Below are 72089 nucleotides of genomic sequence, written 5' to 3' on the forward strand. Positions count from 1 at the left end.
TTTAAATTTTAAAAATACATGTATAAATAAGGGATTTATTTGAGTTTTTTTATAATTATATCCTTAGAGTTATGCACCCTGAAAGACATTCGATAGATAGTAAATTTATTTCTCTATAGATTGCCGTTCGAATTTTGAAAATCGGTTAATATTTGACGAAGTTATAACAGATTAGAAATAGTATCCTTAGAGTTATACAACTCACAATACAATCAAAAATAGCAACTTTTTTTCTTTATAGGTTGTCGATTTAATTTTGAAAATCGGTTAATAAACAACGACGTTATAATGATCTGGAGATATTTTCCGTCATGAGCCGCCATTGATGTCAGGGTTGGTTATCGTTTCCGAAAAATTATCATGTTTACCTTATTTCGTACTAGTTCATTTGTAATAATTTCAGAGCTTAATTCGTAATTTTAACAATTCTGGAAAAACATGATAAAAAGATTTAGTTTCCAACCCTGTTTTCTAGATTATGTGATACAACTTAGTTATTGAAATCTGGTATCACTGAATGCTTCAACTCTAGAGATGTGTGGGATAAAGAGAGAAGAAGATGTGAGAAATACATTTTGTATATGGGACACTAGCGCATGCATGTGGCACGTTTTGGAACTAAATAGTGACGCTGTCGACAATGATGCTAACGGCGTAGCATTCTTCGCTTGAATTCTGGTCGTTACGAGAGAAACGTTCAGCGAAGAATACATCGCCCGAGCTATGTGCAGCCGTTAAATTCAATGTTAACTATATGGAGGCGAAGAATACTGCGTCGTTACTCCGCTGTTAATCATTTTCTCTCTGTTTCTATTGCACAAACCTCTCTGTCGTTCAGAGCTGGGAAGGAAAGAGAGAAAGAGAATCGGATTGTGAGTCACGTTTTTACTTCCTCCTTCTTCTTTGCTATATATGTATATGTGTGCTCGACAGCTGATATTGTAAATGTGTGTGTGCGATTCAGCGAGAGTGTATATACATATATCTTTAGCAGCTGTATACACATACTAAACTTTAACGTTTTTAATTCAGTTATTTCTGAACTGATTTACACCAAAAAAACTATTTTTTCAAACAAAGACAGCACTATAATTTATAAGTATTAGATACAAGTTTTTTATGATTTTAAATGTCATAAGAGCCTGTGCGATCTCACTGTAACATTGTAGTTATGGGAATACTTTGCGCCGTGTAACTTTGCATAATTAGCTGGTTCCTTCTGCGCATAACGCTATTTCATTCACTTTATGTCTAAATAATCTGGTCACAAAAAAGGGTCAAAATTGCGCTCGTAGTAAACCTAACATTCTACTCACTATTGATGCTAATGATATTATGCTTTATTCATTTATGAGAGTATGATGATGGTGATGTTGTTATTTTTTAAACTCCGCCATTGCCGGTTACACACCTTTTTGCTATGTTAGTAGCGGTTGGAACGATTACAGCCCCTTTGCTATATAGTCTGCTATGTCCGTAGCCTGAGTGGGAACTAGGGGTGTCCACAGTCTGCTAAGCCAAATGTCAAATATGGGTCGGAAACGATGCTCATAAAAGAGAAAGAATACACCCCTAAAATGGACTATGTTCAAAAAGGGTGGAAAAATAGGCCAACTGCTATGTATTCTAAATTTGCTCATAAAAGAGAACGATGAACGAATCTAAATGATTTATAATTTATCATATAGAGTTCGATAATTGGATGAATTCAGATGGCAACTGTCGTCGATCATTAGAAAGTGAGTATGGCAGAACTATGAAATAAAGCAAATAGACACGCGTCATTTTGTTATAAAATTACATAGGGAACGCATTTTATCTTGTGCCAAACAGTTATCGTTTCATATATACGGTTAAAAGAACACTCTGATTGACCAGATTAAAACAATCTCACGATTTATCTCTTTACAACCGATGTCTTCTTCATTGTCTCCGTGGCGAAGTCGGAGAAACACCCGCCCAGTATGGTTAGTGGTTCGAACCTCGTTCGTGGTAATTTTCTGGTACTTTTTAGTGCTTTTAGACTCACCTTAATGTAATCAAATCTCACATATAGGCGATTTAACACAATTTGGGGGAGTAATTTTGTGGTTCGTTGGCGTTTTGTGGCGTGAGAAGATGCTGTCTACAATACAGTGAGTAGAGGAGTTAATTAAACGAATTAACCTTAAAAAATAATACAGTTCCCTGAAACACCAGATTCCAATCAATATAAGTATCTGTCCAATGCTGTGCCGGGAAAAATTAGGGCTAGAGGCGAGAGCATATGGTAGTGCCTCCGTACATATGAGTTGTCAATTTAAAGTTGACTTCTTTCGACTATTCTTTCTGCATAATACTTTACTATTTTATCACGACCGAAATCAGAAAGTTTCAGCATTATTACACAGGAATCGTAAAAGTGTGTAATTACTGAATTCACTACAGCTCCATCTTTTCCTTCTCTCAGAACAGTGTTGTCTTAGGATAGTGGCTTAAGGGTTAGTTTCGCAATGTTGAATACGCGAGATCGATTCCGGGTGTGGTAATTCAGTAATTTTTACAACCTACAAAACTGATACTTCTGATGAATACTAACATGAAAAATATTCAATTTCTCTGGGTCTAAGAGTTGAGACAACTTCCTTTACAGATGAAACGCCATTAACACAAAATTATGTGATCTGTTTCAACCTTCGTAACTGTCTGGCAAGTAACGTGTTCGGACAAGAATTGATGAATACATAAGGGCTAACACGTCATTACTGCTGTACTAATGGACAAAAATTAGATCCAAGGAATTGTTTGTAGATGTGCAGATATTGCTAATAGTGATCGAAATCATAATAGGAATCGCTAGTCACGAGAATGATCCTATTTAAGATGTCACCTCTCGTTTCTACTTGGAAGAAGGGCGAAGCAAAATGCATGACTGTGATCAGCTAACAAACCTTTATGTTCCATTTACTGTCATAAAATGATAAATCTATCTGTAAATCCGTAATTGTAATAATATTATTGCGTTCACATATAAACCTAAAATACATCTGACATACTCTATATCTTTTTCTGTTTCTATGAATACCTTCGACTATGTTACTTTTTCTTTCATTCTGTGGTAATAATAATAATAATAATAATAATAATAATAATAATAATAATAATAATAATAATAGAATAACATAATTACAATACCAATTACATAAACATTATCTTCCCGTTCAGAAAAAATAATATTTACCTCGACGGGATTTGAACCCAAGTAGCTACAATGGGAATTTACTGCTTTAACAATCTCTTTTAAACAAATCGCCCGAAGCGCAGTACTGTTCGCCACTGGCACCTCATGTCCTTTCGACGTATTCCTTACACTAGAGGAACACGAACACAGAAATTCTGAGGACAATTAAAATTCGGAATCTGCTCTTGAGAGGAAAGCGAAGTCCTAGTGGATTGCGCCTCATCTTCAGCAGCCTTGTGATCATGTAGTCTGAATTTTCCATCAACTCCTCATATGAATATAAGAAAATAAACCAGTAGTTATGGAACATAAACATAGAACTGTTTATTTCTACACGTGTTGTTAAAACTTGAAGAATGTAAATATAATTTCTGTCGTCTTTTCTTCTTTGCAAATTGGAAGTTATATTAAAAACGAAATGTAGCTGAACGGTACGTTAAACTCATAATCCACTCAAATTTTCATCGGGGGGCGAACTTAATTGGATCCTAGAAAGAGTTGAGTTCTAATTATTGAGCTCCCTCTCTCCAATTTTTTCTTAATTTTTATGGGCCCACAGAAGCCTGTGGACCCTCCCGCACGGGAATGTCTGCTGTTCCGTTAGGTACTCCCTGGGCTCATTACATACATGGCTAAATTAGTAAGAGGACAATATTGATAAATCTGAAAGCCATACGAGTAAATATTACTCAAACGGATCCATGACTCATTTTTGTTATATTTACCGTTTGTGTGCTGTTTTGTTTATGTAATGTAGCGACCCCATTTAATGCTTCATTTCTAATTTCATGTTCCTACGGTATTAGAAGTAAGAAAATTTTGTATGAAAATGAGCCACTCGAACAGCGGGGAGCTTCTTTGGGGACAGTTGCCCCAGCCCACAATTTACGGCTCTGCTGATGATGTAGGCTCAACTGAAAAACATTTCGTGATACTATCTTCATTGAGCAACTGGTATATGATTCCGTGTTTTTGAGTTAAGCAAGGAAATCTCGAGTAAGTATTTAAGACACGCGCACAAGTTGCTTATATTTTCTTATTTATATTTAGTTTATATTTTTTGTTATATTTGAGTATTTTCTTTAGATCTTTCCATGAAACGATCTTAACTAGGTGTTAGTTTGGGGAAGATTTAAATGGCGCGTTGGGTGAGTGGTTAGCGTATTGAACTTATATTCGGTAGACCCGGGTTAGAGTCCTGGCTGGGCTGAAGCTTTTTAAAGTTTTCTCGTTTAAATTTTAATTCTAATGCAAACTCAGAGTGATAAGCAAGATCTTCTCTCCTCCAGAAAGAAGAAAATGTTGGAATGAGGAGAAGTGGAGAATGTCTCTCAATGGAAGCAATGATTTACAAGGTTACTTCCAGCAGTTGTTCTAGATTTGATATTTACAGCTACTTTCATGCATTTTTTTGATTCATATGTGATCAGTGTTTTATTTCTCTGATTATACGGTACATAATGAAAAAATACATTATATACACAGCAATATTGAGATTAACATATGATGTTCATTGTACAACACGCTATGAACCAGAAAGATTGATCTTAGAATGGAGAACTGTTTCGTTAATCGCCTACTTTACAATTTTACTTGCATAAACAACTGGATAAGGACTACGAACTGCTATCAGTGCTGAGAAAAGTTACGTGTAAGTTGGGTTGCATCTGTCTACGCGTTCTCAAAACTGCAAAAGACCAGAACCCCAAGCAATGGAATTAGAGCACTTAGTGGGGAAATACTTGTGTGGCTGGGTGTACAATTCGATTTGCGGACATCGGTGTTTCTTAAACCATGGTAAGTCTCTGCGATTTTTTCTAATGGAGCGAATAATACTAATGTCTTCTTTTTCGGCAGGATATATCGACATTAAATAATTGTCGCATTTTACATTTAAACCCATCTTCTTATATGGTTCAACGAGGCTTAAAACTACATATTCCGAAGGCTACTGACATTCGGATAGTGTCGCATCTTTCCCAAGGTAAGGGTAACAATTGTGATAATATTTAATTTCTACATCAAGGACTAACCAGCACCTTATTCCAAATTTATCAGGTGTTTTTGTCATTTATTGTGCGAAACTACCCCTACAAACCTTTCGGAAGGTTTGCTATAAATAAATGGAGCAAATGAAGCAAACGTATCTTTCCGAAGTATTTCACGTCTTTTAGCCGTAATATGAAACAGCAAGAAACTCATAATTGCGAGCATTTTATCTCTGGACGTTGAATTCAAACACTCCTTTACCCCACTTTGTAGACTAGCAGCGCTTTATTAGCATGTCTCGTAAGCTCAAATCACCTCTAGCATATAACTGTGCAAAAAAAATTATAACAGTTTTCCCATAGAAACTATCAAATTGTTAACTCTCCCCGGCCTTAGCCTCAGTACACCGTTTAACTATAGATAGGAAATGATCATTTACAATCAAACTGAAAGGAATAAAAGGTGAGTTTTCAATAATATTTTGAACAGCATACTGTGTGGGACCTTCTGCTATTTGTAGAATATTTTGATATGCTCGTCTACCTATTGCTGGTGAAGATCAATCTAGGATTTTACACTTAGTCCCATCCGGAGAAATCTCCAAATTAGACCCAGAGCTTGCTGACTATCTGTGATCATTATATTGATCGCCGTTGAATGATTCTTCACAATCTTCGTCATATATTTCGCTACCATCATTGGACGGTGTATTTGATACAGCATGCAGGTCTTCGCCTGATTCGAGGTGCACATATTCATTTTCACATTTAGAACCTTCCTTTTCATTATTTGATACATTTGGAGACAATTGCTGCAATCCTCGTTATATATTTTCTTGAGTACGCAAAAATTCTTGAGCCATCATCTCGACACAACTCACACCAAGGGCAAAATTTTAACTAATGTAGAAACAGAAACACTGACTTAGATTTACACAGTAGCTTTCCATAAAGTCAGTTATTCCATTGCTGTCAGATTTGGACTGAACAATAACAATAATAATTTGATGGAAACAAAGCGAGTACTTTGAAATCAAAAGGGTCGACAAATAAAGAAAGCAACTTTTTGAAAAATATATCGCATTTATAAAACTATTATTTGTGTCAGAATTCCGAAATTATATGAAAATGTTTTACGGGTAGAGTCAATGGTGGACCGAGATTTATCCATTCACCAATTTTATTATAAAATTTTATGTCTTGTATCTTCAAAAGTTCTTGTAACAAAGTCTCTACAATGACCAACGTTAAAAGGTTATAATGTTCTGTACGTGTAACAATTTAGCTTCATAGCAGAAGCCAGGTTTATTCAAAGATTTTGTTCTAGAAACCATTAGCTCATAGCAACCTTCAGGAGATACGGTAATGTCTAGCGTCAAGCACTTAGCATTATAGCAGCTTCCAGGGTTATTAAGATATTTTGCGATCAGTTGGTCGACTGATTCCAAGTCCCTCCGTGGTCCTCCTTTTATGTGCCCTCCTCGTTTGGCTCCTATTCCTTCGGATCCTTTCGTGTTGTCCGTCTCACTTCGGTTTTCTTCGTGTCTTCCTCTTTAGTCTACATTTGTCATAACTGAAGCTTAGTAGCACTAAAACACTAATACACTTGGAAAATTGTAAAATACACTGTAAACATTATAATACACTGTAAAATCACTAAGAGAAGACTTGGTGTGATGTATATATGTTGACTATATATATATATATATATATATATATATATATATATATATATATTGGTAAGAACACTATATTTCCTTCCCACCTAAGCAGGATCAAAGCAGCCATTATCATTTCCTTCATAATGGGCGCAAGTTTCGTCACTGTAGTTAAAAAATATATAGCCGTTCACTAATGGCTTGTATTGGTCCATGATGTTCACTAAAATCGAATTTATATTGACGTCACATCCGGCATTTGTATGTGTGGTTTGAATTTCGATTTCAGTATTATTAGTCCGTAACTTAAGTCTAATTTCGTGATGTCTTCGAACGGACTAAGTGCGAAATCCTAGATTGATCTTCACCAGCAAAAGGTAGAAGAACATCTCAAAATATTCTACGAATAGCAGAAGGTCCCACACAGTATGCTGTTTAAAATATTATTGATAACTCACCTTTTATTCCTTTCAGTTTGATTGTAAATGATCATTTCCTGTCTATAATTAAACGGTGTACTGAGACTAAGGCCCGGGAGAGTTAACAATTGGACAATTTCTAAGGAACAACTTTTTTTTTTTTGCACTGTTATATACTAGAGTCGATTTGAGCTTACATGCTGCTGGTCTACAAAGTGAGGTTAAAGTGTTCTTGAAAGCAATGCCCAGAGATAGAATGCTCGAATTTATGATTTTCTTGCTGTTTGATTTTAGGGCCAAAACACGTGAAAGACTTTGAAAAGATAAGTTTGCATTGACATCTTCCATTTGTGATTTATTTATAGCAAATTCACAGAAAGGTTACAAACCTTGCGACATTTTTACAGGTGTCATTTCATAGAATTCAAGACAAGAAACACCTGATAAATTTGAAATAAGGTACTGGTCACTCCTTATTTCAAAGTAAATATTGTCGCAAGGTTATCCTTACCTTGGTAAAGATGAGACACGGTCCCAATTTCTATAGCTTTCGGAATATGTAGTTTTAAGCCTCGTTGAACCATATAAAAAGTTGGGTTTAAATGTAACATGTAGTAATTTATTTTATATCATTATCTCCTGCCGAAAAGTTAAGGAAGCAAAGCATTATTATTGTTTGATCAATTAGAAAAAATCGCAGAAACTTAACATGCTCTAACAAACAGTGATGTCCGCAAATTGAATTGTACAATACAATGGTGTACAAAAATTAACTTGGTTACACTGTCACAAGTTTCAATTGTAAAGCGAATAATCCTATATTAATGGTTAGTACGCTGCAGTCATTTGATTTTAGCTAATTGTGTAGCAGTGGTAGTAATAATAATTCTGAAGTAGTAACATATATATTACTAATGACAAATCAACTAAACAAATATTTAGCCACTGAAGTAGTTTAGATTCACATTGCTAATAGCAATAGTAGGAATATTACTACTACTACTAATAGTAGTAGTTCTATAGTACTAATATACTAGCAGAAGCAGCAAAAATAGTAAAGTGCTAAACGAAGTAGTAGTAATTATATCACCTTGCATACTATCATTGTATACTTAAAAATGAACACTTAGTTTCGCCAGTCATTTTTACTCATACCATGTTTCTAGGTATAATAACATTTGTCAGCATTTTGAAAAAAAGTTTCGGTTGTTCACAAGCTAACAGTTAATACTAAATGATTTTTGGACGCTCATTGCAGAAGTGACATCCATTTATGCCCTTCACGTCAGAAGTTATTTACAATTTGTAATCTTTGTTTGTAACAGTACCATCATTTATATTTCTGTGTATAGTATTACATAATTTTGGAAGCCACAAAAAATACTGCAAAACTAGGTTTCTTTGGTTACACTAAACAATGCTATACACACATAATAATACTATCATAAAACTTATTTCCTAGGATATAATGTTGAATACACTTACTTGCGCTGGTTCTCAAGTTCATTGAGAAACCACTTATTCCTTTATAAATGCACCCGTCTTTGTTTTCCTACAACTTCTGTCATAACTGTCAAGATCCATCTTCATCATCCAACAATATTATGCAAACGTTGTGATATTTCATCTGCTTTGATACCTGCTCTTCATTTCAGAAGTAACTTTGTGAAATCTTTCTCCTTGCTCTTCGCTGACCTCATCAAGATTGCCAGGAAAAAATCGAGATGATAATGTCTCATGAGATTCGTGTTTCACCCAAGTGTGCGAAAATTGGTCAACACATCTTCAAAAATTGTTTCATGGTCAGAGTGTTTCTTGTTTCCGAGAAGTTACCTACAACATTTTTGAAACTTAACCAGGAGTTCTTTCCCAATTCGATCATTAACCCAGATATTCCTACCGTCCATTTAGAAGACTCTGCAATACTGACTTTCAGGCGCCCTCGTCTATGCTCTATCAATCCAATGTGCTTTTTAACGGCTCTTGTATTTACGAGAATGTTCAAGTAATCACCTGCAAGCTGTCGCTTACTTTTGTTTCAAACATAGGTGTCGTGGTGTTGCGTACCCTCACATGCGGTTAAAAAACGGCAGAGAGGAACAGATTTCGTTCTGAAAAGTAAGATTTTATAAATACTATTGAATTTATTTCATTGTTGAGGGCTAATGCTGCTTGAATCCAGATGAAATATAATGTCCGTAATGATATTTATTTATTTTTTAACGTCCCTGCAATTCAATTTGGATTCTCCTTGTCCTTTAAAAACAACAGTAGGAACACAAATAGTCAATAAATTACGAAAATCAAATGTATTGTTTTTCGTGTTGTTTTTATAAATTTGCATTTCTGCTACTATATTTACATAGCATTTAATTGCATAATGTGCAAATTGACATATTTTTATTAAAATAAGAGGATTTGGGTTCTCTTCAGCCGTCATAATCATAATTTGAAGTACAAGGGCCAAATATTATTCAATTGTAATCCACATAACAGAAGTAACTCTTTATCAGCTGTATTTTATAGCAAACTAACCTAATTTTCCCTAAGTAATTTTACTTTAGATGGTGAATAATCAAATTGTATTTTATGGTGCACAAGACATAAAATGTTATTAAACATATTCCTCACATTAACGGTCGTAAACAATTTATAAGGGAAACCCAATACAAGCTGTGGGTTGGAGCTACATCAGGCGGATACATTGTGTGGATGGAACTATACCAGGGAGCGAACTCAGTTGTAAGTGAAAAATATGTTGTTGGGGCTAGGTCAATCTATTTTACTGCAATATACTGAAATTCTCTCGTAGATTGCAAAACTTCCTTATCATTTATTCTTTGACAATTCCTTCACGACTATTCCTCTTCCTCTTCTTGAAGCACTGAGAAACCTAGGAATTAGTGGAACAGGAACAATTGGTCAAAACAGAACATCAAAATGTCCCATTATATCCAATATTAAAATAGAAAAGAAATCTCGTTAAGGGCATTCTTCATTAAAAATTTACGAGAATCGAGAAATCATAATTACGAATTGGGTGACAACAACATTGTAGAGTGTGGGTTCAAATGCTATACCAGCAACTCGCATGCATACTGATTCCAGATTTTCTCAAAGGAACGCGAAAGTTACAATCCAACAGCCTCATAACATATATATGTGCAATACTGGAATGGGGACGTTGATCGTTTCAACCAAAATATCAGTTTGAATCGCACTACAATTAGACGAGTAAATGGTACTTGTCATTGGTCATTTTCTTACTAGATGCTGCAACACAAAACTCATGGCAGTTACACAGAAACTGGGGAGGGAATATGATTAACTGACATTTCGGAGAAGACTTGCACTGACACTTTTGGAATCCAGCAAATCCAGAACGAAAAGTAAACGCTCGCGCCCTTCTAGTTTTGAAAAATGCAGACTCGTGTTTTGATCGATTGTATCATAAGTTCGTGTCTCAAGGAAAGCAGACAAGATGTCCCAAAAGAAAGTGTCAAAAAAGTGTGTAAAGTGTGATGTAACCTTACACTTTGGTGGATGTTTTGATGCATACCACACGCCAAAATGAAATCAGAAGTGCAAGGAAAAGGATACGACTGCAAAATGTGCATTTTGATACCACTATAAGTATGTATTTTGAAGAATAATAAGTAATATTTTCTAGAGTATGTAAAAGAAATTTGTAATGAATAAATATATTTATAATAACTGCCAATATAGCTCGGTTCTTCATTACTTTACTTGCATTCTACCTTTCTTTCTAGATAGCATATCCAAATAGTTGACAAAAGTTGATTTATAAATATATTACTTTTATACGTGGATGTGTCTACTGTCCTTTTTAAAATACACCCCTCCCCGTCAAACTGGAAGTAGGGAGTCTCTTTTTTTGCCTTTTTTCGTCATAAGGCAGTAATATGAGCCAAAGTAAAAAGCTTAAAACAATTAATATTAGAATTTTTCTGGCATAACTGGGTTAAATTTCCAAATGTGCCATTCACTAACAGGTTTCTAATTTGTGGCCGTGTAAAAATACATTCTGAAAGTTTTGCTGCACTCAGTAATCGAAAAATTTTAGTTATATATTGAAAACACTGCTCATTCTTATCCACAGCTTTAATAATTTGCTTCAAAAGTCACAGTTTCAGGTAAAGCGGTGAAAGTAGCACTTTATTGCGATCAATTAATGGAGGGTGCATTATACTTTTCTTACCTGCACACGAACAACAGCGCTGAGTCCACTCTTTAACATTCCAGTGATTGTCTATGGCCCTGCTATCCCATTCACATAAAAGGCATGGCTATTTTGTATATCTTGGCTGTATTCGTATTAGAAAACCCATGACTTTCACGTCCCCGCAAAGAGACAAACCGTTTTCTTCGTATTTTAACTTAGAAAGTATTAATTTTAAGGTATTGTACGTTCCATTCCATGTATCTGAGTATGCTACTGGAAGATTGTTTACATTATGCAAAAGAATTCCTTTTTGGTAGCACTTCGAAACATCTGTAAAGAGTCTCCATCGGATGCGTTATAAGAAGCTCCCAATGGATCCATAACAGCTGGAATGTTGTTGCAGAATACTAACCCGTTTTCTTCATAGAAATAGGAAAGAAATTATCTCTCTCGGTGTCTATACAATGAGTAATGTATCCTACTGGCCAAAAGTTTTTCCGAACGAAGTTTAGACCCCTAGTACTTCTGCACTCTACTTTGGTACATTCAAATCTGGAACTAGATCTTTAAGTTCTGATTGTGTAAACGGCTGCGGAATCGTGCTAGTATAGTTATCATTCCCACATGGAACACCAGCTTAACTACTACTAGATGGCGATAAAACATCCATAGAGGCTGGTGGATTGGGAATCGGTATATTTTCATTATGAGAAACGGGCCGAATTGCTGAAGCTACTTATCCGGATACAGAATACCCTTCGTGTCCTTTGCATTGTATCCTTTAACATTTATTGCACAGAAATAACAGTATCATGATGGTTTCGAGGTTCCCTCCACACCACAGATATCCTGAACTTCATTCCTTTGTTCTTACCCTTTGCCCAGGATCTCAGTGTCTCTACACATATTGTGAACACACTGTGGGTGCCCACAATTTTTCTTGATCGACTAATTTGATACCAAAATAAGCCAAGTACACTTTCTTTGTGAAATTTGTAATATGGATTTTCTGTTTGAACACAGTGTAACTACCACACACATAAGAGAACATATAAGGGTCATTCAAACATTTACGTGATATCATTTTCTAACAATAGAGTCACTGCACTGACCAGAAACACACAAGACTATCAAAATAAGTACCAGCACATCAAAATATTTTAAATAACTAACTTGTGTCGCCGCAAGTTATGCAAGAAAACACAACATTTGCTGAAATAAGTACATTAAAACATATTTGTTATCTAGTTTAATTCACTACATATTAACTAGAACAACACTACACGATCAAAACAAACACAATAGGAACGCCTTTTCAAATTTTCTGGCTTTAGTCAATGTCGATCAACCAGAAACACCAAACACTGCCCAAATAAGTATTTTTTTTTTATTTTTAAGCAAATCAAAGAACAACACAGCCCTTGATCTCGCAAAATAAGTACACACTCCACAGTAGTAGGAAAAATTCACTTGGTCAAAATGTGGGGATACGGACAAAATCTCGCGGCCGAAACATCGCCGCCCAAAACCTCGCGGGACAAAATCTCGCCGGGCCAAAACCTCGCGTGGCGAAAACCTCGCCGCCCAAAACCTCGCCGCCCAAAACCTCGCGGGACAAAATCTCGCCGGGCCAAAACCTCGCGTTGCCAAAACCTCGCCGCCCAAAATCTCGCTGGGCCAAAACCTCGCCACCCAAAACATCGCGTGGCCAAAACCTCGCCGCGAATGAAACTTTTCTTTAATTCTTTAATAATAATAATAATAATAATAATAATAATAATAATAATAATAAGAAGAAGAAGAAGAAGAAGAAGAAGAAGAAGAAGATGAAGAAGATACAAAACATCGTGTGCGTGGGCTTTCTCGGGTTATTCCCGTTTCCTCTCACTTTCTTTATTCGATCATTTCCTTCATCCTGGTCATCTACGTCTCCTTTAACCTACAGGACATAATCAAGGGACGTCGTAAAAACTCATAATATTTCATACTTTCACAAATATTATTAGATTTTTGTTAAAATTTTAAGTTTTTGGATGTTCCAAAGTTTACGAAACTAATCCCGTTAGTTATCATTACTTTCCTTATGCAGACTTTCTTTCCCTATAACCAGTTTAAAAACATCCTGTCGCCCTACCTTCACATTTAAATCCTCTAATACAGAAATAGAATTTTCATATGGAATCGCGGGACTTAGTCAAATACTCGTGATATTTCTTCTGAAACAGCATCTTTTATACCGTCATCCTTATCATCTGTTGAAACATTTACATTTTGATCAGGCAAGATTTTGTGTATGGCGATATTTTGGGACGCGAGGTTTTGGAAGACGAGGTTTCGGCAAGGCGAGGATTTGGCCCCGCGAGGTTTTGGCCCCGCGAGATTTTGGCCCGCGACGTTTTGAGCCGCGAGGTTTTCGCCAGGCGAGGTTTTGGTCCGCGAGGTTGTCGCCGCGAGGTTCTGGCCGCGAGGTTTTGTACCCAAACCAAAATGTGACCTTTGAAACTTTGCCCCGGCCTAGTCCGGCCGAAACTAATATGTTGCTATGCAGGAATAATATTTTGCTAATGCTCTTGGACGCCTACCGGATATAGAAACAAGATGAAACATGTTGTTTTCCTCTTCTTCTGGTCTTAAATCGGGTAGCAATTTTGGACCTCTAATACAAATAGCGTAAGTGTGCATGGGATCAGCCTATATAAAATGTGTCCTTTGATCGAATTGGTCTTAGTTGCTAAGATGTATATCGTGTTTCATGATTTGTTGAAAACGCGGGTGACAATTCGTATATATAGATGGACTGGACTGGACGCTGTGTGGTTAGTTACTAGGTGGGAATAACGTACTATGACTGTTGCTTTACGTCCCACGTGACTGATACCAGTTTGAAGGGCTATTAGCCCACACAGCACACCGACGTCCAAAGTACATCCATTTAATATTCAGGCAAGGATTTACGGGATGCCCAGTGGACGTGTGGTTTTGGTCCATACAACGTCTAGTGGATGTACACGGGAGAGTACAGGTGGCACAGTTGCCATGCATCTACTGGACATCGTGTGCGTACATATTATGTCCGTCTATGGTACCAAAACGAACTAATTATGGACTACAGACGTCCAATGGACGTTCAGAGGACGTGGACTTTTGTCCATACGAAGTCCACTGGATATACACAAGACTGTTACTTTGTAACAGTTGCCATGCATCTCCTAGACTCCATTCGGAGCTAAAATGGGCCTATTATATACTTCAAACTGATGTAGAGGATGCCCATATGTGGATATCATTGGAACCTGAACGTACAAATTATGACTATTTTTGGTTCCTACACGGACTAATTATGACCTTTCACTGAATGTTCTAAATGACTGCCACAGAAGAATTATTCACTTAAAGCCCGCTACAGAAGCCATACTATATAGAATCAATCTATTTTTAACATAGGTTAAATTTTACCATATCAAAGTGACATCTAAATAAGCCATCTTCCATCAATCTTTAATATCAGTCAACAAATACACACGCCAACATTTATACTATAAAGTTTTATGAGCAAACAACAAAGAAATGAGAAATATTTTTAATACGTTTACTATTTCGTACCTTTCCAGTCAAAATTCTTGTTCTGTGTTCCATGAAAATAATTCGTTTTCGATTTTTATGTACTGAAAGGTCAAACTGTTTGAAGATTCGGTATCAATAGCAAATCTAGTTCCAATTTTACATGAATTAATCCTTCCTTACAATAATGCACCCATATCTCCCGAAAATGAGTACTCAAAATATAATTAACAAATTAAAGTATTCTGCCCATAGGCTTCAGTTAATATTTGGTCTAGGAGTTAATTCGTGCGGGTGGACAAGAGATGGCGCAACGAACGGAGCGTCCCACAGTTCCGTGTATCCACACATGTGTTGCAAACCCCTGTCATCGCGTATCGTTCGTAGTATAGGACAGTGGATTAAAGCGTCAACAACACCAGTTTGTAGTTAAGTGAACATGGCGCAATTTGTGCCTGATAAAGTGTTTTTGCGGGGTGTCCTGCTGCATTACTTTAACATGCAGAAAAGTGCGACTGAAAGTCATCGTATTTTGGTGGAAGTGTATGGTGACCATGCTCTAGCTGAGCGAACAAGTCAGAAGTGGTTTGCACGGTTTAGAAGTGGTGATATCGGCTTGGCAGACCAAGAGCGAGCTGGACAGCCAAAAAAATTTCAAGACGAAGAATTGACAGCATTGCTCGAGCAGGATTTGTGTCAAACGCAGGAACAACTTGCAGCAGCATTAGGCGTTGATCAAACAACAGTCTCCAAACGCTTCAAAGCCATGGGAATGATTCAAAAGATGTCACATTGGGTTCCACATGAATTGAAAGACAGAGACGTTGAAAGACGAAAAACCATTTGCGAATTGCTGCTTCAACGACAGAGCAGAAAGGGGTTTCTGCATCGAATTATTACGGGTGATGAGAAGTGGATCCATTACGAGAACCCTAAACGAAAAAAGGCCTGGGTGAAACCAGGTGAACCAGGTCCATCACAACCAAAACGAGATATTCACTGTGCAAAGGTTATGGTGTGCATATGGTGGGATATGAAAGGTGTGGTGTACTTCGAGCTGCTGCAACCGGGTGAAACTATGAATGGAGAACGTTATCGACGACAATTAATGCGTTTGAAGCAAGCTCTGGCCAGAACACGACCAGAATGGGAGAACAGACATGATAAACTTATTGTTCAACATGATAACGCTCGCCCACATGTCGCAAAACCGGTCAAAACCTATTTAGAAAATGTCGGATGGGAAGTTTTACCCCACCCGTCGTATTCACCAGACGTTGCTCCTTCGGACTACTACTTGTTCGATTGCATGAACAACGATTTGATTGGACAGCGGTTTACTTCTTCAGAAGATATCGAAACATGGGTCTCTGACTGGATCGCTTCCAAGGATGAGGACTTCTTTCGCCACGGAATCCGTACATTGCCTGACAGATGGGCGAAAGTGGTGGCTAGCGATGGACAATATTTTTCTTAAGGTATTTATGTATTTTGTGTTTGTACTACAGCTTCAATGTGTGCGTACCAACCGCACGAATTAATTCCTAGACCAAACACAATTTGTTGATTAAAAAGCTTAAAACCTGCATCCTCTTCCACTCTTTGTAGATGCGTATAAAGATATCACAAACCGAAACCTCTCTCGATTCACTCTAAAGCTTTTAAATTCATTTGGAAATATCAGTTCTCTCTTTCCCTTAGTATTGCGAACAGACAAGAAGGCTACGCTTCACTTCTCAGATTGAAACAAATGATAACCAAAACTTCTTAACACTATCCCAAAACTTTTTTTTTTTTTTTTGCATATTATCATACTCATAGGAGAAACATTAACTTCAATCAAAACATGCCGTCCATTAATGGCCGAGAACGTTACAAATTATTGAACATATATACATTAAAGCACAAGAAAAGCGTAAGATAGAAAGAAACGAATAACATCACAATATACTTTATTGGATTACCTCTAATCACATATACTGCTCCACAGTATTTGTCTTTTTAATATATTGAATAAGATTGTAATACGATTTTTTTCGCATATCAATGATATTAAAAGTTTGGTATACCTGTTTTATTCTTGATTATAAAAGGTATTATAAACGCATAATATTGTTACTAAAACAAATACTTTTTAAAAACAAGTGAATTTTAACCTTCTAGAAATAGGAGTAAATATATACAGAACTGTTCACTGATGTATCATGAGATTCTATATTCGTGCGCTCCATTTTTCTTTTTTCTGAAATTAAGAAAATTGCAAAATTAATTCTAGGTATAATCAACATCACAATGATCAAAATTAAAATCAGATTATGAGGTTGCTGTTAAGTAAGGTTCTTTATGTTTAACTTTAAAGAGTAAAACTTACATGACGGATTCAACTTGGTACCTTTTGGCTTTAAATTATACAAACGGGACTCAAAGGTATACAAAGTTACAATTAGAAATTACAACTTGAACTACAAATTACAAAAATGAGCTCCTCCGTGGCTAAGCGGGTAGAATACGCGCCTTTGGCGTGGGAGACCCGGGTTCGATTCTCGGTGGTTCGGATTCCACGTTAATCAGTAGATCCACGTCTCATATAGCCTCGCTGCTGAAACGGACGTTAAACTCAAAATCAATTAATCAATACAAATTACAAAATGTATTATTAGCAGCAGTTTCTGAAAATCTACTTTTTTTTTTCAGCCTTGGGCCACAAAATGTATTTCCTTTTCATACTTTATTCTGTTCAAGCACAATACAATGAATCTCAAATTTCAAGTTTAACTCCCAAACGTCGTTCAATCTAAGAAACAGGCTTTCTCATTTCATTGTAAGATCGAAAAATGTTAAAGGAAGGGGATTATTTTCTAAAATATCGGAAAACTATACACTGTAAGTACAAATATATCCCCACCTTTCCGAAATAATTTATGTATAGGTGGCGCTAGTGGGATGCTCAACAGTGGCGTTCTGTTTCCACAGCTTAACCCTTTTAGGCTTTATAATAACTTCTGTACTATAGTAACTTCTGTATAGTAATACGGCGTACTATCGTATTTGATCGCTTATTTAGGTTCTATAACAAATATTTAAGCCGGTTTTTTTATTGGTCAAGTATAGGATGGTTCAAAAAACACCCCAGATTCGTTTGGCAACCGGATGGTGAACTTCGCGACGCCAAGTGGGGGCGTGACATTTTTCTTAAAACAATTTTCAGAAATTTTTCACACGTTTAAGTTTCAAAATATCAGATTGAAACTTTGCATACGAATTGGGTGCACCATAATTTCTCAAATTTTTGAGATCCCTATGTGTAACCAGGGTCGGGAACGAGGGGCTCAAGTGTTTTTTGGAGGGGTCCAGGGGTGTGAGGTTTTCAGAAAAAAATCCGATTTAGCCGATTGTTCCGGTTCATGTGTACGATACGGATATGTGGTGGTACCGTTGGAAAGAGCTCGTTATGCTGAAGAAAATAACGTTTGAACCATGACTGTAGGTCATATAATAGTGACGCAGTACATTTTTGAATTGTATGTATATGTCGACCCAATACCCGGGCCAGAAGGGCGCAAAAATTTCGATTTCTTTTTTCAAAAAATCTCCCAGTGTTTTTCCCGTTTCTAGTGTATAATACTGACAAGCGAGTGATACCATTGGAAAATATCCTCTATCCTTAAGAAACAAGGTATGAACCGTGATTCTACGACAAATATTAAGGAAGCAGTAGCTGTTTGAGTGAAAGTCTGAGGTTAACTAAAAAAGTGGAAATCCTAAAAGGTTGAAAAAATTCTACGCATTTATTTATAGTTTCGTATCTTAATCTACTACTTACGTAGCATGAAGACAAAGGAATATCAAGCTGTTTGTTGATACTATTATTTTTCTTTTCAAAGTTTTGTTAAACACTGAGTAAACACCCTGACAGTTTTAGAAAAATAAATTAAACGATAACTTTAAGCAAGTATACTATTTCTTCAGTACAACATAGCTTCTTGGTAACGTAGAGTTTATTGCCAGAGTACCTTAAACTTCAGTTTCTATTCTTAACGCTATCTTGTTCGTCTACCTGATGTTCTACGCAATGTATTAAAACAACCGTAATATCATTTTACTACTTTGGAAATTTGTGGAATTTTATAACTTAAAACTAGACTTGTTCAATAAATCATAACAACTTACCTTTGTTCTCTTCCCTCCTGTCTCTCCTTCGTTCGTTGCAGCCACTTCTGAATTTATTATCGTCTCCACTTTTTCTCTGTAACTCTCACGCAAGCTTTTTCTACGGATTCTGTGGAAAGAAGAATATGTGTTATAGATTAGTCTGCGTGTATTATTGTGACATTCTAACATCTGCAAATCTATGAGATCTAAACTAGTTGTAACCAGAAAATGTAAAAACAACAACTAAAGAATTTTGCAGCAATTGACGTAATCATGCCTGTTTGCCTCTAAACAGGAGCGTAACAGGTAAGGGGGGGCAGGGAGAGCAACTGTCGTCCAGGAAAGCTCCCCGCAGTTCGAGGGGGCCAACTTTAAGACTTTTTTTTATTCCATACACTGTACATGTAATTATAAATGAAGCATCAAATAGGTTCATTACATTACATACACAAAACAGCACACAAAATGTAGATAAAACAAAAATGTGCCGTGGACCCACTTCAGAAAAAAATCTCTACGATTAAGTGCCCCAGAAATAATTTTTATTCTTACGGCTTTGAGATTTGTAAATATTGTCCTTTTAATTAATTTGTAATGTATGGAATGGGCCTGCAGAGCTGGAGGGCCCACAAAGAGTAAGAAAAAGATGAAAAGACGAGATCTATTTTCGAATTTTGTAGGAGGGTCCAAAACAATATTTTGGAGGGGGCTCAAATATTAATGCTTGTCCCCTCAGAAAAAAATCTAAGTTACGGCACTCCCTTTAACTTTAATTTAGAGCAAGACATGATAAATTATGTGTAATTGAAAGGAAAAATGTCATTAGATATTTGTAATCGACTTCAAAAATGATATCTATCTAAAATTGACCCCATTTACTACGAAAATATATTTATCGCACATTAAATGTGCAACATAAAAAACACTAATGCAAAAGATGGCAAGCAGGAAAAGAACAAATAACTGCCCCTAATACTGTGTTAATATCTATTCAGTTTACTCTTCCTAATATATATGTCAACGATGTGAACTGCTTTAATATAATGTTCATTCATTTACGAAACGACGGAGCATAAGTGATTAAAAGGGGGAAGGGGAAGCAGGTGCAGAGAAGAAAGGTAAAAGAAGTAAAAGAGGTGGAATCAAGAAACTTGTGCTATTGTCGATTGGGGCCAGTGGAAGGGTTCATATTTAAATTATTTCTTTCTTACTTCTCTTCTCCTTATTTAAACCTAACTATATATGTGCTGAATGCATCTTCGGTAGAGACTAAGCACCGCTTGGCGAATACATGTTCAGCCCATTCCCCTGAGCAGACAAAAATTGATGCGAGAAGAGCTTTTAAGCGATAACTAGAAGTGTAAAATGTCCAAGAGCTCTCATTATATTCGGAAACAAACTAGGCCAATCCTAACCTGATGTAAATGCACATAATAATAGAGCAGTTATATAGTTCCTTCCCAGAACATTTCATAAAGCGTCAACATATTCAAGCGGCAGGGGTGCAGAACACTGACTCGCCTCCCATTCAGTTGTAATAAAAAAAAGAAAGTAATGTGCCCTACGGGGCTCTAACAACCCGCCTTTACTCGCTATCGCTCTCTATGTGAATTGAGGGGTTCATCCGAGCAAACGATTCCACCAAATAGAAAATTTATGGGTGAAATAGAATAGGAAACACATTTTGTGAAGAAATGAAAGTTTGAATATGAGTAATTACTGTCAGTGCGCACCATATGAAAATGTATTTGAGTGATAGTGGAAGTATTTTATGTGTATATGTGCTTTTCCACTATCCTCGTTTATGCGTATAACTCCTCGTTTATGCTTATAGCTGAGACGCCAACTCCCTACGGATGTACGCCCTCAATACCGCTCAGCCCCCCTGCTGCGCCCCAGCCTTGATTCGGAAATACAGCAGTCGTGCTTCTTATTGGTCACCTAGGATAAGTTGGTACATCATTTATGCCACACACTCGTACTTTTTTATTAGGCTCAGGCCCGTCTTTCAGTACCGGTATCCGCAATGTCGTTGCTGTTGAGTTTAACGTCCTGTTCATCAGCAAGGCTATATAAGACGTGAACTTACTGATTAACGTGGAATCCGAACCACCTGAGCTCTCGCCGGAAATCGAATCCGGGTCTCGCACGCCAACTGATTAGCCACGGACGAGCTCACATCCGCAATGTATTTATACTTATAACATTACTGCTGTATTGCCAGAATACGAAAATAAAAAAGGAATATTATTAGTTTCTCACCCAAATTACTAGATATTGGCCCTGGCTCACTTGATAATGATTACTGTTCGAAATACGATGTGAATGTATGGCATAAAAACTAGTCCATAAAACACTGACTAATTTGTGGTACGTGGCAAATAAAAAAGCACGAATGCCATCTAACCGAGCCAAAACAGGAGAGCAGAAAGAGCGTCCGTAGGGAGCAGGCGCGTCAGCAGCGATGGGTATATGCATAAACGAGGATGGTGGAAAACAATTTCATCAAACAGTTCATTTCATAAAATGCATGCCTTATGTGTTGCACAGCCTTGGGAGAGGTACTAAATGCAATCCAAAAAAGTACCAAACTGTAGTAAATTAGACTGTACTCGATTAAATGTTCCTCTTCTTTTCTGTTTCAATTCGTTCAATTCGTTTACACTAGTTACAATAAACTTTTTGCCTGTTTAGTAGACCATGCCTTTCACACAATTTCGACAACTGACACTTATTTTTGTATAACTACATAAAACTCAATCACGATATGACACAATTTTATTATTTACGCACTGCCTTTCCCAAAAATCATGACAAATATACTGCCAATATTGTATGCAGCATCTTTTTCTAGTTTAATAGGGGTTCTGAGGAAGAACTCGCCCCATCACTGGATTTCTTAAGTAAGTATGAGTAAAGGTATCTTATTTTTGTGAAGCTTGCTCGATAGTTGCTTACATACAAACCCGATTTCCCAAAGAACATTTACATGTATATTTAACCAGTGCGACTACTTTAGCTATTGCTAGAGCTCTCTATATAGTACGTGTCACGTCATATGATAGAGATACATACGAATATTTTAAAAATAGAGTCAAACAAGCCTTGAATATCGTGGTCAACACGACCATCATCATCTCAGCAGCAGAAGAAATTATACATAGGATATCTGTCTTAGTGGTAGGCATTGAATGCACTTTTTTATACACCGTCATCCTCGAAAAGATCTCTCAACCCTCTTGTCCAAGTGGATTATCCTCCCCTAGAAGTCCTCCTCCCTTAGATCTTCAAGCATTACCCCGACCACACATTATCAGGCAAATTTACAATTGGCAAAAGAATTATCTATTGATTGTTTTCGCTACATTCCTCCTAGCTTCTTACCAGATATGTTGCCTTTTTCTATTTCAAGAAGCACAATTAAAATATATGGCAATGTCTTTTAAAATCCTTTTCCCCTATTTGCTAAGGAAAACCAAGAAAGAATTGGGAAAATTAATAAGAAGGGCAATGGCAAGGTACGGATTTGCTTTCCGGTTGTGTATTCGTTACAACGAAGACACTAACAAATTTCGCGTTTATGTTTTAGCACGTGATGTGACCTGGAGAGAATTTGTCGCGGAAGGATAGGAACAACCCTTAATTGTATTCCCTTTTCCTCTTGCAGAGATGGCGTCTCTCCCAGTGAAAGCGGCAACTTTGGCAGTATTAATTGGAGTTTGCAGTATTTCATTGGAGTACAACCCCTCCGTATTGGCCACACCCGGAGTTTATTGGGCAAAATTACCGGACAGGATTACGTATGATGCTTCCATTCCTGTTATTTATGAAATTGACCTGATGCCCGCCACAACATACGAGGTATTTAAAAATATCCGTAATGTGCTTAGAAGTACCGAATGCAATTGAAACAACACCAAGGATTTCTTCTGTTTCCTCACAAGCCATGCCGATGAACCAATAACTATCCTCTCTGCTCATAGGCATACTGGATTACATTATGATACCCCTGACACACAGATAAGCCCTTTGTCGCGTAACAAAAGTGGGCTGGCGTTTCTATGCTTGGCAGGACGATGGTGTTGCAATTTGGCAACCCAAGATTTAGACGTTAAAGTCAGCTTACGACAGGACGAATTGGGGAAATTTATTACCGAACTACAACACGAAATCCATGAGGACCATCAGAAATTAATTACTATTTCAGACGGTACTCATGAATTCAATGTCCGTCTTAATGCAGCTCTTAAGACAGTGGAAGATCAAGTGAAAGTAGCACAAAAACTCGTAAATTCAATAACTTTCGAGCATTTGCCAGAAAAATCCACGCATCAATTGTTGTATGCGGTACGAATCTTAACGTCATTATTTTCATTGACTAAAAATCAGATTGAAAGAGAGCTTACGTTAGCATGTGCTGTAAAACAGTTAACTCCACTAATACGACCGGTCGTGTTGTTACGGGACGATCTGGTATCATTGACAAGAAAGAATAAACGGTTTAATTATCAGCTTGCTATTCCTATTGCAGATCTGTTAAAATATTATACTATTCCTACTATAAGCTGTCACTATTCGGACATAAAGTACAAGTTGTATTTAAGATCCCTATACAGAGAACCTTGCCATCCCCAGATGCCTACGAGCTAATTACTATCACGTTTAAATTCCAAAACCATACTTGTCTTATTTCTCATCGAGCTACCATGTTAATTAAGAGGGATAAAATTATATCTATATTGGGAAATAATGAAATACAAGCATGTGACCCCAGGAAGAATCCTCCGCTTTGCTATCTACCCCCCTTTTTTAGGTGACTCCGTGGCCTCACCAGGTTGTCCCCGTATTTTATTCGAAGGGGCTACGGTAGAACGAATTAGCCAGTATTGCATCTTCAAATGTAAAGAAGGAAATGGTCTTGTCATAACCCAGCTTCAAGCAAACCTTTATGCTATAACCAATCCCCCCGAAGTCATTCGAATGAAATGTCCAAAATTCAAAAAAGTACTAAAATTAAATGCGAACTCACCGAGCGCTGTCCAGTTAAATCTTCCTTGCGAATGCAGGGCTATTCTAACAAAGTATCATGAAATTCCGTCATTGTTTCCCTGTGCAGTAGCTGAGACAAACGTTATCATAAAACGGATAATACCGGCTTCCTGGACCCTTATTCCTAGTTTAACAATTGCAAATGTTTTTTTTTTTTTTTTTGGAAAATACATAATTTCAACATTTAAATCAGTGTTTAGACAAAACATGGAACTTTAAAACCCCTTATTTGAAAATAGATAGACAGACACAGAAAAATGAACCCGTACAACCTTTTTTTATGCCAGGTATCACTAATCCAAAACGCCCCTATATATCTATTCTTTATATTTAGAACACCATAATATCTGTCCTTTTAATCTGGATGTTGTGTAAATTGCAAATTGTAATATGCGTTCCATTATGTATGATTCCACCGGCGAGGGCACAATTTCTTCACTAAGAGACAGAATTCGCAAGCTATTTTGCAATCATTTTATGTCTTACTGGACTTTTACTTTATTTTCTCTAAGAGATGCAACCGTTTTTTAATATGCTTAATACAAGCATGAGCAATCCAGATGAAACTCAAACAGTCAACTTATCGCCCCCCCCCCTCGCCTACACCTATGCTGACTTAGCAGCTAGTCAAACAAATGAATCCACCCGATTATGACTATGTGCTGTGATCACCCTCTTAAGCAACGCAGTAATAGCCCAATCCCTAGATGTACAGACAATAGCACATCCAGGTTTGATAGTAACTCCTCACCATAGTTCATTACTTTATGAGACGGCTGTACCAATTTTATTTTTAGTACATTACGATCCGAATCATACAAGGCATATTGATTGGACAAATTTACCAAAACATAATAAGGAAAATACAATTACAGCTGACTCCCCATTAACCGGTTCCTATTTTCACATCATAGAACGTCAGCATATCAAACGCCTATTTGTAAGCAATTTGGAACATATTGTACAAAGATTATTTTATTTCATTAAAGAACCATGGATGTTGAGGGCTACTGATAGATGGTTGCGAACCCAATTCGAATTTCAAAATTTTATTCAGGCCTGTCAGACAAAAACCTTATATAATGAATTAATTGGATTCGGAGAACTATATAATATCACATACCAATTAAACGCGCAGTTGAGGGGTCTAGAAAAACGTATTACGCTGGGTCTCTCTGATCCAGCGGCCATATATGACTTTCCTCTTATGGAATGCTTAATAGGTAGAAATTTTTCTCTAGTAGGCCTTAACATTCCTGTAGCTTCACAGACAGTCTCTTATCAAACAATAATGCTTTCCCCATTATTGTTTCGACGGGAAAATAATGCTTGCTATATTTTGAGTCGGCCACAATTAATTATCAAACAAACAAACGGTGCACGACTATTTACCAGTAACTGTGACATATTACCCCATGCCGTAAACGCCGGTGGGCCACTGATGGGCTGCCTGCGACACGTCGCTAAGAAGTGGTGGCCCGGAAGCGACGCTCGCGTACGACCCAGTGGCCGTTTTTCCAATTTTACTGGTGGGTGGCCCACCAGCGACAGAAATCGGTGGTCCCGCTGCGATAATCGCCAGCGGCCCGCTTATATATTTTTGTTATGTTACAGTTGGATGGCCCACCAGCGACGCGTCGCTAGAAATTGGTGGGTCAGTGGCGACGCTCGCGGGCGGCCCGGTTTCCGTTTTTCCAATTTTACTGTTGGGTGGCCCATCAGTGACAGAAATCGGCGGTCCCGCCGCGACGAAACGTCTGTGTTCCACCAATTAGCAGATCCTTTTTCTGCCAACATGGAAAACCGTATTTAGTAGCCCAAAAATTGCCTGATGTGATTGAATTATTGTAACCATAGCTTAGAATAAAAAGAAGTAATTGCTTGTTCTTGAAGTAATGGGTATTCAAATGCATTTTCTCTCATTTTTATTTATAGAGGTTTCACAGCCTTGGCTCAAAATCTGCAGGAATATCAATTGCTTCATTCCGTTTCTGCAGATTTTGAGTCAAAATCTCTATGAATAAAAATGGGAGAAAGTGCATTTGAATACCCATTACTTCAAGAACAAGCAATTACTTCTTTTTATTTTAAGCTATGGTTACAATAATTCAATCACATCAGGCAATTTTTGGGCTACTAAATACGGTGTTCCATGTTGGCAGAAAAAGGATCTGCTAATTGGTGGAAAATTAAGGAGGCGGACAAATGGCAAGTGGGACGAGGACGTGGACAACAAACTGACGAAGGAGTTTTGACAATTATTAACGATAAACAAAGAATTTCACATAATTTGAAGCAATATTCAGGATATTGGGGAATTGTTGGACACCAATTAAAAAGATCCAATAAAGACAAAAATGAACTTATATAGGCGTTCCTCCGTCGCTCTTGCATCTTTCTATCTCCCGAATGTATTTTTTACTCTAAAATATAATTCGTCGCTGTCGATAAAAATGTCAACTGAGAATGCTAAAATTGTCAGACATGGTGAATTCCACAAGGTTATATTTTGCTTTCATTGTCTGATGTTTCATTTTTTTATTATTATTTTTTTTTTTTTTTTACTTCTGATCTCTTATTTTTGAATGCAAAGTTTCAACAATTAAACTTCTTGAACTGATCTTGGTTGAAGCAACAAATAAGTGTAAAAAATACATCAAGGAGATAAGAATTAAGACGTGTTGCCAAGCAGAGTTCAAAAATAAACCCTTTTCAATCGTGACACACATCATTCGATTTTAGATTTAAGATATACATGTTGGTAAGCTATTACCTGCTGGAATGTTTGACTGTAGAGACTAAAGTGCACAAACTGTAAATATAAATTATGAGAGATCCTGCACTTACGAACCACGAGTTCTCACCTCCATTTGTGTGGCAAATTGAACTAGCCTTATTAGAAAATAATGCATTGATTGTGCATCACTACGAGTGTTACAGAAGTTAATAATGAATTTTAAAGTAAATATACGAAGGCATAAAATCTGGAAAGAACCAAAGAAAGTAATTACAACTAAAATCTCACTTTATTCAAACAAACGCTTATTTATAAACACAAAACAAGAGGAAATCTAAAGAAAAGTGCAAATGGTCAATATTTTCAAGCTATATCACAAGAAAAATATAATTCTAAGGATCCCGCCCTTTTCTTATGGAAAATGGCTCTCGGTCAAATTATTTCTAAGTATGCGCAAACGAAAGGCCTTGAAGTGTAGATAAAAAGACTTCATGGGCACGAATTTCTAAATATTATATTTCTCGAGTTATATGGGTTTACAGTTACGTGATGTCATAAAAACCGCGTGAAATAAAACTGCAATGTGCCCATGAGTGGACTGACCTTGTCTAAGTGCTTGTAGTTCACAATACGGCCACAGACGAGGGACTGCGCAACGTCTGGGATCGCATCGTGAACTACAAGCTACTTCGACAATCCGCGTGATGCATTATTCGCGAAAATGCAGTTTCGAGGGGATCGAAAGCCAGTTAGCCAATGCCATTATGAGTTTCTGCTAGCTTTGATGTCATTGACTAACTGGCTCTGTATCCTCCGAAGTAGTTTTTTGACGAATAATGTATCACGCGGTTTTCATGACATCGCGTGACTTTAAACCCACATAACTCGAGAAATATAATTGTTAGAGATTTGTGCCCATAGAGACTTTTTACCTACACATCAAGACCTTTCGTTTCTGCATACAGGGTTTCCACTGATCTGGCAAGCACGAATTCCCTGACTTTTGCAGGTTTTCCAGGACACAATTTATAAATTTCCAGGGTTACAGATAATGTAAAAAAGGAACTTTATTTCTGCGGACCAGAGGTATACTATGCATGTACATTTATATTCGTCGTTTAAACGCCGTAACATCATTTAAAAAAATGTTAAACTACTGGCTCGTCTTGCGATGAACCAGAAGGAATTCCTGCTTAGCATTATAAAACGTTAAAAATTAGATTTGAAAGTTATAAACTCATATTGAAATTCCCTGACTTTTTCAGGTTTTTTCAGATTTTCATGGAATTCCCTGACTTTTCCTGGACTTTTCACGAATAAGGTGAATTCCCTGACTTTTCCCGGTTTTCCAGGTGGGTGGGAACAGTGGCACAGTTAGAAATAACAAATTGACCGAGATCCATTTTCCATAAGAAAAGGGCAGGGCCCTTTACGACTGAAAAAATAATACAAGATTTACGGGTGTAGAACGTGCATGTGCATGCATATGCCTATCTGGCTGTGCTACGGTAAAGTCGGAAAAACAAATTGTATCTTGAATATATATCGCGCAGCACTGTTTAAATTACCAGTGCTTTCCATTTGTTTTAAGAACGTATAATGCTTTTTGTAATTTCCTGTGTAATGCCAAAATTCAAAACTATAGTCCAAATGTTAAAAACGATGTTCAGAGTAGTGTACGAACGCGAGAAAGAGAAATAACCCCACACGAAATTGAATAATGTTAAGATTTAGTATTAACCGGAATTAAACATAATTTTAAGCAAACGTCGAGACAAAAGCAGATCTAAACCAATGGTACATGTCATCTGTAGTGAAACATGTCGAAATCTGCATGTTAAACATATGGAATGTAGAAAAAAAACGCGTTAGGACAACGCTGTTCGAATCACTCTGTATATAGCACGCATCTCGCTATCTTAGAAAAAATGCGCATTCTAGACACGTAAATCTGTACATATTGTGAGCAAAGTACATCCATCCACTATAGTATTTCAGTACAATTAAGCTATTTTTGTTTGCGTTACGCAATGATGACAACACCTTAAAGTCCAATTGTCAATAATACCTTTACATTTACATTTCATGACACATTGGAATGCATACAAAGTTGTTGCAGTCTGTAGGCAAAAGAACACATTTCTTTACATTATTCTCAACCTGAAACACTGGAAGTTTTGAAAGCTCTCTTACTTTAAATATGCCAAAATAAGACGACTTCACGATGTCACTAACTTCACGTGCTGATGTACATGTGCTGTTTTCTTGTACGGAATGAAAATCATCTTTGTCACAAACAATGGTACTGTCTGATTCATTATTCCTAGAGAGTTCAACATTTGCCACTATATCTTCAAACTGTCGGTTGACCTCTCTCTTTATTCTTTTGTATGCAGTTGAAGATAAAACACGGTGTTGACTTTTAGGCATCTGTACTCAATAGGAGTTCTTTTTCTGTAAAAGAAATATAAATGCTTCTATTACACATTAACTCTTGATTTCATTAAGTATAGTTTAGCAACAAATTTCGTGCAAGACCAGTTATTTGTAATTTCTGTGTATTAGAACTTTTTCTTTAAATCATCTAAGGGAATAAAAGTTGATCCAAACAAGTCTGAAACCCACACTTAAGCCAGCAGCAAGTGCTGCAGACTCTAGAACAAATAGGACAGAATGCCGTTACATGGACGTATACGTATACGGAAAGATGGGAGTCCACATCGGGATAAAAACTTACACTTGTAAAATCTCAATCACGAAGAAATGAAAAATAATGTTAAAAAGAGTTGGCAAATTGGATAAATGCCCTCATTTGTTACACCATGGGCCCTTTCAAATCATGGTGTCACTGGTGCTAAATCATAAGATTTTACTGGAGTTGCTGCAAAAGTTAATTTTATTAACAATGCTGAATTTACTTGTCTTATTTTCGCAATCAAATTGTCATTTTTGTATCAGAAATGTATTGTTACAATTTTAAGTATTGGAAAGTAGTTAGGGCTAAAATAGTATTATTAAATGTTTGTTGGACATTTCTGAAATTGCTTTACAACCTTTAAGAACACGACTGAGGTTTGTACAGTTCTATCGTGCACGGGAACTTCAAAAAAGGCTATTTTTCCTCTGCAATGATTAAGAATGTAGTGTTAAGAAAAAAATTGTAAAGATAGTGTTTCAACACTGATTTGGTAAAACTAAGTAAAGCTCTGAGAAACTTAGACATTTAGCAAGATTAGAAGCCATTTTCTCAGGAAACAGTACATTTTTAGTTTTCAATTACAACCTGGTGCTTAAGCAGTAAAACTACTAAAAATATATTATCAAATAAACCGAATGGTGAGAATCTCTCTTTTTCTCTCAGAAAGAGAGAGAGAGAGACCGTCCCGGTGGTCTAGTGGTTAGCGTCGCTGACTACGGACTTGGGTTCCCGGGTTCGATACCAGGCGCTGCGATGGTTTCCAAGGCGTGGGTCTGGAACGATGCCCACCCAGCATCGTAACGCAATTGGGGAGCTGTTATGAATGAAGATAGTGACGATCACAGTGAAAGCTTCGGCTCTCCTCTCCCAACCCGTCTGGTCAGCGTGGGAGCAGTAAACCAATTCCTCCCTCTGGGGAGAGGCCTCATCCAGTAGTGGATCGAATATGGCTGTGATTTATTATTATACACCGAATTAAAATTATATTAAAATTATGTTATTCTTAGGGAAATACCCCAGTACATATAAATAGTGATGACAGATACAGAGTTAATCTATCTTTCTTCTACATCCTGCATGATTGGTCACGAACACCAACAAAACATTGAACTACAGAGGGCTAACCAGGATTCAGACTATCCCTACGGTATTGAAAAATTAGAAGATATTCTGTGAAAAAATGATACAAACCCGTGCATCTGTCTCGTTGACTCATTTAATACATACTTCTTTGTTGTCTGCGCTTACTAACTGCTGGACAATTATTACCACAGGAAAATTTTAAACTGTTTCTAAAATTGCATATATGTACATACAGAAAAATGAAAGGTGTCTAAAGGCAAATTGGTAAATCAAATAGGGGAAATAGCTTTTATGAATATGCTCGCAAAAAAAAAATGTAGCTACCTTTCGGTATCAGCATCATATCATCATCATAATATTTTAATCATTTACGTAACTCCTTCCTCCAGGACGTAGCATTAAAATAATAATAGTAATAACCATTGCCCAAAAACGAAACTTTTCAGGAAGATGAAAAGAAAGCTTTTCTTAGTACACATTAGGAGAAATTGTGCACATGAGCTTCCTTAAGCATGTTCTAGAAAGTCTGAGACACATGAACAAAGATATTTGAAGAATTTCTTAGTTTGTACTAGGGAAAGTTTTCTTTGTACCCCCCTCCCCTCCCCCTGATTTTTAGGTAGTTTCTTATAAATTGCCTATTGCAGAGACTCTCATGTCGGCACTTCCGGAAAATTTCTATATATTTTGCCGATCATGACTCCCTGACACTAAAACCACCCTTAGTTCCAATATATATATATATATATATATATATATATATATATATATATATAAATATATAACGTTTATTGTAAATGCTCTAGCTACCGTAATTTTTCACGGATTGAAACCAAACTTGGCACAAAAATTGGTCGTATTAATGAGTTCGTTAGCCACAATGATCGGATGAAACATTTGAAAACGGCGGCCATTTGAACTTTCGAAAAATTCATAATTTTTACAATTATGAACCTATCTGCGCCATATTTGAACAAAATGTCGAGGTTAACAATATACTAGATGTGTGTGAAAATCAGAACGAACCGTTAGAAAGTGGTGGCCGTTCAAAGATGCAAAATTAAAAAAAGAAAAAGCGATCTTTCCGTGGACGAGGATCGAACTAGTGACCCTTGCATTACTCAACCTATGCCTTAGACCACTTTTTTTTTTTAATATTCACGTCGACCTTTCTTGCACACTCATACCACATATACTGATTTGTGATTACCGATTACTGATTTCCGCTTAATACATTCCACAAGAACAACCACGACACTAGGCAACACCCAAGCCCAAGGCGAGAATCGAACCCACGAGCCCCACAGCCAGGGAAAAGCAACCGAACGCGTCTAACCACACGACCACCGAGGTTTCTCCACTCGGGAAACTGTGACGCGAGGGAAGAAGATATTTTCTCAGTATTTGTATATTTCAATCTATCAAGAGAAGTCCGTGCAATAGGTCGCGCATCAATAAAATACATGCTAGAAAGAAATTTACCTATCCTTTGCGGCATTGTGCCAAAAGCTGTTTTTTTTCTTTGAATAGAGCAGTTTTTGAAAAAAAAAAAGATTGACATTATAAGCCAGTAAATTTGCAAAGGAAAAAATTAAGTTACCAACATTTAAATTCTTCCCCAAAAAAGCTTCTTTATTTTAAAAAAATAATAATAAAGCAATTTATAATCTCTGTTTTCTGACCTTGGGCTAACATGTAATCTAGTCGGTAAAGTGACCGACTGCTAATCGAGCGACATGTGTTCCATTCCCGGTGAGAGTACAAGGAACTTCTCAATTGAGGCTCTACATCCTAACGGTTTTCGTCTGCGTGATTCTGGTTTCTTATACCGAAAGGTTGCTCCAATATCTTCGTGTGTATATTCGTAAGTACTCTTTTCCTATATACAAACATTTGAACAGAGAGCTTAAAAGTGATGCAGCGTGAACAAGAACTCTAAGCTTAGAGCCAAACGGTGAATAAAATAAGACAAATGTTACTAGTTTTAAAAATACTAGGCCAGTAACTAATTTTACTGCTCTGAGCTATGCATGTTTTACAGCCTAAAGAGTTAGAAAATATACTGCTTAAGTATACCTGACGTCTTATTTCCCTTCCTCCGTTCCTGTCCACCGCACCTTTTAACCACCTTTGGGTAATGTGTATAATTCGGTGTGTTGTGACATTATATCCTGGGAAGTTTGCGGCGACAACATCTGGAAAATGCAGGGAATTTGATTTAGGAGTACAAAAGTAGAGCAAAAATGGCGCACTGTAAAATATTAGTATTGACTAACTAACAGTAAAAGATAATCACTTTCTAGTATTCATTTTTATTTTTGTTCTCTTTCCATTGAGCTTTTCAGACAAAATAACACCAGAAATGCAATTGGCTTAAAGTGGTCCAAAGAACTTACCGATGACTATCAGGGAGAGATTTAATATAGGTACAATAGGTAGATGAAGCATATTTCAAAGCTCTTTTAATGCTTTTACCCATGCTGTACTTCTTGAACTCGAGAAACCAATTACTATTTTTCTCCTCGAAAATGTCCCTGAAAGGGAACTAAAGCTAAAGTAAAATCTCGAAAATACTGCAGGATATTTTCATCAATGCTCACAAAACTATGTTAGGTACAAGTTCGTTGGAGAAGAAAATCGGACAAGGAGAAGGGGGTAAAAAAACAAAAAAACTATGGGGCAAACATGCGGAAAAAAGAAAAAAATATTAAAAACAATTTAAATGGGTTTTTTTATGTCATAAGAGGTTTATCATGAGGTCTACTGTTCGAAGAACCTTTATAGTAGTTATTTTATGTCTTATGTGAAAACACACAAACAATTACAAACTTTCATCCATGTATTCTAATAAAGGGTATCCGAAACACAACGTACAAGAAAGAGAATTGGTACCAATCTACAGGTATTGTGTTAGGAAATGCAATGCACCTTTTCTGGAAATAATTTATATATTGCCAACCATGAACTCTTCATTCAACATCAAAAAGTAATTTTTCATAGCCTAAACCAGTAATAAACCATTCTCCCGAATTTTCTTGTATATTCAGAGAATTCCCATTTTCCCCCGACTGTAAACACTATCATGGGTACGCTCGCTTGCCATCAGACAGTAACACGCAGTGTTGACCTTATAGTTGCTAACAGCTAGCACTGAAATAGGCTTCTAAGCTCATTCCGTTACACGAGTTACTATTACTAGTATTAAGGTTCTTCGAAAAGTAGACCTCGCGATAAACCTTTGAAAGTGTCGTTCAGATTCATGAAAATCCATTGTTCGAGCAACTCCCTTTCATTTTCTGCCATCATCTTGTCCGATCCTCCCCCCCCCCTTCCCAACCAATATCCCGGAATCTTCAATTTATATTTGCACATTTATAAGGCTCTTATAACAGAGAACAATCCATTAAAGTAGTTTTTAATAAAAATGCTCGTTTTTCTATATTTTTACCCCTCTACAGGGAGTTTCACCCCCCTCCTGTTGTACGAGAGAGCAGAAGCTAGTTAAAAATATCTTTGTTACCTTCCATCAACACTAGGACCTGCTAACAGACACTAGACGTAATTAATAGTAAAATGTGACAATGGTTTAAGACTTTTTTTTTTTGCTTACCTCGAAGAATCTCAGCCAACAAAGATTTTCCAAAGGAAAACTTGGCGTTACTGCCAGTTATGTTAACTCTCAGAGCTGCTTCGCCTGTCATCAATTTCCTCAGAGCATTTCTTGCACACTGTTCCACATTTTCTCCACCCACTGCGGTCAACAACCGAATCTGAAACACAAGCGAACAACGTTTTTGTGTAAGTATTCAAACTGGTAAGGTACAGATAAACTTTCTGACTTATGTTAGAGAAAGGCTATAAACACAAATTTAACTCAGCAAATAGCCGAGAAACACATAATTTTTTTTAATCCCAGGACAAGGAAGACTCATTGAGGACTTAATGTATCAATTCCAAATTCTTAATAACTAAATAGACTGTGCAGACGCAAAAAAAAAGGTTTAACTCTATAAACGAGATATGCAAATAATGACTATTTACTTAAAAAAATCTGGAACAAAAATATTAATGAAGTTTCGTATTTGAGGAATGTGTACTTCTTATAGTGGAATCAGCTACGCAAGTGCAACGCTAAAAATTTCGCAGCGAGAGCCATATAAGACGTGAACCTTCAGTTTAAAGTGGGTTTCGAACCACTCCATTCACGGTGAGCTCCCAGCGGGAATCCAACTCGTGACCACGCGCACTGAAGGCAATCGCGCTAAGTATCAGACTACGAGGAAACCCACTTTACAATACATCCACTGATGTATACACAACGTATGTTGAAAACTATTATCCATCATTTGGACACTGTTGCCTGCTGACGAAAAAAAAAAATATATTATTAGCCCGATACGCATGTCTGTATTCCGAACAATAGCTGTCCGTTATTGACTGCTGTGAATTGCACTTTTCAAGGCCAATCCAGTAACATAAAAACCATTCTTGTCTGATAACATTATCATGGCTAAACAAAACATTTCTGCACTCGTGTCCGAATGAGTCCCTATCTGTGTACATATGCAAGTGTAATTAAAGTTGTACCAAATTTTCTATTTAGTAGACCGTCTGGTAAAGTGAACCCTAATTTTTAAACCTGATGGTAGTGGGAAGGAACCTACATTTTGAAAATATGGTATTTCATGCCTTTTCTTCATGGTAGAACTAGAGGAGTTCTTCTAGAGTTTTACCAATGCTCTGAGAGTTTCAAGGGGACCTTTTGGACCTGTAATTTTTACTGTTTTGAGTTTTTTTTTTACTTGGAAATCTTAATTTGCACCCTCCACATAACGTGTGAGTTGCCATTATGTTGTACCTTTATTAACAAATAAGATATAATTTTTTGAACGTTAAGTTTGCAGCTTAGTACAGCGTTTACCATCACCTATATTTTGTAACAGTCTTTGCATTTTTAAGTACAAGGGCATAAATCCCATTTTTCGCATTATAAGAAACTGTATTTTACGATTACTAAAGCAAACGAACCTAATTTTAACTGTTTTCAAGCTAGAATTCTTACAGAACGATCCGAGGATATTACCTGTCTCCGGACATAAGTTAAGGAAATGGCTAACGTATTTTTTAAAAATGTATCGGTTATTAATGAAGATACAACCTTGTGGCAACTCACCATTATGTTGAAATTCAAAATTAAGAGTTCCAAGAAGAAAGAAAGAAGTAAAAAAAAAACTCGAAACAAAACAGTAGAAATTACAGGTCCAAAAGGTAAATTTAAGCAGTTTCAACGAAGACTGCACGGGCTGCAATTTTGTGACGGTGTTGCGGACCAGTGATCTAGAACATTCCGTGGATTCGCTCGAGCAGACGGCTCTACCAAAAACAAAATTTATAGGTAAAATACGATGTCAAACACTTTTCGTAAACGAAGTAGAGTGTGAATATAAGTAATTTTTGCCATTAGATATCATATTGAAATACATTTTGAATGGGAGTGAACGTATTATAAGTGTAACTATTTAATGAAGCGGAAGAATACAAGAATGCGAAAAAGGTGGAAATAAACGGCGGGAATGTTCTGTTCGTGTTAGCAATGGTCAATTTGCGATGAATATAGTGCAAACATACTATTTTATTACAAAGAATTGTGTGATAAAGAGCACCATATTATAAAGTTTTTGCAGCGTCATGGTATGTTGAAACGTAAAATCAACTATGCGAAGTGTGGAAAAGACGTAAAAATTTAAAACATACGAATTACATCTAGGAGGGGGCCATTTGTACATGGGAAACCAGTGAAGCCGTTTTGAAAGTAAGAGTTATTTCGATTATTTAAGTGTTTCTGAAGGTGAAAATTATTGCGGACATTTTAAGTATTTTTCCATTCTTGTTTACGCGTATGCCCCCCTTCGCTGACGCGCCTGCTCCCTGCAGACGTACCCATCGGGCCGCCCTGCTGCGCTCCTGCACTGACTCGGTTAGATGGCATTCGTACTTTTAGTGGCCACCTAGCACAAGTTTGTTCATGGTTTAAGCATTAGCTCCTCATTTAGTGCATGCTCTGCAAGAAGAAATCGCAAAATGCAATAAAAGTGTGAAAATTTGGTAGAAGCGTCTGCTCGAGTAATGCCCCCTCCCTTTAAGTGTTGCTGCAACAGGAGGGAATTACACTCTCCATCCTCTCCTTTCACTCCCGTTTCACTTGGTTTAGCACGTTTTTTGGAACTCTCATAGTCCTTGCATACAGAAAGACACAGGTCCAATTGGTCAACGCTCCTGCGTAAGACAAGCGAACCACAATTATAACCTTTCATGAGTTTATAATATGTGGTCTGCGTTCTAGAACAGCTTTAACTAACTTTTGTGGTCCATGTTCCGTTAAGGGGGTCCAGAACTACACTGGACCCCCTTAAACAAAGCTAAGCTAAGCTAACCTAACCTAACCTAATATAACGTTGTATTATGCAATCAAACGAAAATCAATGGAAAGAAGCGGTGCCAAAGACACTGGACCCCCTTAATGGAACATTGACCACACTTTTATTTGACAAGAGTGTAAAATAAACTGACCCCATATATGCACGAGTACGAATTCTATTAGTTTTCGAAGTACAAGGGCCTAAATGTGTTACGATAATGATCTTCACACCATAAAGGAGTTTATTTTATCATTTGTAAACCAAACTTTTTAAAATTTACCTAACCTAAAGCCAGTACTATGTAGCCTATATGGGGGTCGGGCATCTACACCCTTCGCCTTTATTTGATTCACAATATACAGGAGGTATGTGCATATTTTTATTTCGAGGCTATACTTTTTTTAGTGTCTTACTAGTACGTTGCAAACAATTTAGTACATTTATAAACCCTATTCTACGCAAAGTTTACAATTTTCCTCGATTTGCTCTAGCGAGTATAGCAAGTAAATTTAAAAATCTTACCATCAGTGTATTTTACTGCCACTTCGTAGGTATCCCATGTTCCCTCATCTGGTTCTTCATGGAATATAATATGTCTTCGTCGTTTTGATCCAGCATATGATGGCCATCTTGCAATTTCTTTTCCTTCGTGTTCAGATATCCAACAGTTTGGTATAGTAGCTAATGTATCTTCTTCCTTATAAATAAAACAAAAATAATTTGCACATCTTGCCACTTGCCGCCACACTTGAGACCCGCATGTAAACAACAAATGAAGTCCTCCTTCCGCTTCCTCGGCGAATCGAAGAAGCGCGGACTGCAACGAAGTACACACTGTCACGTGGTGGCACCGTCACTATGCCGCTGCTTCATATCTCTATCCGACTTGTCGGAACTCCGCCGCCAGCGGCCCACTGGCGATACTCTTCGATACGTCGCTGTGGCGACGAATCAACCATTTCCCTGCCAGTGGCCCACTCGTTTTCAGCGACTCTTACGGCATGGGGAAAGGACTATTTTTGCCTAATACAATGAATTCAACTGGAAGATGTAGATCAGTTACATTGTATCCGTGCACAACTTTCAGGAAAAAGCATTAATATCATAAGACACTGCAAGTGGACTTGTTTGCCTTTAGAAGATGTATTGCCTTACCAGTATGTAAATTTTACAGCAGTAACCTTATTAACTGATCATAGCGATTATTTGCGAGTTACATGCCCAATAGTTAATCTTCCCCTTCTTTCTGCCCCTTCAGTGGTACTGTTATACATCGCTATGCCTTGCGCTTGCGAAGTTATGTTCCGCAATGTAAGTTTGAAGCCAAAATTCCCATGTCTCAGTATCACAACCAAACACGCTAGTGTCTATCATATGATACCAGTCAGCTGGCTAGATAACTACCCCTCTAAGGTCTCAGGAAAAATTTCCAAATATCAATTACAAACAGCAAGATAAGAGTCTCCGATTATACAGAATAGTATATTAGCTATAATAAACCTGTTAGTTGGAGTTCTTCATTTTATTATCATCTTCGCAATAACAAGCATACTGTATATAAATAAGTGAAAAAGATAGTTTCGTTCTCCTAGTCAACCTGATCCTATTTACTGTGACGCGATATAAAAACAAGAGAGAAAACATAACAGAAAATATTGTGTTGACAATCTCCACCTCCTTTTTTTCATTCCCCTGTTGAAGCATGAAATATATTGATAATGCTTGTTAATCTTACGTGTACAATTACATTTAATTTAGAAAAAAAACTACTTTAAACAGCGTGATATAGCTGCTGTTGAGTGTACTGCTAGTCGTGGTCACAAATTTCAGTTCAATATGTAGCTTGCTAGTTACTGTTGACTTGTATCTCTTTTGTTTTTGTTTTTCCTTTTATTCTAGTTTTTTGTATGTCAGTTTCATTATAGTTATATTAATGTGTGTATTAATTAAATTTAATTTTTATTTTTGTGTATTTTGCTTGTATCGATAGATTGACACTGAATTTTATATATAAATGCTGTTGCAATATGCTCAATTTTCCTTTGATGCACTCCTTAAAAATAGATCATAACACTAGAGTGACTCCGCACGAAGCTCACGTACATTCTACAATCACCACTTATCAGAAACTAAAATGAATGTATATAAAAAAAAATAAAAACAGGCACACACATACACACACACAAAAAAGAAGAAACCAAAAGAAAACTGAGCATAAAAGTAAGCAATGTTGGCTTAACATTAGTAAAGTAAGAAATATACTAAACCCCTTTTCCATCCACCAAATGAGTGATTGGGTTCGTTGAGTTCCAGAGCCAAGGACACAATTAGAATGAGAGCAATGTAGGTGAGAGATGAAGGAACTTCTTCTCTATCGAGGTCTAATGTGTGGAAAAGCCGAGTCAAAAAAAATACAAATATGCGATTACAACAATAAGGTATGGTATTGAAAGGAGCATTCTTGTTCGAGTATTCTTAAGATGCTCCAATCGTTCACTTTGGAGACGCCCATGTTGTTATATCTCCGTCTCGAAGAAGGGCGTATCGAGGCATAGTTAATATGCATCGATATGTCCTCCTCCTCCTATAACATTAATATACAATCATTTAACGTAGTGTCATGGGTATATAGCGTAGTGTCATAGGTATTTCGATATTTTAGTTTTAGCAAATAAGATTAAATGAGTTTGCACTGAATATAATTCTATTTTAATTTTAAATAAGAAATTTCAAAAGACCAACTACAAAACGGATTCTCAGAAGTTTCATTGGATTACGTTCATATCGTAGAGCGCATACCAAGGTTTTCGCCATAAAAATTGAACCATTACAATAATTAGTAAATTCTTAATATAAATTTAAATGAACAAATGAACACGATACTCTCTTTAAACAATAAAAAGAGCAATTACTACAAGTTTCTTCACACTCTCATTTTGACAATTCTCTAGAAATTGTCGTGCATTCTGACTCTAGTCAGATACGAATACGAGGAAGTAGTGGCCCAAATACTGACAGAGAAAATAGTGGCTTATTGTCTAGGAGACTGGTGAAAAGTGAACAGAAGTCTAGTATTTGGCAGAAAGAATTATAAGCTCTTACATGTACATTTCGAAAATTTAAATACTTTTTACTAAATACAGTAAAAAATCCAGTCTCTATTTGGATGCCTAATGTATAACTGCATTAGATACAAAACTAGTTAAGGTTTGGTAAGCATACGAGATAAAAAATTATTACTACCCGACAATGACTTTAACATACAGTTTTTGCCAGGATCTATTAATCCCCCTTACGTAATCAGTGGATTAAAACAAACAAAAGACATCATAAAGGAAGAACAAAATAAAGACAATAGTGAAGAAGAATATTCAGCATGCCCTTAGATCCAACAGTCTTCAAGTCAATACTTTACACGTTAAAAACAACAACCTTGTACCAAATGCAGCAAACGAGCAAGGTAAAGACAGCAATTACAATTGTATCATCTCTGTCTTAGAGGAAAAAGACCCAGAAAAAATCTCTACAGTCAAATCAGCAAGATTCTTTGGTCTCAAAGACGGCATACTATACAGGAAACAAAATCACCCTGATTATGGTTTATTACATATTTTATATGTGCCGAAGTCTCTAGCCAACTTATGGTTTACTACGTTTTACCGACAAGCAACAAATCCATACTTTAGTTTCCGAAAATCATATTAGAAAGCTATAATGACATTCTAGATGCCATCCTTAAGAACTATTTTACTCATAAAATACGCATGAGCCCATAAATTAAAAAATATACCAGAAAATAAACAGGTCTAGCTACTTCATCACCCTGTAGGAGATATAGCAACAACGTGGGATGTATGACGAACTGGGGAAATTTTCAAGAAAAAAGGACTCAATAAATATATATTCCCAGCCACAGAATTAGCTACATGTTAAGTAGTCGAAAAAGTAGTGGACGCAATTAATGCCTAACATATAGTGAACTTTTTAGGACCTGACATCCTTCTAAAATTCGGAGCATTTACGATGTTGTATTGAGACCAACATCCACTTCATGGAGCCGCAGGACTACAACATCTAGCTCACAGGTATGATTTCATCTATAAATACTCCCCGGCATAGATCTGTATAACCACGATTCGATAGGATTTGTAGAGATAACCAACAAAATTATACAAAATTGGCTAAAATGTTTTGTACTGGAAAGCCATTGGGATTGTGAGAAATGGCAACAACTCTTATTTTCGGCATTAATAGTTACATACAAGGTGGAACCAAATATTAATCGAACTCTCTATTATTTGCTTTGAACCTTGGATCCCGACAGAATGCACATTGCAATTCTAAGAATCATCATTCTCCTTTCTGGAATTGGAAAATTTTCTTTTGAAAAGAAGAATATAGAGAACGTAAATTTTTGGTAACTCTGTATAATATTACCAATTTCCTGATTACCTAAATACTTTGTGTAAGAAGAAGAAATGTGACGTAATAGACTATCATGTACTTCGTATTGAAGAAGCGATGTTAGAAACTAGAAAGTAGTGTATTTAGTCTTTGCATGGATAAACGACTTTTTGAAATAAAACAAGAGAAATAAATGTTTAGTATGTAGGTTGGTAACATAACGGAAATATTAATGCAAGTTAAATAACATAATTATTTGGTCTAGGAATTAATTCGTGCGGTTGGTACGCACACATTGAAGCTGTAGTACAAACACAAAATACATAAATACCTTAAGAAAAATATTGTCCATCGCTAGCCACCACTTTCGCCCATCTGTCAGGCAATGTACGGATTCCGTGGCGAAAGAAGTCCTCATCCTTGGAAGCGATCCAGCCAGAGACCCATGTTTCGATATCTTCTGAAGAAGTAAACCGCTGTCCAATCAAATCGTTGTTCATGCAATGGAACAAGTAGTAGTCCGAAGGAGCAACGTCTGGTGAATACGGCGGGTGGGGTAAAACTTCCCATTCGACATTTTCTAAATAGGTTTTGACCGGTTTTGCGACATGTGGGCGAGCGTTATCATGTTGAACAATAAGTTTATCATGTCTGTTCTCCCATTCTGGTCGTGTTCTGGCCAGAGCTTGCTTCAAACGCATTACTTGTCGTCGATAACATTCTCCATTCATAGTTTCACCCGGTTGCAGCAGCTCATAGTACACCACACCTTTCATATCCCACCATATGCACAGCATAACCTTTGCACAGTGTATATCTCGTTTTGGTTGTGATGGACCTGGTTCACCTGGTTTTACCCAGGCCTTTTTTCGTTTAGGGTTCTCGCAATGGATCCACTTCTCATCACCCGTAATAATTCGATGCAGAAACCCCTTTCTGCTCTGTCGTTGAAGCAGCAATTCGCAAATGGTTTTTCGTCTTTCAACGTCTCTGTCTTTCAATTCATGTGGAACCCAATGTGACATCTTTTGAATCATTCCCATGGCTTTCAAGCGTTTGGAGACTGTTGTTTGATCAACGCCTAATGCTGCTGCAAGTTGTTCCTGCGTTTGACACGAATCCTGCTCGAGCAATGCTGTCAATTCTTCGTCTTGAAATTTTTTTGGCTGTCCAGCTCGCTCTTGGTCTCCCAAGCCGAAATCACCACTTCTAAACCGTGCAAACCACTTCTGACACGTTCGCTCAGCTAGAGCATGGTCACCATACACTTCCACCAAAATACGATGACTTTCAGTCGCACTTTTCTGCATGTTAAAGTAATGCAGCAGGACACCCCGCAAATACACTTTATCAGGCACAAATTGCGCCATGTTCACTTAACTACAAACTGGTGTTGTTGACGCTTTAATCCACTGCCCTATACTACGAACGATACGCGATGACAGGGGTTTGCAACACATGTGTGGATACACGGAACTGTGGGACGCTCCGTTCGTTGCGCCATCTCTTGTCCACCCGCACGAATTAATTCCTAGACCAAATAGATAAATATTTTACAAGTGAAATAAAGAAGTGCTGTTTATTGGGGGTTAGTGCATCTTTTCTGTTGATGTCTTTTTTCCGTCTTCTTTTCTTCTGCTCCTGCTTGGTCTTTTTAAATTTATATTTCCTCACTTTGGTCCTCGTAGAACTGCTTGACGCTGTCCACCGAGATATGGTGTATCATGTTCCTGAGTTTAGAAAGTAATCCGACGTGGCACAAATTTGAATTAAGATGTTCTTCCATTTTTGCCGTCTGTTTGTAAATGGTGTGGAAGACCATGTTTTCTTGTAGGGAAATATACTAAATCATGATCTCCTTGTTTGTGAGCTCTTTGTGGCGTTTGTCATAAAACTTTTTTTTTATTTGATATAAGCTTTTCCTGGTTGGCCTACACTTTCTTCCTGGTTGCTGTTAATGTTTCCCTAGCAACTTGTATGTGTTATTAAAATTCGAATGTTCATTCCGTCGGGATCCTAGGTTCATATCGAAATCATGAAAAGCTCGATTTATATTTGGCCCCACCTTGCATGTACGTATTAATGCCGAAAATAACGTATGGTAGCCATTCGAATGGGTTTCCTGTAAAACAAATTTTAGTCAATTTTGTAAAATTTTGTTGGTTTAATCTACCAATCCGATTGAATCGTGATTATACAAACTCTGTATGCTGGGGAGTGTTTATAGCTGAAATCGTAGCTCTGTTGTAGACCTGCGACCCCATGGAGTGGATGTTAGTCCCAATAAAACGTTGTAAATGCTCCGAGTTTTAGAATGATATCACGTTCTAAAATAATCACTATGTGTGCGGCATAATTGCGGTCACTGTTTTTGCGACTACGTTACTTGTAGCTAATTCTATGGCTGCGAATATATATTTGTTGAGTTCTTTTTTTCTTGGAAATGGCCCCAGTTCTTCATACATTCCACGTTGTTGCTATATCTTCTACAGAGTGATGCAGTAGACCTGTTTCTTTCTGGTATCATTTTTAATTTTTAACAATCTAGACGCGTGCTTATATATTAAGCAAAATAGTTCTTAAGGTTGGCATCTAGAATTTCTTTATAGCTTTTTAAAATAGTTTTATAAAACGAAAGTGTGGATTTGTTGCTTGTCGGAAAAATGTAGTAAACCATATTTTTGCTAGAGACTTCGGTATATATAAAATATGTAAAAAAGCATAATCAGAATGATTTTGTGTCCTGTATAATATGACGTCTTTAGGACCAAAGAATTTTGCTGATTTGACTATAGAGATTTTTCTGGATCTTTTCCCTCTAAGACAGAGATGATATTCTTATAATTGTCGTGATTACCTTGCTCTTTTGCAGCATTTCTTAGAAGGTTGTTGCTTTTAACTTGTAAAGTATTGACTTGAAGACTGTTGGATCTAAGGGCATGATAAACTTAACTTTTTTTCTTCACTATTGTCTTTATTTTGTTCTTCCTTTATGATGTCTTCTGTTTGTTTTAATCTACTAATTGCGTAAGGGAGATTATTAGATCCTGGCAAATACGGTATGTTAAAATCATAGTCGGCTATGAATAATTTGTATCTTGTATGTTTCCCAAACCTTAACGGCTTCTGTATCTAATATAGTTATACATTTGGCATCCACACAGGGACTGGATTTTCTACTGTATTTAGAAAAAAAAAGTAGTTAAATTTCCGAAAGGTACATATAAGAGCTTATAATTCTTTCTGCCAAATACTAGACTTCTGTTCACTTTTCGTCAGTCTCCTAGGCGATATGCCACTACTTTCTCTGTGTTTCCAACTGGTAATTGAGGCTTCAGTTGATGTTTAAAGAAATACATTAAATTCCTGTTCTATTGTGGCATGAGAACGTTGGAGGAAGAAGATTCCAATAGTTATTGGCATCGTTTTCCTAATTAATCGATATTAATGACTTAATGTTGCTTGTCCCTATTTAAATGTTATTAGTGCTATTTGATTTAAACAAATATTCAGTCCTGAAGTTCCATTTAGTACTGTTTGAAATTGAATTAATCTGTTCCAGGTGGCACTGATTTTGACGGCCATATTGAAGTTGTACTTCCTGTATCTATTATTGCGTTTTAGTTTCATGGTTTTGTTTCAACTGTTAAATTTGATCTGTTATTCCCCTCTTCTAGAGTGATGATTTCGCTTCTTTCTTTCAAATATCTTATTGTTTTTTTCCATTACAGGAATTTCATAATTTATGTAATTATGATTTCTACTTTTTATTTTTTCTTCATCATTGTTGGCTGCCGGTTTGGTTTTTTGGTGTTTAAAAGAACTAGAACCTTTATTACGGTATCGATTATTCCACTTCGTAGATCATGTTGCTTTCTATAGCTTGTGTGGTCTATCAATAATTATAATTCTCCAATTGGATATGTCATGTTCAGGAGGATTTCGTTTGTGGTCTCATTCTTGGCTTCTATTAAGATATTCTTGTTGATTATTTGCTGATGATTGAGAGTTTATTACCCAGAGAGCAATTTAAATTTGCTGCAAACTTGTAGCAAATTTGCCTTTACAGATCAATTTGCTTGCCGCAAACTTTATTACGCAATCCAATTAGCTTCCTGCAGGCTTGTTCAACCTAGTTAGTTAGATCAGGGGAAGGCTTGCGGCAAGGTTGTCTTCACAAGTAAAACGCAATTCAAGTTATCTCAAACGCAAGTCAAGTATAAGATGTTTATTAAGGCAGGCTTATTCATCAATGGCAGGCCTTATTACGCTTATTGCAAGTAAAGTACACCCCAAACAGGTCATATGCAAGATTACTGGAAGCGAATTTTGATAAAAAAAAATAAATCGGTAAGAAATCCGTATATATACTGTAGATCGTCTGACTGAATTATATAGAATTGTTGAGCGCGACAAAAACATCTATGAAAGATATATATCCTGACCTTTCTAATGGTTGAAGCAAATGCATAGCCATAAGACTGCGATCTGCTCCTACAATACATCAAAATAATCATAACGGCTTCTTATGATTAGCAACACGCTCAGAGTCACGGTAATTTTGTTGTTTTTTACAGAGTATCGGGCCGCAGCCCCTGACTGCATGAGTAATATGTTATAAAAAATATATCAAGATGTGCTGGTGGTTTGTTGAGTGTTACTATTGTTTTGTTTTGTATGGGAGACTACATCTGCAACTGTCCCTGAATAGCTGATTATGACTTCTTTACCAGATCTGGAGAGACGTTAAATGCTTGGTGTTCGATGGACGTTCCGCAGAGCGCATTCGATGCCTACTTAAGCTATAGCTGGATTTATATTTCTGGGCTAAGTACGCCGAATCTTATTGTGGAGATGTCGTAAAACGTCTCTGACAGTGGATAGCTCTAAGTCTTCTAGAATCTGGCTGTTTCGTGTATATCTGTCTTGACCAGTGATTATACGACCAGCTTGAGTTTGCACACTTTTGAGAGTTTGTATGTGATTATGTGAAGCATGTTACCAGGCAGGGCATGCAGAAGAAATTGTAGCCAGGACTATCATTTTGAAGATGTGAACTCGGACCTCGTGAGAAAGGGAGCTACAGAGCAAGATGGGGTACAACGCTGAGATTTTTCGTTGTGTGTGCGGCGAACGTTAGACCACGACCTAAAGTTACACGCAAGTATTTGGCGTGCGTAGCATAAGGATGACAGCACAGCTTTTGTCTCCATTGATTTTAATTCTCCAACGTCTTTCCTATTCCTGAAAACCTATGAGTTGATATTGCATGTAGATGTGACACTGTGCAAGTGAGCTACTGGTCGTAAAAAAAGGATTATCGTCGACTTAGGTTGCAACAAAGCAATGGGGTAATGTCGGGATATCTGCTGTGTACAGATTATATAAAAGCGGTGAAAGTAAAGCTCCTTGTGGATCACACGCTATAATAGGTGTAGATGTGGATTTAACACCGTCGACAGACACATGAAATTTTCTAAAAATATGGTAGGAACGCAGTAAATGTTGAAGACGATCTGAAAAAAAATGCGTGTATAGTTTATTTAATGGTCCAGGTAAACAGACTTTATCAAAGGCTTTTGAGAAATACTCCAAGGGTGTGTTGCTTCCTGTTGATGCGCTACTCGCACGTGGGCACATTTAATGGTGTCTTTCAATGCTATTTATGCTATATAGTGTGGTTTGGTTGTGCAGTTTGAAAGAGGGATCTAGACGTGCTCTGTTAGGCTGGAAATGTTCTTCCAGAGAGTCAGCGACTGAGGGTCTTGAGTCAATCCTTGTGGTCCTTAAAGGATTCCAGCTCTGGAAGCATTTGTAGCACGCTGAAAGGATTTAGAGCATGTCCGAATTTTACGATCATTTGCTGTGATATTTCGAAAAGTATGTTCCCAGCATTGTTGATTTTGTTGCTGCGTGAGTATCTTGAGCTTCGCACTTAGTTTATTTCATAATGTTTTTTGTGCTGGGTGTAGTGTATACTGCCATCGGAGTCTAACACCACGGGCTAATGTGATGTGAGAAACCGCTTGGTCGGTGTCGTCAATAGTGCTTGGCCTATCTCACTACGAGGCTGATCTATCGTAGTGCTATTTTTTGATTAAATATATTCCAATCGCTTTGTATTTGCTTAATGATAGGGGCAGAATGGGCGATGTTGTGGTGTGAGACATGAAAAATGGCTGGATCGTGGTGAGAGTCTAAATCTGAGATGACATACGGATGGACGGTAAACGATTCATCTTTGCAGAGTCACGTCAAGCACATTGGGTTGTCCGCCGAACTTTGGATGTTGAGTTTGGTCTGGCGGAGCAATGATGATGATGTTGGACACGAGATGATATTGGTGTAAAGCATCTTCTGGAGTAATAGAATTCCATTCTCCATATCTAGAATAAATCTCCAGCTATGATGACTCTTGGTGCTACGTTACAAATAACATCGAAATCAGTGGGCTCTAGTTGTGTTGCCGTGGACCTCTACAAGATGAGCAATATTAATGAAAAGCCTGGAGTGATTAGCTCAACAGCAAGTGTCACTAAAGTAAGTAAGGGTGGTATTGTAATCATTCTGACTGGGAATGCCTTTTTGATTATAAGTAGTAATCCTCCTTTCTGTCTACCCACTCTATCCTGTCGATAGACAATGTAATTTGGTAGTCGCCTAGTAGTGAACCGAGCAGTAAAGTGTGTTTCTTGTATAAACATGTAATCAACTCTATGGTGTGTGAGAAATCTAATTAGCATTTGTTTGTGCCCCTCGAGACCATCTGCATTCCATGTAGCAAGGATAAGTGTATGATGTAGGACGGTGGAGATAGAAAGAGCCATCGTCAACCATTTCCCTTATTGTTTCTATTACTGCTGCAGCATTGGAAGCTGAATTTGCTGCTTGGCGGAAACAGGTACGTTATATATGCGTTTATTATGCGTTTAATATGCGTTATTATTTTCTTGAAATGTAACACCGTGAGGAGTGAAAGAATGGACTTTAAGTCCAGGTCTTCTTTAGGGCTCTAATGCTTTTCGGCAGAAGATCTGTACCGCGTGGAAACGTTTGATATATTAAAAGCAGTTGAACTGCCCGACTGGGTTCGTTCTCTGTTACCCGTATCCTTCCGCTTGACGACCTTGGTGGCCGAAGCGGAAGGGGAGATGAAAACAGGTGGTAAATTAGCCATCCACCATCGACCATCCACCATGGGTCACCAGAGGCATTCGGGTCCGCCATCTTGCAGACCGGTAGAGCCATGACTCTGATCGATGAGATTCTGATGAAAGATGAATGAAATGATGAAGGTAGGACAACCCGTTTGGATAGCTGTCCAATTTCAGCAGCCCCCTGGCTCGATTCGTAGATCCGACCGCCCTTGACTGGAGAAGTCTGACGAGAGAATGTCAAGAAATAGACAGACAAGAAGCCCAGGATGTGGAACAGGAAGGAGAGATCAAAACTCGTTATCATGCAGTTGATAATGCTTCAGAGCAAGCTCTGGAAAAGTATCTAAGAACGTGACGTTCCTTCTTGCCAATATCTATTATCTTGCGGTATTAGCCAAAAATACATGAGATTTTTACCTCTGTATATATAAACGCAGAAAAATTTATATACTTAAAACACAGCATTCAGATAAAGTTTAGATGTAAGTTAAACTTTAAGTTCATATTAAAATATCTGCAACAGTTCTGTATTCTTTAGCGAAATAAGTAGGCTCAAATCTGCTGCTATTTATGTTCACATTTTTTACTTATACATAAATACCACAATTCGTTATGCCTCATATTTACCGAAATATTAGGAAATAAAGAGTGACATCGGAACAGAGTAGTAGATTAGATAGACTAGATCTTCACAATTTAAAAAAAAAATAACTAAGTTTTGTTCTTTATCCAAGGTGAACGCTAAAAGGCACTAACAACGAGAATTCTACCTTGTCGCCGAAAGTTAAGAAGTCTGCAGCACGTGGTTTTTGAGAGCAACTGAAAATCGAACTCGCGCTGCATTTTTATTTCAATTTAAAGAAAAGCGTCTCGCAAGTGAAGGTTGGGTTGCCTCACTACAAGGGGAAAGACGGGTAAGACGGATTAGACTGATATTTACATAACTGTACTGATAGGGGATATTTACATAACTGTACACAGGTACATAACAGTGCATCTGGCGCGAGCCAGGTTGTGTCTGTATAGGATACGTATGATAGTATGATTGTCTCATAGGATATGTCATTTTTGGTTCATTTGGTAATATCTTTGATAGATACTCTGGGTGAGGTATAGGTTTTGGCCGTATAGCATGTGCAGGGTCTGTGACATCTCTGCATGATTTCTTTTTCTAAAAGGTCATAGGGCGGGTTCTACTGTGTTAAGCTTAGTTTGTAAAGCGTCTACTGTTTCAAATCACTCTAATGTGAAATCTTGAGAAAATCACTTTGTAATCCTTAAGATAAGTGTAGGATCTTCTTTTCTTCTGACGCATCTGTTATTCAATGTCTAATCGCACGGAGTTTACACAAAACAAAAAAAAAAGCGAATCTATGGTTTCATCAGTTTCCTGCTGGAATATAAATATTTCCTGCTCCGCTTTGTATGACGGAAACTTCAGGCTGCTTAATGAAACCAATTTAGATTTTAAATTTTCATAAGACAATGTTCCGAATTAATTTTGGTTCATAAGTTGCAACACTAAATCTAACGTTGTATTTTTTTAAGAATATCCGTAAATATTCGTCCTTTTTGGTTGGTGACCATCACTGCATAATAGTTATGTGATCGAACAACATGAAAATCCTTTCCGGGTCCTCATGGACGTGCCTCGAATAATTTGTAAGATGAGGAATACCAAAAGACATATTAGATGCACCCTCTGTCATATAAAGGTTTGTACTGTTATTTCCTGCTGACTTATATGTCTGTTTTCAGACCTTCTTTCCGACTTAAAATCTCACACAAGAAAGGTAAAAAAAGGAAAGAGAGAAATACAATTCAACTTAATGAATTTTGATACTGACTTCATTAGTTTTGTGGCTGATAAAAAAAGTTAATTAAAAGAGCGTCACGTACAATCCTCCCGAGGCTATTACTATAAAATATTTTATGCATAGCATAAATGATGGAACAAAACTTATCCCTTCAACAATGCTATTGTAAATTTAATTTTTTTGTGTCTAGATTTTTTAATAAAATGTGTATAATGTTTCTAGGTTTGTAGGTTGTAATGTTTTGTACAGGAACCCTTGCTTCATAGCATCCTCTATGGTTATTCAAGAATTCGGTTCTAAGAAACCAAAGCCCATAGCAGACTTCAACAGGCAGCAATGCTTTAAGGTGAACCTTTTAGCTTGATAGCAGGATTAAGGGTTTAGTTGTGGCTAGAAAAAAAAGATTCATAGCAGCTTCTACGGTTATTAGGATAGGTTGCGATAATTTGGTCGACTGTTCATAGCATCCCTTGCTTCATAGCATCCTCCATGGTTATTCAAGAATTCGGTTCTAGGAAACCAAAGCCCATAGCAGACTTCAACAGGCACGGCAATGCTTTAAGGTGAACCTTTTAGCTTGATAGCAGGATTAAGGGTTTAGTTGTGGCTAGAAAAAAAAAGATTCATAGCAGCTTCTACGGTTATTAGGATAGGTTGCGATAATTTGGTCGACTGTTGCCATGTCTCTCCGTGGTGTCTTTGTATGTGTCATCCTCTGGGACTAATCCTCCTTTCGTGTGTTCCGTCTCCTTTGAGCTTCCTTCGTGTCTTCCTGTTTAGTGTATCGTCTGCGGTCGTAAATAATGGCAGGTGTTAAGCAGGTGCTTTTGTTCTGATGTGGGAATCTTTACAATATATGCCCCTAAAAATGGCATATTTTTGCCTGGGTATGCATGTACCATAGAGTTCAAAATTTGACAAATATGAAAAATTAGAACATGGAATGCTCCGCTCTTTGCCAATAATAATAATAATAATAATAATAATAATAATAATAATAATTATTATTATTATTATTATTATTATTATTATTATTATTATTATTATAAAATGAGTAGACCTTTCTCCTATCAAAGCCATAGATGGTTATTTTTCCTAACCCTCCCTCACCCTCACCCTCAATTGATCTTCTCACCGTCACCCTACAACACACTCACCCTCCATTGACGCCCTCTCCTCACCCTCCATCACACTCACCCTACATTGACGCCCTCACACACACCCTCCTTCACACTCACCCTCCATTGATGGCCTCCCCTCATCCTCCCTCATACTCATCCTCCATTTACGCCCTCCCCTCACCCTCCCTCATACTCACCCTCCGTTGTCGTCCTCACACTCACCCTTTCTCACACTCGCCTTCAATTACTTTATCGCCCTCACCCTCAACTACTAAAATGAGGGTTAGGGCGGCCCTCATGAGGGCAAAATGAGTGAGGATGTCCATCTCTGTGCAAACCTGTTTTTGCGTTAATATTCAAAAGGAAACATTTCTTACATTGGCAGCTGCGTATTCATCAGAGGATTTCATTCTAATTTTATTGTTTTGTTTATTTATTGACATATTTTTTAAATGTGTATTCATTATAAGTGATTCTATTATGATTGTGAATAATTTTAGTTCACATGTACTTTTTGAACATTCCAAAGCATATCCGATAATAATAATAATAATAATAATAATAATAATAATAATAATAATAATAACAGTTAACTTTAGCTGCACTCTCAAGTTGCTCTTTGGAAAATTTCATAACTCTTATTTACAAATATTTGAATAAATCTTGGCAAATATTTACTATAAAACCGTTAAGGAAACATTTTTATATAAAAGAAAATAAATATATAAATATTTGTTGAAGTTTCCTTTAAACAAAATATCGTACACAGGCGTTCGAGCAATCAGCGATAAGGATTTGTTTAGATTTTCCAGTGTTAGCCAATCACAAACATGAAATTGCTTATATCCATCAAGTTTGTCTACACTCTTATTGTAGTAAGTGCCCTTTCAGTTTTTCTGTAATTGAGCTTAATAATTGACTTTACATCTTAATAATTGTTCTTAGGAGCGTGTAGAAAGACTTGTTATGTACTTACATTGTATTAAGTAATCGTTAAAACAATTTTAAGTTAAAAATTATCAATAAAATCATATTTTTACTTACTACTTTACTGAGAATTAATATTATGCATTATAGAATGTGTCAATGTCAATCTCCTGTGATTAATTCTTTGCCAATCTATGCTTTGGAGAATAATCACTGAGCCTCTTTGTTCTTTTTCTTTGCCTAGTATGCTTAGTATGCAAATCTTTAAATTTGATTTTCTTTTATAATATATTTTCTTTACATATAAACTGCCTACGTAGTTCAACCCAAGATGTAGAAATTTTTTATTTAGTTCAGAAGACACAGTCGACAGTATTATGACGTATTGTAATAATTGGATTTTGATCTTGTTTAGTAATTAAATACCACAAATTGTATACAAGAAGCATATAATTATATATTCTTTATTGTTTTAGATATCACTCTTTCGAGTATGTAACAGTAAAGGGTTTTTCTTATAACTCGCATCTGAGTTTATTTCCTTCATTTGACTGTTTAACATTGTCCATAGAATTTTACTCAAATTATTATGTGAAGACGATAATTAAATTGAACTGTCAAACTATTTTTGTGTACATTCCCAAGGTGTGTTATTATGTAGGCCCAGTTGGTTGTTCGGAACTTTGAAAGCTCAATTCTAGTAGTCGGTAATCATAAGAACCTTTTAACAAAACAATCCTTTTACCTTATATAGGAAGTTCTAAAATTATATTGAATAGTAAGTTGAGTTGAATTTCATTTTAACGTCCGATTAGGCAACGAAGTTGTATGTAGACTGCACGGTATAAGTCAGAAGTTGGTGAAAACGAAACAAGTAAAAATTCGAGATCTACGTATCATGCTCTACCTCCGGTTAACTTGGTATACGTCAATTCTAAACGTGAGTTGAAAAATTGTGTTTTGGTAATCTTAGAACATGTGATTCATACTTACGCTTTGTAAAATAAAAATCGCCTCCTGAAACCTGTACTTCTTTAGTTATACTGTTTCTCCTATGCAGTCTACGTAGACACTTGAATATCGCATATATCGAACAATTTAGTCATTAATCGTTCCCTCTCTTCTCCCTCTGTTTTAAATACGCTTAACAAGCGACATCACTTAATAAAAAGTTATTATCATTAATTTAGAAGTTATGTGGAATAAACAAAAAATATTTCCTGTAGTTAAGAATAAATATCATTTTTTATAATCACCCTAACCTCCTATGAAAATTGGTAACACCGCTTGACGAAACAGGAGTTCCATTGGTGGTAAGGTCATAGCGTCATTATGTTTCGAATTCGACAGGTATGGTTTACGTTCATTATTCTTTAAAAGAAAAAGAAAATAATGAATGCCAGCTATCATGAAAAATCGTTGAAGGGTTTCACAAATGCTCCCAACAAAATCACTTCCATGTTTGGACAACAGAAGCTGTGTCTCATGAAGAAAATACATCAATACACACATATGTAATCACGATGGTAAAAATCAATCAATGAATTAAGGATAGAGTTCCTTCCTCATGCAAATATTTGTCAGACGTAGCCATTTGGGATTACTTCTTGTTTCTAAATTTCAGACACTTGCATGGTGGTAAAACATTTGTCAAAATTATGAGATAAAAACTACAAAACTACTGGTAGTAAATTTGATTGAGTATTTCGAAGGTTCGCTCTGTAAACATAGTTTCGAATATATTTAAGGTCGCTGTATATCAAGGAAAAAGAAGTCTGCATTTCTAAATAAAGATTGTTTTCGTGTTTCCTTTAAGTTAAGTATCATTTTAAGCTAGGCTTGTGGTCATTACATATTTGTAACTAACTTTGTATCCTAAATTATATATATATATATATATATATATATATATATATATATATATATGTGTGTGTGTGTGTGTGTGTGTGTGTTAACTGTATGTTGTAGTATCATCAGGATATGTGTTATTATGCCAAGGGAAGTATTAGGCAGCATTTACAATACATGAAAAAGGGAGGAATTTTAAAATCAATAATATTATATTATATATTTTCTATGTGTTACAGTTTTGTGCATTGGTGAGTATGTACAATTGTTTCATTACGAAATAATGTGCTAATTAATTTCTTTTAAATCATTCATTTTAAGAGGATAAAAAATAAACATTTTCAAATGACTATAAAATTTCCACCTATATAAGTTATTATTTTCAAGCATGGTTAAGATAACATTTTCCTTTTCTGAAGAGGAAACCTGCTATTTAATTCAGCATTTGGGAACTGGTTTAAATTATGTTAAATTTCTTGCTTTACGAATCTATTAAGAGCAACGTAAATGCCTTTTATAATTTTCGTATTCATCTTGGTAATGTGTTCAAACACTTTTAAAGAAAGTGAATGGAATGGAAGAAGAAACAAAATATAAAATATAAATGTTACAGATGATAGTAGAGCATATTAGTTCTCATACTGGCCACCAGTTCCTAACATACGGAGCTGATGAACCATTTTTCACATTTACCGGTACCCTTTCCACTTTGCAAGCAAAGAAAAACTTCATGACGAAATGAGTTCTTATATATGATGCAATACAATATTGAATGCCTAAAGTAAACATATAATTATACTAACACACATCAATAAGAATCTGCAATAAATAAATAAACAAGTATATTAAAATTTAATATCAGCTAATTTCAGCAAACTACTATTTTACCGGCGAGTATTTTTTACGCTTTGCTCCGTTTGGTAATGTATTATCGCAATCATATATTCTGTAAAACACCAGCTCGATTCCCATTATACCTCTCAAATAAAATTAGTGCTCTTTCGCTTCAAATGTAAAGAAAAACGTATAGATTTAAGGTTTAAATACCAATTTAGAGCATTAGAAGAAGTTCATGAATGTATTATTATTTTGAACTCTATAGGTAGTAAATTTCAAATATCACCTTTATTGCAATCGAATACTTCTTATTATTTTTGATAGATTTTCAATTACTAGTTTCTGCCATTAGTAGTTTGAACTCACACCATTATTTCACATAAGCATTACTTTGATGAAAGCACTATAATTACATATTTAATTTGAATAAACTGTATCAATGGATTTCAGTTCTGCATCTCTCAAACCAGAGTCAGTTTCTGTTCTCAGCGGAGCTCTTCTAAAACAAATCCTATTAAACTGTATATATAAATCTTAAATATCCCTCCTAATGAAAGGTAACCTTAACTACAACAAAATCAAAATTTAAGAAATTAATATTTTGAAATGATATACTTAACTAAAGCTTGCATCATTCTAAATTGCTTTTCTGCTAATAGGTCGCCGGCACTAAAACCAATCTATAACCTTCTGTCATTGTTGACATATGTTTCTTATTTTACTGTGTATTCGTAATATATATATATATATATATATATATATATATATATATATATATATATATATATATATATATATATCTGGCAATGGCACAACTCTCGGGGGATGAGGGGGACATGTCCCCTCCAATATTGGAACTGAGGGGACTGCCCCGAATAATCCGATTTGAAAAGTGCTTTTTGGGGATAAGTGTGATAATTTATGTTCGACTGTAACAAAAGAAATTGAGATGAAATTGATTTCTCTTGGCATGACAGTTTCACCTTAACGGTGTTACTTTACACCGATTTTTAAAGAAAATCGCATGTAACTTATAAACGTAATGATTTAGAGACTGTATATAACAGCAATATATATAGGGAAAGCATTTATTCAAATGGTTAGTAAACATTTAGTATGAACATAATTATTGAAATACAAACTTGGTGTAGTTATCACGTAGGTGAGGATACTTTGCACCGCATGTATGAACTAGGTAAGATCATAATATTTCAAAGCAATATTTAACTCCAGCGTTTGTACATTTCACTTAATACACAAAACTGCATGCAGTCTATAAATATTGATATTAGAATGATGGTATACGTATCGGTACTTAGTGTAAATTATCGATATTTGTAAAGAAAATTATGTCTTTGTATTTTCTGGTAACGGCATAGGAACTACATTCTGATAGTTCATCACATGTCCGACAAAAAAGTCAACTCAGAAACAGAAAAAATCTCTGTGAACAGATTTATCTTGATTACTTTTTATGTCCAAGAACATCATGTCACCAAGAACCCAGTAAGTCAGTAGAGGATTTATTGGGTTTGGGGCTTTCAGCCTGAAGCCCCCTTAATTCCAGGATTTCTTTTTAAAAATCTAATGTTAGTCATTTCTATGCGTAAGACCCCTTCCCAAAAGTCTAGTGATTTAAAAAAAGCGAAGCATTTTTGAGTGAGGCCCCCTTTAGATAACAAACACGCTTATTTTCGGGGTGGATCTTATTAGCTACTAATGGTCCTACATATTTAAAAGACCAATCTCTTTAACAGTAAAAACAAAGATATAATAAGAACATTCAATATCAAGTTTGCACCAGAAATTAGAAAACAGGTGTTTTAGCTCTAGTTTTTGCTGTTCCCTCTCTTTCACAACGGCTAATAATTCTAGATATCTACCCTTTCTTTCTTCTACAGTCTTCGTATTTAAATCTCTACACTCTGCATGCATTTGTTGTATTTTCAGCTCTTCCAATTCTTGCATTCTCTTCTTAATACACTGCTAATAAACCTTATTTGGTGGAGATACTTCTCGAAAAGTAAGTGGATACAAACGATTGGTAAGATTAAACCTTTTTCAAAACTAATCTCGAGCAACATTACTATCCACTAGACCAAGAGGTGCAAGATCAATATTTTTCGAAATAGTATGAAAGAGAGAATTTATATTAGTAAAATATGCATTTCCCTCCTTTAAACAACACTCATGCTGGATAGAAATTCGATTCTTCTTACACTTCTCTATAGCAATATAGTTAATAGGCAAGTATTTAAACTAAAAGCAGAAAGTACAAACATTATTTACTTCTCTTGATCTTCTCTTTTATCTGTAAACTTTACCTGGAAGCCTGTTAGCTTTTCAGTATGTAAATTACCCCAATAAGTATAACTTAAAAGTTGTGGTGTCTTATTAACTACTAGAAAACTGATCTACAAAGTATATGTTAGCTTTATCCACATCTTACAAATCGAGACTTTATAAAACTGAGCTTCTCTAAAATATTTTTGTTGTGTAAAATTAGTTCTAAACAGTCCTGATCCCACTTATTAGAATTTGTCCACTCATCAATATAGTAGTTAAAGATAGTAGACTCCAATGTGGTAATTCTATGTTCCTGTGGTAGGCCACTCTCGAAAGTTCCCCGTAAACGCTTGTCTGGACAATTAAGAAAATCAAGTAAGTAATTGCCCAATACTTTAGATACGCCTGGAGAAGTAATTTGGCAAAATAAAATCGTAAATGTTAATGGAAGAATTACCTGTTTCACATCTAGGACAATCTAAACCCACGGAATCGTTGTTACAAATAATGTTAATAGGCTTGACCTTCTCGAAATTAGCTATAGAGGCATCATCTATTCTAAAATTGAAATCACTAATAAGATATCTTTCCATTTCTCTCTTAATAAAAATACCTGCAAAATATTGTGAAGTATCGAAATCTAGAAGAAAATCATATTCTGTTTGTAAATATTTTATAATTTCTGGTAAACGCTTTAGTAATTTTTCTATTGGCACATATGCAAATTCCACTTTATATAATATAATCATCGGATCGTTGTATTTATATCTCTCAAATATTTTTGCACAATTTGGGAGATACTAATACCGTGCAAAGTTAAAGAAAATCTGAGAAATTAGATCGTATAAAAGTGTTAAAAGAACTGCAACTTCCTCCTTACTTAGGAATTTATTGTTAACTCTTTGTCCCTAACAACATAATTCCCAGGTGCTTACCATGAAAAGAAGTGAATTGTCGCCTAATTATGGTGTAATTGGTTATAAAGTTTGGGGTCATGGTTCTCCACTAGCATAAATAATACCTCCAATGCTCTTAAGCAAAATGTTATCGTGTAAGTTTTCTAGTAATAGACAATGGTTAAATCTCTCTGTTGTTGTTTTATTTTTACCTAATAACTCTCTAAGAGAATAAACTGTAGAAATCTCAGCGGTCACTTATTATATAAAAAAGAAAACCTAGGAACTTATTCTGCTGCTTTTATTGCTGGTAGACTAGAAAATGTACTCTATAATACTGTGCCATCAGTTTTAGCTCAGAATACTTACTAAATGAATGCAACCAAATGGGTTTGAAACTGATGCACAATACGGTTCTTAACAGTAAAATTGTGGTTGAATTTAAATAAAATTCAAATGTTTCTAATTTTGAAAAATGACTAGTTGTGTAAAATAGGTGAGAGAGAGAGAAAGAATATAATTAAGAAATAAAGGAATGAGCACTAGCCTGATAATTCCAACGAGGCTGGCATCGCCCTGGTCAACTGGAACGATGAACGGTTTGCCCTGGAGGAACCTGGATGTTCTGGCATCAGCCAACAACTGGAACTCATTCCTGTTCGACTGCTATGGGCGTCGAATTCTCTGTGATACGTCTCCGCGATAATATTCTTCTTCACCTTCATTCCACTACTCTGCTGACGAACTCAAAAGTGTCTGTGGCGATGGACAGGCAGAATGGTATTCTTTAGACATGGAGACGGTCGTGGCTTGCCTCCGACGATCCTGCACCTTCCTCAATTTCATGGCGAACACCCCTTGTTGTTGGGTCCCCTTTGGTTTTCCGTGGCTGAAGAATGATGACTTCAGTCGAGTTTAAAAACGAATATCTGTTTATAAAAGGTGTCTGAGTAGTGTTGTAAATAGAAAAAAAAAACGTTCGTATTTTCTTCAGAAATGTACGTTTTTTAGAAAAAAAAAACATAACCTCTCGTTTTTTTCTAAATTTCGTTTTTTTTAAACAGTAATTTGTAATGCATCTTGCGTCTATTTAAATATGAAATATTTCTATGTAGGTGTAATCACTGTAAAATGCACCATAAATTAAACGCTAGATACTGGTATGCTACAAGTAGTTTACAATTTATTTGACCAGCATACCTACTAACAATTCGGGTTTCAGCAGTTTTCATCAATATCAACTAAAAAATAAAAGTAGAAATGAAATTTTGTTTTTTTCGTGAAAGCAGGCCTCTAATAAGTACGAAAATAATGTCACAAACAGTATAAAATTCAAATAACTTGTCTAAAGGTAAAAACTAATGCTAATTTGCCAAATATTATTTTTCTAAATATCATATATGAATTATTTGTCTAGTAGATATATATGATATGCAGAGCCGGCTCTACCATTATTGAAACACGTGCATTTGCATGGAGCAGCAAGTTCGGAGTATCCGGCAAAATCTGTCATAAGAATAATATTTAAATTAAAAATTTCTTGTTGGAAACAGACTTCATGATGGTGGTAGTTACATTTAGTAAGCTGACCTATTAGAATACTACATTCATAAATTATGTTTAGGTTGCATTAGTATAAGGTGACATGGACAATGCTAAGGCAAATGGTCGAATAAATCAGAGCACAAATAACTTGATTGCTGTCAAATGCAAGAATTCAATTCTCGAATAGTAGCGAATATGTGTTCCATTTAGTAAGTTCTTACAGTATTGATATGACAGCTAATCTTGTTTTTGTCAGAAACAAGTTCCTTATCATTGAAGATAGAAACAAGATTTTAAAGAAATGTTAACAGATGTAGAAGAAAAATCAAGAAATAAAGATCAAAGAGCTAGTTTCATGTAATTCCAAACTGCTACATTGAAATTGAAGTTCGATATTGAATTCTGTAAAAAAAAAAAAAAAAAAAAAACATGTTTCCTCTACAGGTGTGTTTGCTTTATCTTTCACTAACATAATAAATTATATTTAAAGAAAAAAAAACAGACACAACGGGAATTAATTTTTAGTAAGTATTTAAGCCTTTTTGAGTGCGAGTGCATTTTTCTTCCTTCCCTTCCTTGTTCATACTGGAAAGGCATACTTAAAATCATGACTTTTAAGATTTATGCTTTCTGGAGAAAGGGGGAGGCCGCAAATTATGCCATTGCACGGGGCGACAAATTGCCTAGGGCCGGCCCTGATTATATGTATATACAAGACATAAATGTAGGATGACACAATTTGAAGTAATGCAGGGTGTTTCAAAATTAATATTAGGGTTTAAACTTTGTTGTATCTGTTACAATTAACTTACAATTATAAATATTATATCAAATGAAAGAGCAGCTCAAACAGTTTTGCAAGCACGCATGTAAATGCAAGTGCCATTTTTGCAAGTGAAATATTTCAGCGTAACATTGTGAGCTAGTGGTCTACTATGCCACGCTTAATTGCATGCATGGAGAGCATGCCCGCGACCGTTCGGTCTATTTAATGGACGGGTTCCGCAAGAAAGTAATGCAACCCGCCCGTAGTTCCACAATATACGCTACTATTACTCGTGCACGAAGTGCACAGTCAAGATTTGTCCCTTAACATTGACACCTAAGTGTGTAACCCCCTTTCACTGAGGGAGTGGGATACGCCCACTGCGCGGCCAGACCAAGTCCTGAGTGCCTACCAGTTGACCTACTGGTTGATGTAGACTGCTAGCGAGTCAGTTCTAACATGCTCTGCAGGTATGGCGCCCGAGCGTTATAAGGCAAGCTCATCTCCCGCCCGTGTTCACCGTTACCCAGATTCCTGGGATTGGCTCCCACAAGCTACCGAATCCCACGGTATGACCACAGCCCGGTAGAGTCCAACCCAATTCCGGGGCCCCAGGTAATGCCCGAGGGGGCTCGTTCAATCCCTGCCCTGCCTACCTCTATCGTTCAACTGGCAACCGCCTTGCCGTGCAGAGGTACCACGCACACGTCGAGATACTCCCGCCCGTATCCCATCCCGGACCCAATGGTACGTGTTAGGTCACCATTTGAGTTTGGTGCCGGCCCATATCCCATAGTCTTTCCTCACTTTGGCAGGATCAGAACCATTACCCAGATTCCTGGGATTGGCCCTTCCCCCACTTCCTTTGGTCCCACTGCAGGCAGGATTCCAACACTCCCTTCCCGGTAGGGTCCTCCGAACAATACGGGACTACCTCTTCTTACGAGAGAGGTGAACCGTACATTACCAGACCCACTGGCTGATGTAGACTGTCTACCTTTACAGACAATGGCCATTTGCGAGCGGCGGCTCCCCTGGTAGGGTCGTGGCTCCTGCACCCAGCTCACACTACTGGGACGAAGGAGGGACCCACTTCCTCAGCACTCCTTTGTATGCGTTAGGATAGCAAGTATCCCATCCCGGACCTAAGAGAACGCATTACACTCTCTTTGAAGGCAATACCTCACCATCCCGGTAGGGCGTTGGATCCACCCGCCCAGGGCACACCAACTAGCCACTCTTTTTAGCGTGTTGGGGTACCACGCAGCTTTATCTCCCAGACCCAAGCGCACGAAAAATTCATATTTAGGCTCTATCCATTCATTTCTCTAGTTTTCCCCTACTTTTATGTTTACCGTAATATATATTTGATAATAAGATGATTTGCTCCTTAAATATCGCCATCATACTTGTAGGATATATTAGTGGTGTAGTAATGTTTAGTTTTAGTCTGTCTGGTAGCGGTGTCGTCAGCTACAGAAAATTTTAATTCCAGGTTTTAGGGGGAAATTTTTGGAAAATTATCTATTTTGTCTCTATTATTTTCCTCTTGTTGGCTATATCGGAACAAAGGTACCAGTATCTGGAAGTATCGTTTTTGCCCTACACAACGCATTATAAGAAGCTTCAATAGGATAATTTGGGGAAGTACAGTTGAGGGTTACAGTAGACCTTGTTCTCTAATTTGAAAGATAACTGTGATTTTTAAAGGTAGAAAGAGATATTTTTTATTGGCATGCTTACTTTATTAGATATCGTCACAATATTTGCAGGATATATTAGAGGAATACCAAAATTTATTTTAAGATAGTTTGTGTGTGTCTCATAGCAGTGTTGGCAGGTACAGAAAATTTTAATTCCACATTTTAGGGGCAAATTTGGAAACAATCCCTTTTTTGTTTATATTTTTCCCTCTTGTTGGCTGCACTCGAACAAACTACCAATGTCTAAAATCCTCGTTTTTAGCCTACACAGCACACCATTAAAAGTTTCACTAGAATAATTAGGGGAAGTACAGTTGAGATTTACAATAAACCACGTTCTGGAAATTTTGGAGCTCCTCCGTGGCTAAGCGGTTAACGTACGCGCCTTTGGCGTGTTAGACCCGTGTTCGATTCCCGGCGGGAGCTCATGTGGTTCGGATTCCACGTTAATCAGTAGGTCCACGTCTCATATAGCCTCGCTGCTGAACGGGACGCTAAACTAAAATCAACTCAATTTAAGAAAATGATGAATTTCTGAGGTAGATTGATATATTTTTTTAATTCAATGCTTACTTTGTTAGATATCGCCATGATACTTCTAGGATATATTCTTGGAGTACTAAGGTTTCCTTTCGGATGGCTTTTGTCTGTCTGATGGCATTTTTTTTTAGCCAAAACAATTAATTTCCGATTTTAGGTGAAAATTTTCCTTTCCCCCTCTATAATTAGCCTCTTACTGGCTACTTTGAAACAAACGTGCCGTTATCTGAAAGATTCCACTTTGGCCTACACAGCGCACCATAAAAAGTTTAAATAGGATAATTAGAGAAGCTGTATCCCCGGCATATCTGTTGATTTTTGCTTCTGAGGCGTAAAAAGTATCAAAATTTCATGTCTATGATGACAGAGAATTTTTTCTTTCCCTCTTTGAAGGGAAACCAGCGACTTCAGGATTTCACTGCACTTTGTCAACACGCCAAAGAATGTTTTAGGTGACTTGAACACCGATAGCAGCAGTGGTGCTCGATGCAAAAAAAAAAAAAAATGAAATTCGGTTAGGGTTTTTTTTTGTAAATTTTCACCCTACATTTCCCTTAATAATTTTCCACTTGTTAGCAACACAGCAATACAACTTAGACCAAAAAATAGCCACATACATTTTCTAAAAAAAAAGGTCTTATCCATATCAATCGAATGAATGTTTTCGAGCAATAAGTCACTAACTGAAACTATAGGAAAACACCAAAAATGATCTGGGCCCGAAAGAAATATTTACACAGTTTTGCTCGTATAGGTACAAACCTAAACAAACGATTTGTAAGTTACGAGAGCTTCGACTCAAGTTCTGTTGATTATTTCAATAATCTGCAACATAAATCAATAAATAATAGTTGCCAGGAAAAAAACAGACATTAAAAAAAAACGTGAAAAAGAAAGATGTTTTTTATTGAAATAAACTTCACAGAAATAAAATCCGTTTTTTTACAACACTATGTCTGAGAGTGTACAATCTTAATAAAAGTTTTCATCAGATGAATTTTAAAGAGAGTTCCTGATTTTGTAAAACATGGTCGCAATTTAATAAATAAAAGAAATCAACAAAGTAATTTAAATCTTTAAAGTTATTTCATATTCATATCACTCTGATTACACTGATACTGCACACCCCCTCCTCAAAACTGAAAATACACGAAAATTTCAATTTTCCGTAATATAAAAAATTGGTTTGTTGAAGATTAAGAGTTCTTTGTCTTTCATATTGTTCGTTTTGAATTGACCTTCGAGCGCAAACTGCTGAGTGTGTATTTCTGATAAAGTTCACGTAGTTCACTAGGTGACCTTGAGCGTGTGACGACAGCGTCTCTGGAAAGATGGAAAGTAACAAAAGGAAAAATAAATATTAGTGCTGGCATAATATCATTGTGAGTGAAATGTGTTTTAGAATGTTAGTGTGGAGTCCCGTTAGTGCTCAGGGATGGGAAATGAAAAGTAGAAATATTACTAAATTTAATTATTACCAGTGCAAATAATATAAACTTAGATAGGCCTACAAATTATAATGAAAATAAAAGATCATAATCAAATATATAAGTGTAGCGAAATCCAATATAGACCTCTCTCTCTCTCTCTCTCTCTCTCTCTATATATATATATATATATATATATATATATATATATATATATATATATATATATGTATGTATGTATGTATATGCTCCTCTATTGCAGAAAATAACTTCAATATCAAACGTGACCAATAAGCGAGATGGAAAAAACGTTGTAAAACTATCTAGCTAACCAAAGATAGTAAAGTTAGACTGCACAAGAAGGACACTGATTTCAGTTTGAAAAAAATGAGCTTTAAGCTATTTAGACTTAAAGCTACTGTAGATTAGAAAATTATTCCAAAATATGATTATAACCCCATATACTGGCTGGAATCAAATTATATGAAATCAGCAGGACAGAACTATTTGAACTATTCACCACATATAACCTACAACCCCAACTAATATAATTTTTTTTAAATCTTCTTTCTTGTTAAATCTTGTTCTCTTCTGGCATCGAATCATGGACATCAATCATGGCATCGAATCCTGGTCATATAAAAGAGAAGGAGCATGGTTCTTGCAGTCTTGTCTTCAATCTTCTTACATCTTGTTAATGCATCCATCGTAATATCTATCCATATGTGTTTCGATAATATTCTTCATTCTTCACATAATTACATTTCAAAATAAAATAAAAGTAAGAAACATCTGTAGTCATACTTTGTCCAATCAAAAGAAATCGTACAATTCTTCAAGATACCAACGTGTTCCAAAATTGGAAGTATTCCAAGTTTCAAAGTGTTCCAAGTTTCAAAGTGTTCCAGGTTTTCGAAGTGTTCCACCGGTATACTTGTATACACAATTCAAAACCAAGATAAACTAACTTCTAAGCGTGGCCAGTGCTAAAAGAAAGTTCATCATCCATCTACAAGATGTTCCTATCCAAAATTCAATCTTCAAGAAAAGTAATCTACATAGATGTTACGTGCGGACACACGGACTAACAGATTCTTCATCAATGAGAAAATGTATGAGAGTAATCGCTGATACATATCCCAATCCTCTCTATCATAAACACAAAATACGACACGATCTACGTCATCTAGGTATTCCTACAAAAATATTCTTCTTGTAGCCAAGCCAATTTTGGCAGCTTCTAACTTCGTAAATTTAAATGCGCTAGTAGAAATATTAGGTAGTACAATTGTAGAAAGATCATTTTCCAACACCACTTTAAAACTATTTTTATATGTTTCTCGTAAAATCTTCTTGTCTGAATTCCGTGGTCCTCATGTCATAATTACATAATTAGCTGGCGAACGATAACCATTAGCAATCTTCGTTTCTACTGGCTTCAATGATGATATAGTCAAACATTCTTCTAAATATTTAGATCCAGCTGCGTCTTGAATAGCTTTATCGGCATCACCTAATGAAGTTACTGTTTTATTCGTCGGATTTACTAAGGCATATACTTTTATGTCCACTATATTACCTTTATAAATACTAATCTTCTGATTGATGGCGGCATTACAAGCAAATTTCGGGTTTTCTTCTGTGGAATTATTTTGTAGTCTCTCGGCAATCACAACATCCTTGATATGGAGAGAAGGGACGAAAGCTTCTTCTGAACATCGTCTCCTGGGGTTGAAAATCTCTTCAGTTGGTGGTCCTTGATGGTATTCGCGTCCCGTCTTCTTTTTTTCATCGTAGAGTCTTCTGTGCATCTCGTCGTCAGAACCTTCAAGGTGGTCTTCCTCTTCAGGATTTTCGTTCTCATAAAACTTCTTGAATCTCTGGATTGCTATGCTGTCCATCTTGTAAGATCTTCGGGCGGTTTTATACTTAACAAAATACAAATTTGGATTATCCACGCGTTCAATTGCTTGATAAACAAACCTAGGTTTAAAGCCAAAAAGACAATCAAATGGTAAAATTTGAGCCAAAAAATTCTTAGTGATGTTAAGCGAAAAAAACTATGATTTGCAATAAGTCAATCCATTCTCCTAAATCTTTATCACAGAAAGCTGATTTCAATCGTTGTTCTATGTTCCTACTACTAATTTCACAAACACTATTACTGTATTACCAATGTACATTTACAAGACGCATGTTAGAACCAATCATACCACATAATTCTTTAAAGAGTTTACTAGTAAATGCATTGCCTTTATCTAAAACAATTTCGTAGAAAATTCCAAATTTTATTATTATTTTTTTTATAAAGAATTGAAGCCAAAGTGCTTGCTGTAACATCAGGAAAGGAATCTGCATTTATGTATCTAGTACAACTGTCTACTACAACTACCAAATGTTTATGATTCAACATATTATTGACGGAATAATTTCCAGCTACATCTATGTGGACGCGATAGAAAGGGGAACTGAGGGAGAAGTTAGCAATGTACCATACGAAGAACGAAATTTCGATTTTGATATTTTACAGGTCGTACATTCGCGACATTTCTGATATTCTGATATATATATTTCTTGATGTTGGAAAATACACTGTTTTTACTAACATATCATAGGTTTTAGAATAACCAGAATGAGATGGTCCCAACGCAGCCGTATGACAAGAATTACAACTTTGTAACGCAAGGAAGTAGGAACTGCAACTAAATATTTCGTCCTTGAGAAGTTTTCTGCTTTCTCTACCAAATTCCATCTTTGATAGTAAAATATAACGCTTGGTGTTCTATTTTAGGATTCCTATTTTCTTTCTGTTCCAACGATGAAAAATTCTTTGAAAAACGAATCTTTTCGCTGTTCTGCTACCAGAATTGGCTTATCTAAAATTGAAAATGAGTTTGGGTTTGGAGTAAACAAAAATTTCGGATCTTCTTGATTCTTTTTCTTATCTTTCAAATCTCTAGTAGGATTAGAAAAATGTGAATTGGCATCTTCCTCTATGTTACTGGAACCACCAATGTGTGAAATAGCAAAAGCATACGACTCAATCTCAACCATTCGGAAATTTTACTTACATTCTTTGTTCGCTTAAAAAAAACAAACAATGACAATCTGTCTTCATATAAAAATGACGCCCCTAGGGAAAATATCTAAATGAACGTAAAGAATACAACAATTCTAGTAACTCAGGCTGATATAGGTGTAATTTTCTCTCACTAGACTACAATAACTAATAGGTGCTAGATTTGTGTCGTCAATTGAATTTTGAGGTTGTCTGATTACTCCAGAATAAGCAACCTTGCTGGCATAGAAATATAGGTAAAGAGGATAATCAGGTTTATATCTCATTAAAGAAAATGGTGAAATAATGGCTTGCTTGGTATTATTGAATGTTGTTTCTTGTGATTCTTTCCAGCGAAAATCAGCGTCTTTTTTCAACAGAGAAATTAATGCTTCTGCCAATTGACTGAAACTAGGTATATATGAAAGAACAAAAGAAACCAACTTTAAAAAAACTTTTGACTTGTTTCTTTGTTTTGGGACGTTGATATAAAGAATTTGAGTGAATTATCCGTTTTCAAATAGACAAATCATCTTTACTAACAGTGTGACCTAAAACATCTCATGAAAAATATCCCAATTTTGTTTTTCCTGGAGAGATCTTTAAACCAAATTCGTTTATTCTTTGAAGCAACATACGAGTTAATTGCACAAATTCGTCAAAACTACCACGAGACCAAAAGTAATCGTCAAGAAGGCAAATATTGTACTTGTGGAAGACTTTCGAAAGTAAGTTTTACTAATCCATTCATACCACTATTAGATGTTTAACACGCTGAGGCAAAAAATTAAAATGGTACGATCCGACGCCCGGAATCGAAAAAGCTGTAAGAGGTTTTGATTATTCAGTGTGGGGAATATTGAAAAATGCTTCGAAAACATTGCTAGAACATAAATATTTGCGTCCAGTCAAAGCAGTCAAAATATCCTGGATAGGCGTAACCGGAAAATTGTCAGGAACCCTTTTTTACTGATGTTTCTCCCATCCTATCCTATAAATCTATACTGTCCATTCTTCGTTTTAACAAGCTTTACCGGAGAATTAAAAGGACTAATACTATGTTTAATGATACTACTTTTCATTAAAATATCTACTTGTTTAGGTCTCACTCCGTAGATGATAGGGAATGGCAAATTGAGGGCGATTGACCGGAATATATTCTACTAATTCAATTCTGAGGTCATATACTTTAGCACAACCATAATCAAATTCATTCAAAGAAAAAGTAGAATAAAATTCCTCTTATAAGTCATATAATTGCTGTTGTTGATGTGGCAACAATTGAGGGTTGACGTTAACTTGATATTTATCATAACGTTCAGGAAAAAAATTGTATCTACTGCATTATCTTGATGAACCTAATTGTTAGCGCAATTTTGTTTCTTGAGGTTGCTATCACTGATAATATATTCGGCAGAACCCAAAACAACATATTTTTTTCAAATAAAGTTTACTTTTGGTAGGATTAAGCATAGAAATTACTGGATGAATTTCGTCTACAATTGATTTACGCACAAACGTTTATGCCTTCCTATCTATTAATTCATTGGCAACAAGTAAATTACGAGTACCAGCTAGACCATTTACTTTTTTCAACGTAAGGTGAACACTAGAATTTGGAGGCAAATCTACAGAGCAAGCCACTAAAAATTGAGGTTTATATAGTTTCCTATAAGGTTAGAAATGTTATCAAAAATACGAATGGCGGTAGTTCTACTCCTGTAGGAATACCAAATTTAATAAAAGTAAAAGAATTCTTATTGCGATGAACCATCGCAGGATGATTTTTCAAGAAATCTTGGCCAATTATACTATTATACGGAAAATCTTTATACACTAGAAAAGTATACGGAAAATGCTGCCCTCCAAATTTAAATTTTGCTGAAGTGATTTGATCACTTTCTTAAGAATTTCCAATGACGACACGAATAAAAGTCGTTCCTTTGAGTATTTTATGCCTATTACTTAAATTATTACCAGAAATTATGCTGATAGTGTTGCCTGAATCCAATAGAAATAAATGCGCCTAATTAGCAATACATGCTTTAACATGAGGCAAATTAGCTTCATACTGAATAGGCACATAATATTGGTTACTATTTCTTATATTGTTACACATATTATTATTATCTGCTTTATTCCTATTATTCAACTTGACATTCCCATTAATATTCACTGTGTTAACTGAAGCAAGAGGCTGTGAATGAGCGGAGGAGGTGAAGGATGCACAAATTGGTTTTCTTTGTTCCAAACACGAATGCTTAGAAGATTGCATGCACACAGATTTTCCTCTGTGTGCGTGAGAAACTTATAAATGTATACTGTTCATTCTTCGTTTTAACAAGCTTTACCGGAGAATTCAAAGGACTAATACTATGTTTAATGATACTACTTTTCATTAAAATATCTACTTATTTTGGTCTCACCCCGTAGATGATAGGGGATGGCAAATTGGAGGCGATTGACCGGAATATAGTCTAGTAATTCAATTCTGAGGGCATATACTTTAGCACACCATAATCAAATTCATTCAAATAAAAAAGTAGAATAAAATTCCTCTAATAAGTCATATAATTGCTGTTGTTGATGTGGCAACAATTGAGGGTTGACGTTAACTTGATATTTATCATAACGTTCAGGAAAAAAAATGTATCTACTGCATTATCTTGATGAACCTAATTGTTAGCGCAATTTTGTTTCTTGAGGTTGCTATCACTGATAATATATTCGGCAGAACCCAAAACAACATATTTTTTTCAAATAAAGTTTACTTTTGGTAGGATTAAGCATAGAAATTACTGGATGAATTTCGTCTACAATTGGTTTACGCACAAACTTTTATGCCTTCCTATCTATTAATTCATTGGCAACAAGTAAATTACGAGTACCAGCTAGACCATTTACTTTTTTCAACGTAAGGTGAACACTAGAATTTGGAGGCAAAACTGCAGAGCAAGCCACTAAAAATTGAGGTTTATATAGTTTCGCTATAAGGTTAGAAATGTTATCAAAAATACTTTGCGATTTGATCACTTTCTTAAGAATTCCCAGTGACGACACGAATAAAGGTCATTCCTTTGAGTATTTTATGCCTATTACTTAAATTATTACCAGAAATTATGCTGATAGTGCTGCCTGAATCCAATAGAACTAAATCCGCCTAATTAGCAATACATGCTTTAACATGAGGCAAATTAGCTTCATACTGAATAGGCACATAATATCGGTTACTATTTCTAATATTGTTACACATATTATTGTCTGCTTTATTATTATTATTCAACTTGACATTCCCATTAATATTCACTGTGTTAACTGAAGCAAGAGGCTGTGAATGGGCGGGGGAGGTGAAGGATGCACAAATTGGTTTTCTTTGTTCCAAACACGAATGCTTAGAAGATTGCATGCACACAGATTTTCCTCTGTGTGCGTGAGAAACTTATAAATCTATACTGTTCATTCTTCGTTATAACAAGCTTTACCGGAGAATTAAAAGGACTATGTTTAATGATACTACTTTTCATTAAAATATCTACTTATTTTGGTCTCACCCCGTAGATGATAGGGGATGGCAAATTGGGGGCGATTGACCGGAATATAGTCTAGTAATTCAATTCTGAGGTCATATACTTTAGCACACCATAATCAAATTCATTCAAAGAAAAAAGTAGAATAAAATTCCTCTAATAAGTCATATAATTGCTGTTGTTGATGTGGCAACAATTGAGGGTTGACGTTAACTTGATATTTATCATAACGTTCAGGAAAAAAAAAATTGTATCTATTGCATTATCTTGATGAACCTAATTGTTAGCGCAATTTTGTTTCTTGAGGTTGCTATCACCGATAATATATTCGGCAGAACCCAAAACAACAACTTTTTTCAAATAAAGTTTACTTTTGGTAGGATTAAGCATAGAAATTACTGGATGAATTTCGTCTACAATTGGTTTACGCACAAACTTTTATGCCTGTGTATCTATTAATTCATTGGCAACAAGTAAATTACGAGTACCAGCTAGACCATTTACTTTTTTTTTCAACGTAAGGTGAACACTAGAATTTGGAGGCAAATCTACAGAGCAAGCCACTAAAAACTGAGGTTTATATAGTTTCGCTATAAGGTTAGAAATGTTATCAAAAATACTTTGCAATTTGATCACTTTTTTAAGAATTCCCAGTGACGACACGAATAAAGGTCATTCCTTTGAGTATTTTATGCCTATTACTTAAATTATTACCAGAAATTATGCTGATAGTGCTGCCTGAATCCAATAGAACTAAATCCGCCTAATTAGCAATACATGCTTTAACATGAGGCAAATTAGCTTCATACTGAATAGGCACATAATATCGGTTACTATTTCTAATATTGTTACACATATTATTGTCTGCTTTATTATTATTATTCAACTTGACATTCCCATTAATATTCACTGTGTTAACTGAAGCAAGAGGCTGTGAATGAGCGGAGGAGGTGAAGGATGCATGAATTGGTTTTCTTTGTTCCAAACACGAATGCTTAGAAGATTGCATTCACACAGATTTTCCTTTGTGTGCGTGAGAAACTTTTGGTAGCGCAGTTCGTTG

At 36.2% G+C, this 72089-nt stretch overlaps 1 long non-coding RNA gene across 1 annotated transcript; it reads right to left on the reverse strand.

Moving 5' to 3' along the window:
* Positions 1-29403: 29403 nt before the first annotated feature.
* Positions 29404-37944, reverse strand: LOC145682789 (uncharacterized). Its single transcript, XR_014130955.1, has 4 exons — positions 37690-37944; positions 34359-34518; positions 32825-32943; positions 29404-29421 (listed from the first exon to the last, which is right to left on the reverse strand). It is a non-coding gene; the product is annotated as an uncharacterized LOC145682789 (long non-coding RNA).
* Between the last annotated feature and the right edge of the window lie 34145 nt (positions 37945-72089).

The sequence above is a fragment of the Thermobia domestica genome, chromosome 4, assembly GCF_964235325.1.
Source record: "Thermobia domestica chromosome 4, izTheDome1.hap1.1, whole genome shotgun sequence".
Classification (NCBI taxonomy): domain Eukaryota; kingdom Metazoa; phylum Arthropoda; class Insecta; order Zygentoma; family Lepismatidae; genus Thermobia; species Thermobia domestica.